At 42.0% G+C, this 70836-nt stretch overlaps 4 protein-coding genes across 7 annotated transcripts in view; 3 read left to right on the top strand and 1 right to left on the bottom strand.

The window, feature by feature from the left end:
• Window positions 1-1089, bottom strand: part of LOC117868304 (oligodendrocyte transcription factor 2-like) — a 1218-nt gene extending 129 nt beyond the window's left edge. The window contains exon 1 of the mRNA XM_034754155.1: window positions 1-1089. This exon is cut by the window's left edge and continues 129 nt beyond it. Within this exon, the coding sequence (XP_034610046.1) occupies window positions 294-968 (675 nt within the window). The 5' untranslated portion in view covers window positions 969-1089 and the 3' untranslated portion in view covers window positions 1-293.
• A 16924-nt stretch (window positions 1090-18013) lies between these two features.
• On the top strand, window positions 18014-25562 carry ZBTB8B (zinc finger and BTB domain containing 8B). Of its 2 annotated transcripts, XM_034754192.1 has the most exons (4): window positions 18014-18073; window positions 19580-20552; window positions 23004-23182; window positions 23595-25562. In XM_034754192.1, the coding sequence occupies exons 2-4, from the start codon at window positions 19604-19606 to the stop codon at window positions 23904-23906; spliced, it is 1440 nt and encodes a 479-aa protein (XP_034610083.1). In that variant the 5' UTR covers window positions 18014-18073; window positions 19580-19603; the 3' UTR covers window positions 23907-25562. The 2 variants fall into 2 exon arrangements, with proteins under 2 accessions (XP_034610083.1, XP_034610084.1); XM_034754193.1 differs by lacking the exon at window positions 18014-18073 and having other exon boundaries at window positions 19481-20552.
• Window positions 25563-33383: 7821 nt separating this feature from the next.
• Window positions 33384-59673, top strand: LOC117868270 (zinc finger and BTB domain-containing protein 8A-like). Of its 3 annotated transcripts, none has more exons than XM_034754092.1 (4): window positions 33411-33678; window positions 51210-52176; window positions 55199-55368; window positions 57458-59673. In XM_034754092.1, the coding sequence occupies exons 2-4, from the start codon at window positions 51240-51242 to the stop codon at window positions 57788-57790; spliced, it is 1440 nt and encodes a 479-aa protein (XP_034609983.1). In that variant the 5' UTR covers window positions 33411-33678; window positions 51210-51239; the 3' UTR covers window positions 57791-59673. The 3 variants fall into 3 exon arrangements, with proteins under 3 accessions (XP_034609985.1, XP_034609983.1, XP_034609984.1); XM_034754093.1 differs by lacking the exon at window positions 33411-33678 and adding an exon at window positions 50006-50173; XM_034754094.1 differs by lacking the exon at window positions 55199-55368 and having other exon boundaries at window positions 33384-33678; window positions 57458-57618.
• Window positions 33628-45245, top strand: LOC117868271 (zinc finger and BTB domain-containing protein 8A-like). The gene is made up of 5 exons (XM_034754095.1): window positions 33628-33678; window positions 34791-34837; window positions 37408-38380; window positions 42539-42699; window positions 44247-45245. Exons 3-5 carry the CDS (start codon window positions 37435-37437, stop codon window positions 44577-44579), a joined length of 1440 nt encoding a protein of 479 aa, XP_034609986.1. The 5' UTR covers window positions 33628-33678; window positions 34791-34837; window positions 37408-37434; the 3' UTR covers window positions 44580-45245.
• Window positions 59674-70836: the final 11163 nt, after the last annotated feature.

Here is a 70836-nt window from a genome sequence, read left to right on the forward strand (position 1 = left end):
CAACTCTTGTCTCGCCAGCCTTGGGGACTGTCCTAGGATTCCTGCTGCCTGCAGAGCAGGGGGAGGGAGACACCGGGATCAAACAACCGATGACAAACGGACATGGAGGTTTGGCTACAGAGCATGTCAGAGAGTCTTGTGGGGATAAGTGTCAGTTCCACGATCAGGAGGAGACTGGCGCGGTTTGGAAATGGAAGGACAGCGCTATGCCCCCCTCTCCTTGTCAGAGCAGTAGCAGTCCGGCACAGCTGTTTGCGTTGGGTCTCTTGTGTGGCCAGGGGAAGGCTCTGGCTTCACTTGCTGGCCCGGAGGCAGGACGGGGCGGCTGCCGTTCTTGGCAGCTCCTGGGGCCCGGCCTGGCATAAGGAGCAGAGGCAGGGCAAGCCGGAGTAGTGTCTGTAAAAGGGGCCCAGGGGCCCCGCTGCCGTGCGGTGAGTCTCTTGCGGAGCCGCTCGGAAGCCCAGGTACCCAGCCGCGGCCGCCACGGAGCAGGCGGAGGGCGAGGGGGGCAGGCTCTGCGCCCCGGCGGCGGGGGGCAGGGGGCGGCCCTGGGCAAGCGGGTGGCTGCGGGGCGCTGCGTGGAGCTCGCTCAGCAGCCGCCTCATCTCCTGCAGGGAGCCGCTCAGCGTGAGGATGTAGTTGCGGGCCAGCAGCAAGGTGGCGAGCTTGGAGAGCTTGCGCACCGCCGGCCCCTGCGCGTAGGGCATCACTTCCCGCAGGCCGTCCAGCGCCTGGTTCAGGTCGTGCATCCGCCGGCGCTCGCGGCTGTTCACCTTCAGCCGCTGCTCCTGCTGCGGGTCGTCCGACTGCCCCGTCCGGCTGCCCCGCAGCTTCCCCCCGGCCCCGGGCCCCGGCTGGGGAGCCGCCGGCTCGCGGCAGAAGGCTTCGAACAGGAGCTCGGGGCTGCCCGCTTCCTCCAGCTCCGGGGTCGAGGCTCTGCTGGAGGGGGAGGCCACATCGGAATCCATGGAGCAGCCAGAGGTGCCTGCCACCTGCTTCCCCCCCAGCAGCCCCACCGCCCGGCGCAACCACCGGGGGCCGAGTGCCCTGGGTCGGAGACAAACTTCCCTGCCTCCCCGTCCCCCTCGTGGGCTGGGCGAGTGTCGTGGGCTCCCTGCAGGGCCGGTGATTTATACACAGCCCCCGTCACAAAGGGAACAATGACGCCCAATCACCAAAGAGATTCGGCCCCTAAGGCGGCTACCGGGCCGCCACTTCCCCCCGTTACCACCCCCGCTGCTGACTCTCTCTGCAGCGGAGGGCTCTGATCCGCCCCGGAGCAGGCAGCGGGCAGAGCGCGACCAGCGGCAGCGAGGTCTCTGCCCATTGTCCTCCTCGTCCTCCAGCCGTGGGATTTGGCCCAGAGTCTCTGCACCAGGGCCTGGAAGGTCCAGAAAATGCTTTTGTCAAGTGAGCAGGGATAGTAGGGCAAGGGGCAGCCTGAGAGCTCACAAAGTGTCTGGGGAAGGCGTGGTGGGCATAGGACAAGGGTATCTTGGTCCTGAAACGTCAGGGAGGTAGGGCACTTTACCCCAGCTGGGGACCTGGCCCACTGTTTGCTGGGAAAGCATAGCCGGGCGTCTTCATTGTTTGCTCTGAACTGCACAGTTCTTCCCCCCAGAGAAGATAAGGGTGCTCCTGAAGAGGATGGCTGTGCAGAGTCAGGAAATCAGAGGCATCCTGCACTTGGGACTGTCACACGGCACCATGGTGTCCTCGTTGCCTGAGGCAATATCTTTTACTGGACCAACTTCTGTTGGTGAAAGCGACAAGTTTTCAAGCTACATAGAGCCAGAGAGCTCCTCTTCCGGTCTGGGAAAGATAATCAGTGTCACAACTAATTACAAGGTGGAACAGATTGTTAAGCATATGAAGTTAACACATGTTGCAAGAGACCATGCCAAATGAAATGGGCAGATAACAATCACTTAAGGACCTGTTCCACCTTGTGACACTCTGATTACCTTTCCCAGACCTAAAGACAAGCTCTGTGTAGCTCAAAAGTGTGTCTCTTTTACCAGCAAAAATTAGTCTGATAAACAATACTACCTCACCCACCTTGTCTCTCACATGTCCTAGGACCAACAGGGCAACAACAACACTGCCAAAACTGGTTTGTCATGTCTCACATTCATGCTGTCTACTCTCACTCCCCTTGGCTTGGGTTGTAGAATGCAGCAATAGCTGTCCGGCTGTTGAAATGTACAGGAATACATCACTGGGGTACACCCTATTTTCTTATTGAGCTTGCAGTGATGGGAAAGTAATTCACCCATAAATGGGTTTGTTGGAGTCCCTCCATGCAATACAGAAAAGGGACAGTAAAGATGGGCCTCAGTATCATCTGGGAAAGTAAGGGAATCTCGTAACCTTTATTGCTTTGGAAAGAATAAACCACCCACATGAAGTAGATGTGTGTTATAACAGGCACCTCTCCCCTCCCAATCCCCTTCTCATTATTATTTAAATTACAGTATCACCTAGAGACCCCACTGTGGTAGGCACTGTACGTACACAGAACGAGTCCCAAAATGCTTACAAGACAAAGTAGGATGGGAAATAGGCACAGAGGCTTACCCAAGCTCAGACAGCAGAACCAGGACTAGAACCCATGTTCCTTCCACTAGACCATTTGGCTGCCTTTCCTTTGCGGAAAGGTTCACTTTGTCAAGTTCAATAGGTTTTGAGTTTCGTGAAGAAAAAAAAAATCTTACAAACATTTTACAAGAGAAAACCTGTTTTTATCCTTAGGTCAACATTTGAGGTTGGAAAGCAATTGGGGACCTGTGTGAAACCGAGTTCAGTTCAGTTCTTAGTGAACAGGTGTCCACATCACAAAAATTACCACAGTATCTGTCACTAATTCATCTCTTAGTTGGCAGCCTCAGTAGAAAGTTCAAGGAACGAATGGCAATGGAGACTGAAGTCCCTTCTACCCCTTGGAGGGTCCTTCTAGGTTGCGGCCCGTTAGCAGGGCCGTGTGGGGAAGTTTGCACAGGGTTAACCTCTTCTGTGAATGAATAGAGGACTTCAGTCTACAGGGTTTTCAAAGCAGCACCTTCTACAATCAATTAATTCAGATGAATGAATGAATAATACATTTAGTTATAGCCACAAAAAGTGATGGCAAAAGCAACGGCAACTTTGTGCTCCATTGTTTATTTCCTCTCAAGGACCCACTGGATCAAATTCAATTACTTGACAAGTCAACAGCAAATCTTACTAGTTGCCATAACTTAAAGTGTTGCCTGGTCTCAGAAAATCAGTCTGGGCTCCTTTGGCTTCGAACATCATCATCAAGTGGAACCAACAATAATGATTCTGTAATAAGAATTCAGCTACCACTTTGGCTGATGTTGCAGGAAGGAGACCAGATTTCATCTTGTTCTTTGGCAGCAATGGTATACTGGCTCTGGAGTGCTGAAGACAATAAAATCTTCTTATTAGTACACTAAGCATATTGGGGTCATATTTAATATTAAGGATCTGTTTAAAAAAAGAGTTAATAAATGGTTCATAGAAGTTTTAATAAATCATTAATCCATTATTAGAGTTCAGAGTAGCAGCCGTGTTAGTCTGTATCCGCAAAAAGAACAGGAGTACTTGTGGCACCTTAGAGACTAACAAATTTATTAGAGCATAATCTTTTGTGGACTACAGCCCACTTCTTCGGATGCATATTAGAGTGTTCAACATATCAATACGTTACTAATAACCATGGTTTAAAACAATCTCTAATACCTTTATTGATGTGCTTATAACCATGTATAAAACATACCACTCATGTTTGCAATGTGCTTATAACACCTATTAATCATTTATTAACCCTTTGTAAACCATTTATAAATGGAATCATACTATAAAGTGTGACCCATATATGACGTGAATAACAGACAGGGAGCAGATCTGGCCAAGAACCAGGGGCTACTTTTACCCTTTTCTAAGCATCTCTGCACATTCAGGCTCTTACAACTCCTGTTTAGGAATCATTTGGAAGATTTCAGTTTATTGGAAGAGGACATATTACACAGAAAGTAAACTATCTAAACCTTGTCCATTAAAAAACAAAACAACACAGATTTAGGGGCCCACCTTGCATGAAGCTTTGACTAAGAAAGGTAGAAGCTTTTAATCCTATATCTCTCTATTTATATCAAGTCTTTCTCCTGAGTTCAGTCAGGACTAGTAAGGTCAGAGGATTGTCAATGATAAACCAGAGATTAGCTTGTTGCTGAGTCTCACTTTGAACACCCTGAGCTTAGATCCTTCCTAAACCTAAAACAAAATGGACCAAATTCATCCCCGATGTAATTCAATTCACTTCATTGGGTGACACCAAAGATAAAACAGGACCACAGATTTCAATTTTATTCTTGCAAAGTCTGTAAGGAAGAATTTTGCCAGCACAGATTTTCTGGGTGTCCCCTTTAAATACATGACCTACACAAATACACATCAAAGATCTTGACGCTTTTGGGCTGCTGACAAAAGACTTTATTGGCCCTCTTGGAAGCAGTCATTAATGTATAAAGAGAAATTTCATGGTTATTTAGAAGTTGAATTTCTCTCCTTCCAAAGGTTTTATTTCCCCCTTTCATTTTGATTTGTAATGACTAAACTTGGTTTACAGGTGGGGATTCTGAAAGCCCAGGGTGTATTTCACACAGCTGCTTTGTGGGCATGTGAAATATGGAGTGATATACAAGCCTAATTAAGGTATAAAAAACAAAACAAGATCAGAGAAGTAACAAAGAAATAAAGCAAAGATTCTGAAAGCTGGACATACCAAAAGGCTACACTGGTAATTCAAAATATATTTCAAATCCATTTCAGGTAAGGATCCCAAGAAAAGCAGATAGAACAGATCAAAATGAAAGGAGAGCTCATGAGTGCAGGGAACCAGCTGATGTGATATTGGGGTGTATATTAATTGGGTAGTATTCCTTTAATTAGTTTATGAGCCATCCATGGCCCATTAAATCCTTACTTTTCAGATGAGACTTCCAGCAACAGGGCCAATCACTGCTAAATGTGTTGGTAATTTTTGTGATGTGGCCACTTGTCCACTGGTAACTGGACTGAAGCCACCAACTCGTTTCATACAGGTTACTGGATAGCAATTCAATGATAAGTTGAAATCACTACTGACCCAGGCCATATGTGAACCAGTGACATAATGAATTCAAAACTCTATATACCATTTCTAAAACCCAGAGTTATTCAGTTCTTAGATACCTTTTAGACTTTTAATGCATAGCTTTGAGGACGCTTTCTGGTTACACTTCTTATAGAAAACCCACTTAGATATATCTATATTTATTAAGTGCTGTTTTTCAGTAAATATAAAACAATCAGGAATTATCATTGGTGCTATTTGTTACATTTTGAAAATAGATAATGAAAAAGAAGGAAATGTAGTCTGTCAAATATTTAAAGTGAAGCCTTTCTCCCCAGTTATATCTTTCATGGATTCATCCCACTGAGGAGACTTAGCTTCCATAGATGAAGAATATAAGTCAGTTCTGTGGTGCTGATATAAGGAGAAAGTCAGAATAGAGGGTCTGATTCTGCACTCCTTATTCATGTTGACTAGTCTCACATAAATAAGACCTACTTGCACAAGTAAGAACGATTCTGCATAATTAGAAGTTGCAGAATCAGGCCCATATGAGCAAAGTGTTTTGTTTCATGTGGCCTTTGACAAAAAGAGCTGAGTTATTGCTCCAGATTAAGCTCTCCAAACTGCCCTGGATACACGTCGCCAAACTCCTTCCTCATTCTTTCATGTGTGTTCTTGTGCTTGGAGTCGTCTTTCCTTTCAGCTCATTAACATCACTTGATTGCACTTGTCCTAGCAACCTGTGCACAATGAAATCAACACATCTGTGAGTTAAGGATCTTGGTTCTGACATCTGTCCTTTGTCATTGGTCATGCTATGCCCATCATCCTCTGCATATCAGTGACCTAAGGTCATCCCTGTACAAACATGGTGCGTTGGTGGTCAACCATACTTTTGTTAAACAATTAACTCTAGCAACTGTAGAGTGCACAAAGTTGTTCATAGACAGTCAGTGTATGCTGCTTTAAGCCTACGGCTCTGAGAGATCCTCCTGGTGTTGCAGAAATACTCAGACAAGAGATTCCAGGCCATATGAAATCCCAGCTCTGGAGAAGAGTGGAATGGAGTCACACAGGAGATAAAATATCCCCTCCAAAATACATTAAAACAATTCTGGAGACTTTGAACCAAGAAGAATGTCTAATTACATTATATTTTGTTGAAATATGTGGAGGTGGAGGTAGGAGAATAAACCTTGTCTAATTCTATAACATAGCTCCTCTGGTAGGATCTGAAGGGATTCTTGGCCTGTTCTCATTGTCCAATAGCAATATTAGGACCTTTTGGGAAGAACAGGGCATAAAGATGGGAAAATGGTGGGACTCCTCAGAGCTCCCATCTAAAGACCACTCCAAACCCCCTGCTTTCTAAAAGGCAGAAACTAACCTATTATATGATTTCAACCCACAAAGATCTCAGAATCTAATGAAACAAGAATGAGAGGACTCTGGATGTTGCAGTGTCAGGGACTATAAGGCAGAAACTAACCTATCATACGATTTCAACTTAGTCCTGCCTTGAGTGCATGGGACTGGACTAGAAGAACTCTCCAGGTCCCTTCCAGTCCTACAATTCTCTGATTCCTAACATACTAACAGCATGTACCTGTTGGCATTGCCTGAAGATGTACTCAACAGAGCTGGGGCTGGCGATACCCTCGAGGACTGTGGGTAGAAGAACATTGTTCTCTGCTAGAATTAAATTAGGTGAATTTACTCCAGACACAATCTGGAATTTCCCCTTGACTCCCTTTGAACAGAGAGGTAATGAATTGTAACATCCACTCAAGCCAGGTAGATGAACCCCTTTGATTGTACTCTCTGAAAGATCTCAGAATCTAACGAACCAAGACCGAGTGGACTGTGGATGTTGCAGTGTCAGGGACTAAAAGGCAGAAACTAACCTATTATATTATTTCAACCCTCATTATTTTACTCTTGCTGCCCTGCAGTGGATCCTTCCCCCTGGTATTGAGATGTAAATACAAAATTAACAATTACAATAAATGTCTGCCCCACATTCACCCTTGATCCAGCCACTGCAGCTTAGAGATGGCTGGTATAAATCTTCATCTATCCATAAAAAAGTGACAACAGATTGTTCTTCAGCCCTTATTACTACAGGAAGACTTGTATGGAAAGGTGGGTTTTTCATTGTGCTATGAAAGGAGTCAAGCAAGGGCTCATTCTGATCTCTTGTGGCAATGAATTCCACAGCTGAGGAAACCACTGCTCAAATTATTCTGTTCTCAGCTCCTGAAAGTGTCACTCTGGCTTCCAGAGAAACAGTGACAAAACATGAGGGAATGAGCATTGGGCCATTAGAGTTGCTTCCATTTTCTTTTTATAGAACAGTAACAATTTCCATGTTTTAGTTCATTTGAGCACGTTTAGTGTCTGTGAAAGGTGTGAGAGACTCCAGGAGACTTAATTTCTCTGTCCACAGAACTGGTGCAGCAGCAGTGCAATCTTCCTCATGTAGCCACATCAATATGCCTCAACTTTGACCTGCAGAGCTCAACTCTGGGGTCAGAATAAGATACTAGTTCAGTTTCCATCCCCATTCAGTTCTTGGCCACTCTGCTGAACCTAACAATAATGGTTACTGATAGCAATTTTGATGGTGTTTCTGTCATGTGGATATTCTTCCCCTAGGAACAGGACTCAGAATACCAACTAATTTTGGGTTGTTTTGGGATCCCTGTGGAGGGAAGAATGTTACTGAACATGTGCCAAAAGAATTGTGCTGTCCATGTTGCTGTCTTGGCATCTCTGCTCTTCTCCAGAAGATCCTCCTCAGAGACTATGCATTCTATAGCAGTGTGAAGGCACAACTCTTTCATTTCTACAAAACAAGCAAAATGAAATGCTTCAAAAAGAATCTCTTTTTTCACTAAATCCTGCCTGGGACCTAACCCAACCGGTTACGTGCTGGAGTAAGAACCGAAATTTCCAAGTAGTTCACAGACTGGGCTTCATATGTTGCCAAGGGAAGAGGTAAAACGTTGCATGGGTATTCTGAGTCAGGCTGCCAGTTAACAACCGAAGAAGAGGGCTGTGAAGCTGGAAAGCATGTCTCTTTCAACAACAGAAGTTAGTCCAATAAAAGACACTCCCTCACTCACCTGGCCTCTCTAGTTAACAACCTGACAACCATAGTGCCCTCCCGGTTTGGGGAAATGGAGCCAGATACTGTAGTGGCTCCCAGTTCATTGCGAATGAGGACTGAAGAGGGAAATTAACAAAAGGAAACACAAATGAGAAATTCCTTAAAACTAGCCCAACTGTGGATGAAGTAGTTAATGAGCTCTTATATGGCTGTATCAGGCTAACAAAGGCCTTGTATTCCCTGATGGCTGCTGCTGTAAACTGACTGGCTACTGTCAAAGCTGAATGGCTGAATGAAGACATACGACTCCCTGCTGCGTGTCCCCTTCTGGCATATACCCTTTCTTTTAAATCAAACACAACCAGGAGAACAGGGTAACTCTCGCAAAGAAAGTCAAGCAAGAGGCATCTAATGGCTGGAGAAGGGGCTGGTGTCACTTTTCCTGCCAACACAAGGAGGCTCTGAGGCAAGAAATAAATTAACAATTCTTTAACCAACTGGCCTACCACAATTATCTTTTGTTAGGGCAATTCCTACCTGTTTTGTGGGGAAAAGAACTCCCCATTTATTGTCAGACATCCTTATTACTGTTTTGCAATAAAATAGCCTTTCCATTTTAAGTGGCCTCATGGCTTGCCTATAAAATTAGCATTTCTGTGGGACTCAGTTTCTCACTTTGCAAACCTCTTCTTTCCTCTCCCTTGAAACACTTTCCTGCACTTTGCCAAGGGAGGATCAGATTCAGAGCTAGGGAAAAGTGAGCCTGTGATAAATGGATCTGATGAGGAAAGATATATTTTAACTGATTTTGGAGACACATTGACTTCTGATATCCATGAATGAGGCATCCTTAAAATGTCTGACATCATCTCATGATCATTCTGCCTAATGACTTTTAGTGTAGTCCTGAAGAGTAATTTTTTGCCTTTGGACTCCACCGTATTTAAAATGCATGTAATATGGTCAAAACCAAGAGAGGTCCCTATAAAGGATGTATCCCTTCACTACTCCATGCAAAAATTACTCAGTTTAGACACTGGCCCAGGCATGTATGACTGCCTCATTCTACATACTCATTCTTCATATTTTGCTTTATTTTGTTAATGTACAGGTTGATTCAGTTATTCAAGAAACTATTCTGTCCTCATACCATGGTGTCACTGTTGTAGCATGGCCAGAGAGGAGTGGAACTGAGCATTAGAAGATTCACAGAAAATGAAGGTGTGATTATAGCACTGGTACCATACCATACTAGCTAGCACAGGGAACCGTAGTAGCAAAGCTAACCCCCCCCCCCCCCCCAGAATTCAGTGCAGACTAGCAACCTGAGAACGTGCCCCGGAGGCCTGTATTGGGACAGCTGGCCTATGCTGAAGCCAGGGCCACCATGGCTGCACTACTATTGTTACCCACATTAGGTAGATTAAAGCTAGTGAGGGTATCCTAACTGTGCTACGATCACACCTCCATTTCCTATGTAGACATAACCTAAGTTCCAGGACAGAAAGATGCAGTTTGGGAGTGGCAGAGATCAGTAGTAGTAGCTCTCCCATAGTGTCCCTCGCTAGCTGAGCTACATTGATTTTAAAGAATTTGCTCACCCTGGGTATGATCCTGATCCCTTTCAAGTCAACAGAAAAAATCCTGTTGATTTTAATGGAGCAGGATCAAGTCCTTTGAGTCCCTAACTGAGTTTAGACCATTTTAAAAATGAAGGGAAGGGCACCAATGATGATTTGGCAAAAAGAAAACCTAGAAACTCCATCACTAAACTGTGCAGGTTCACTGCTGGGCAGATGAAACACTGCAGACAAAGTGGAATCCATCCTGGATAAGCAGGACTCCAGAAATGCAATTAAAAGACAGAAAATAATGGTGCTGCAACTGGTATCAAGCAGAGAATGTTCCTGCAGAGACAGCCCCAATTATTGACTGAAGCAGACCTGTAAATACTGAAGCTAATTTCTGGAGACAGGCAGTATGAATCTCCATATAATTAAGCTCTGACTCCCCAGAAATTGATCATGAATGGCATTTAATAAAGAGCTTGTTAGTGCATGAGTTAGGCAAAACTGGTTGTTAACAATGACTGATTCTGAGAATCAGAGACGTCTGCCCCTGCCTAACACAAAGCAGTGTTTAAAAAGAATAGAAAAGAGCACCTGTGGTGGAGTGCTGAAAATCTTGATGCTGGTTTTATGATTTTAAACTATTTTAAAAATATATACTGTAGAAAAGGGAAAGGAATAAAATAATGTCTGATGTATAGAAAATGCTTTTCAGCCTGAAGAATCCCAAAGCTTTTTAAAAATCAAATTACACAGGGATCACTTCACCCATCAATGAATGCAGTCACTTTTGGAGTGGAACTTTGCAGCTGTTTAACTGCGCAGAGCAACACTACCTGACAATTTAGGACAGCAAGTGAAGACCACTATCCAAATAATATTGTAGGGAGATTTAAGTAGGGAAATTGTACATTAGAGATCCAGGACAAGATCCTCAACTGATGTAACTTGTCACATCTCCACTGGCTTCAACCGAGTTATGTAAATTTACACCAACTGAGGATATGACCCCCAAACTTGCATTTGATGAGGACACTGTGTTTAACACCTCTTCTCTTGCAAAAATGCAATGGAATTTTAATAACAAATAGTAATTTTCATAACCACATGCAGTCAGGAACTCAGTTTTGCTTCTCATCTGAAATACGGCATTTCCAACAATGGAGTACCCACTAGCACCAGGCTCAAGGGTTCATTCCGTATTGATTCAGCGCTTGATCCTGCATTGCTCTCTTTGGAGTTTAGGGTGCACAAAGAATGTAGAACTGAACCCTAAGTACAAAGAGTGCCACTTACTGAATCACTAAATCTGTTTCTTGGAGCACCATGGTTGGGTTTTCCTTGTAAATCTCCCATCCAAATACTGACCAGCCCTAAACGTACTTTGCTTGTGAGATCTGACAAGATCAAAATAAAATGATACATACTTTCTTCAAAGCATATGCAAGTATCTTTCACCTTTGTTGCTAGCATGGATCTACAGTATATGTTGCTTGGGCTTGTAATTAGTAAAGTGTAAAAAGGTTTCCTACTGCATGAGTGAACCCATCTTTCATAAATCCAGGGGTGCTTTTGAAATGTTAAAATATATTGCAGTGATTGCACCACCACCAAGAGTGTTAATCTGATGGAAACTGTGTTCTCTAGGGGTACAATCAGTCAGTGAAAGTTTAATCTGATGGTGTAATGTTTGTAATGTGATAGCCTGGTGGAGAGACTTGGGGGGAGGAAGGGTAGAGTTTCTATGCCACTAGACACAAGTGAAATTATCTCCTGCCTGTTTGTACAAATATATGTATCCCTCTTCATAAACTCACTTATTATTTTTCTTCCTGACTCTCTTAGTAACTCTTACTGCAAAACCAAAATATACCAATTAATGTATTTTTAATAGAATGGAGTGTAAAGCGTGTAGAGCCTGTAGTTTCACTGAGGATTCCTAAAAACATAATAAATAACAAAAATATTTGAATCAAAGCTCCTTGATAGAATTAAAGCTTTTATATTGTAGTTTTAGAATATATGTTTATTTTATATTACAAAACACTACTAAATGTTTGGAAATTGGAGATGGTAATAGTTTTCAAAGCAGTTATATGTGGTCATACATTGTTGGGAATATTAAAATAAATTTAAGTCAATGATGAGTCATTAGCAGGTAGAGTTGAAAGGTTATAAAGAGGTCATAGAAGGTCACAGACTGATTCATTCTAATTGCAGTGTGGAGCATGTAGATTTTCACAGGAGAGAAAGTTTCAATGTTCTTTTCCATTATAGTTCTAAACCAAGCTAGTTAATGTACCACTCTGCCATGCTGGGAGAGGGTGACTGTTAATAACTAACACACAGAGCACCAGGAAGAATAATCATCTAGATTAGAGACAGGCAGAGCACATCAGCATTAGAATAGACACAGTGGATATTAGCAAGATAGTTAATATAGAAGAGGGAGGAGAGAATCCAAACATTTTGTATTAGACTTAGAACGATCCTGTAAGTAGGGAAGAATTTAAGTATGACGGAAGCTATTCCATATATAAACCAATTAACATTTGCCCTCAGATTGGTTTGTGAGTGCTCCAAAACCTTTTAGGACAACAATCTCCCATCCCATTATCAGATTTCCAGGATAATTATATGATTTTTCAGAGAAGAATTTTCCATCTGGAGTTCTCAAATAACTAGTCTATTTGTCCTGAATGAACACCCAGAAACAATGCCTCCTGGGTCAGAAGGAAGGCTGACTGGTTTGGGGGCAGTGAGTCTGCTTTTATGGAATGCAGACTACCAGCACAGTAACACTGAGGAGGCGCTCAGACTCTGAAAATCTGGTGTCTAACAACTTTAGAGACCATAATTCTAGTTGGCTGCACTTTGCAACAACGCGGCTGGCCAGAAGATCTGGTAGACTTCTTTTTGGACAATGGGTATTCTGTACCTCGCTTAGGGTGAAGGTTAATAGGGATCCAGCTTTGTTGTAATATTACAGACCTAAGATTTATGCTGTGTGGATTCAGTTGGCTCCACTGATCAATTATTTTGCCACCAATCTTATGAATTTTCATCTGGCCTTCATGAAGATATGGCACATTTTACACTTCCCGAGATAGGATCACAGAAGAGTAAAGCTTTCTCCTTTACAAACTCTATTTTCATCAAACTTTTTGTATTAAAATCCATTGTATTTCTAAATAAAGATTGTGTAATAACAGATTGGTGGTAAAGGAAACATTTGAAAAGTAGCCGAAGTAAATAATGGAAGGGTTAAGAATGCTGATGCCTCATTTGGAAAGATTTTTTTGCAGAGCAGCAAGGGCTGAAGTCGAGACAGCACACTTAGGCCTTTGTACATATAGACAGAAGATCAAAGGCCAACCATCTATATGAGTTATTGTGAATAGAAACCAGGACCTTCTATCTAGGTCCATATGCTGCACCCGTTACTGTGGTATTTAACCTTCTGCTTCCCAACAGACCTCTGTACAAAGTGAACTACAGCTTAGCTAGCAGAGAAAGCTGATAAACATTTGAATAAGAGTCTGATGCTATTTGGAGGCTTGGAGCCTGTTAATGATGCTCTTTAATTGGTAGGAGGTGCCACTGATTTCCCAGTCAGACTGTAATTAACTAAATAGGACAGATCCTCAGAACCAACCATTTGTAATGGTTGTTGCTAATAGGGCTGGGGCCTGTCATGCCATCTTTGCATCGACCTTATCTTCAGGTTGTTTGTCCAGTCCCAAGGAGGAATTTAGAGCAGCCTCAAGCCTACTAGCTGCACCAATTGCAAAGTGACCATTCCAGGGCACAGCAGGGCACTGGCCACACCTTAATTTTCCCCAGCCTCACCCCTTAGGCCAGGGTAAATCAGTTTAGCTGGTTTGATAGCTGCTTTGCACCCCCGGAACAGTGCAAAGCAGCACTGTGGGCCAGGATTTGGCCCTCTACTTATTATTTGTATAGCAAATTGTTGGTATTTTATAAATGAATAATAATAAAAACAATAATAACAATAATGTGTTCATTAAAACCTGAACAGAAAATCAGTGGCTCTTCTTACCAGTCAAAATTGTGTCCAGTTTAGTCGTTGGCGAGTTGAAGGATGGTTAAGTTGTAGGGCTTCAGGGATGGCACTGTCGGGGCTGAAGGTGTTGGGTAAGAGACATTTGGCTTTCCAGACAGAGAAGGAGGAAGCGCAGACGTGGATGCAACATTGCATTCTCTTTAGGCCATTCATGGAGTGGTTATGCAGCCTAGGAGGTGCCTGCTTGCTTTCTCAACTACAAGAGTGAATGCAGAATTTATAGGCAGCTAAAATGTGAACATTTTATAATTTTAAACAAATAAAAAGAAGACAAAAAAAGAGAGGGTCCCTGGAATCATTATGACCCCTACTCCTTCTTGAGATACTGAGTTAGGGTGGGCCAGAGTCCTTGTTTTCAAACTTCTGAAAGGTATATAGAGATATTTTTTCCCCACAGGACAAAATCTACAACCCAGGAAATGTAGGGACTGATCCTTCAGCTTACTCATGTAAATAGTCCCATTGGGACTACTCTAGTGAGTAAGGGTAGAGGATCAGTTCCTTAATTTTTAAAATAATTAGGGAACTCAGACAGAACTACTTTATACAAAGATAATATATCGAGTAAGTTACTGGGCCAGAAAAAGAAGAAGCAAAGAATACCATTTATTTTCAGAAGGGATATAAAACTTTATACTTCAATGCATAAGACGACCAATAATGGATAGTATTTAAGAAGAAACGTCTCTGGGTGGTTTATTCCATAAATGTCCACGATGGAGTTTTTGCACCCTCCTCTGAAGCATCTGGCCACTGTCAGAGACAGGATACTGAACTAGTTGGCCCACTAGTCTGATCTGGTATGATAATTCCTATATTCCTGTGATTTGGGAAGGGTAGTTCATGAGAGTCATATGTTTCAGGATCAAAGAGTGGATCATATGTATGAATCTATTCCTCTTTCACAAATAAATTAGTGCAAGTGAAGAAATACATAAAGTGATCTGAGGTTTTGACAAGTTTTTAGTTATGTGCATCATCCCACTGCATACAAGGGACAATGGCCATGACCTTCAAAGCACATATGCAGTATTGTTGTCGCTGTGTTGATCCCAGGATGTTAGAGACACAAGGTGGGTGAGGTAATATCTCTTATTGGACCAACTTCTGTTGGTGAGAGAGACAAGCTTTCAAGCTTGCACAGTGCTCTTCTTCAGGTCTTGGAAATATACTGAGTGACAGCTAAATACAAGATGAAACCGATTATTTAGCATGTGACAGCACATTTCCCAGACCTAAAGAAAAGCTGTGTGTAAGCTCAAAAGCTTGTCTCTCTCACCAACAGAAGTTGGTCCAATAAAATATATTACCACACCCATCTTGTCCCTTCAAAGCACATGTATGTCAAGGATGTGTAGATAACTGCTGAAATCCTGGTGATCTCAGACAATATGTGCACATCCTTGCCTCCCTGCACTGCCCTCTGAAAATGGCAGCTGAGCTAGGTCACTTGCTGTTCTGCTATTGGTTCCCTGCCTGCTGCTGCATGCTTCTGCTCTCTCCACTGGGATTTGGAGGCCGCGTAGGAGAATTTGAGCAACATTAACTTATGTGGCAAACAGTGATGTGATTTCTTACTCTTTGTCTGGGAAACATGCCATGTAAGAGCATCTGTACCCTGCTTCATTTTCCTTTTCCCTCCGGCTTAGCTCTGCTTCTCTTTCTTGCACAGTCCCAGAATGCTACAGATTTTCTTCATTTCTGAGTGACCAGAGTGTATTCCGTGAAGGGCATGCTGTTTAGGCATTGCTTATTAGTGAAGGGAGTTCACAATTCATCTTATAGCAAATTCATAAAGTCACGTATCTGCTTAGTGGAAATGAGGAGTGTACAAAACTCTTGGTTATTAATTGAAGGGTAGATGAAGATGCAGGGAGGTGGGAATAAAGTAAAATAGCAAAGGGATGGTGGGGGGGGAGAGAGAGAGAGAGCTGAGGGGCTGTGGAGAGGAAATGTGAGGGGGAAGTGTGAGAAATAAGGGACTGGGGCAGGAGCAGGAAATTAGAGTCTGGCAAGGAAGATGGGGAGTGGGAAGAGGAATTTGGCAAGGACTAATACTGTAGGAAGGTATAGATTTGATAGGGAGAAAGAATTAGTGGACTACAGAAAGAAGTAATATACTGAGGGAAGTATGAAAACTGATGGTGAGGAGAAAAGTGATTATATATGGGGGTAGGGTTGCCAGGTGTCTGGTTTTCGACAGACAATGGCTCCAGTTAGCACCACTGATCGGGCCGTTAAAAGTGGGACTAAGGCAGGCTCCTTTCCTGCTGTGGCTCCACGCAGCTCCTCAAAGTGGCCGGCAAGTCCCTGCAGTCCCTAGGCTCCACTGCCCGAGGCTCCAGCAGCGATTCAAAAGGACCCAGAGCTCTGGCCACTGTTGCAGTGGTGACTGCGGCGGCCGGGAACCCTGGGACCTTTTAAATTGCTGGTCCCGGGGCAGCTGCCCCTTTCGCCTGTCCCCGTCGGTGGCCCCGCCGGTAGGGTCCCTACCGGAAGGGATACCGACACGGGGGGTGGGGAGGCGGCAAAAGGGGCAGCGATGTTAAAGCGCTGCCACGGCTGGTACCGGCTTCTTGCCCGGTACACTGTACAGGCCTGTATCGGCCTACTTTCACCCCTGCCTCAACCCCTCGTTTCTGGCCCCACCCAGGAGCCTGCACCCCCAGCCGGAGCCCTCTCCCTCATCCAGACCCCTTGCCTCAGCCAGGGCCGGCTCCAGGCACCAGGCACCCAAGCACATGCTTGGGGCGGCACCTGGTAAGGGGCGGTGGGGGGAGCGCGGCATTCCGCGGGGGGGGCGCTCCGGTGGTGCGGCGCTGGGAGGGCGGGCTCCGGATGCGTGGGGCTCGGCGAGGGGGCGGCGTGGGAGCGGCGCTGGAGGGGGGTTCTGGCGGCGCTCGGCGGGGGACGGGGGCAGGCTCTGGCGGCACGGCGCTCAGCGGGGGGGCAGCGTGGGGCTGGGGGGGTGGGGGGGGCAGCGCTTTTTTTTGCTGCTTGGGGCAGCAAAAAAGCTAGAGCCGGCCCTGGCCTCAGCCCAGTGAAAGTGAGTGAGGGCAGGAGGGGGATGGAGTGAGTGGGGGCGCGGCCTCAGCGAAGGGGCGGGGCAAGGGTGTTCAGTTTTGTGCGATTAGAAAGGTGGCTGGCAACCCTCTATGGGGTTGGTTGTCTGTGTAGGAGACAACTGAAATGTGGTGGTCGGGACTCTAAACTCCCCATCTCCCATGTAGCCGACTAGTCCTTTCATTTTCTTAAAAAGCAACAGAGGGTCCTGTGGCACCTTTAAGACTAAGACAGAAGTATTGGCGCATAAGCTTTCGTGGGTGAATACCCACTTCGTCAGACGCAAGGCATCAGGCTTGCGTCTGACGAAGTGGGCATTCACCCACAAAAGCTTACGTTCCAATACTTCTGTTAAAGGTGCCACAGGACCCTCTGTTGCTTTTTACGGATTCAGACTAACACGGCTCCCCCTCTGATACTTTTCATTTGCTTGCCGCTGAAATGTAGCCAGGTTTGGTGCCTAGCTGCTTTTGGGACGCCCAGTCTGTGCGCAGCCTATGAAAGGCGGGAGGCGCTTTAGCTCCCTGGGGAAGGGATGAAAGGCGAGGTGCAGATAGGGTGACCAGATGTCCCGATTTTATAGGGACAGTCCCGATTTTGGGATCTTTTTCTTATATAGGTTCCTATTACCCCCCACCCCGTCCTGATTTTTCACATTTGCTGTCTGGTCACCCTAGGTGCACATGGCAGGAGAGGTAACTAGCACCGCAGGGAGGCCGAGGCCACTCGAAGGCCCTGCCCAAACGGTACCGATCTCAGCCATCCCGCCTCCCCCCAGCCAGCGCTGGGAGCCCAGGTGGGCTGAGCCCCCAGCACCGCCCGCCCACTGCTCTGCCCCAGCCCAGGAGCAGGCACCCTCGCGGTGCATGCTGGGACGTGTAGTCCCTTTCCCGGGCTCCTGCCCCGAGAAAGAGAATCACAGCAGGGAACTCCAACCCTGGAGGCGGCCGAGGCGAAGGGCGCATGCTCCGTGGGGCGCGGGCGGGTGGCCGGGAAGGGCGCACCCTACCTTGCTGGGCAGGAGGCACCGCCTCTCGGCCTATCCTGTGCTCGGGAGGTGCGGCGAGAAGGAGGGCCCGGCCCGGCGCGTGCGTCAGGTTCGGTAGCGCTGCGCCAGGGGCCGGGTAAAGGTGAGGGGGAGAATGGAGGTGCCGCCGCCTTTTCATTCAGGAGCGGACGGGAGCGGGGGGGGGTCGGCGCGGGGCGAAGCCTCTGCCGCGCCCGGGTTCGGGGTGTGGCTGGCGGCTGGGGCGGCTGAGCGGCATCTCCCCCCTCCCCCAGCCCCCCGCCAGCTGCCCTCTGCACAGAGCTGGGGGAGGGGCAGCCCAGGGGCCCTAGCCCCACTGGGGGAGGGGCGGCAGGGCTCAGTGCGGGGGGGTCCCGCGCTCGGGGGCGGAGGGTATCCTGTGCGGGAGGCGACGGACCCTGCGAAGGCTGAGGGACTCCCCCACCCCTCTGGGGGGCTGCAGGGACTCGGCCCTGCTCAGATGCCCGATGCGGGTTTGCTGCGCTGGGGTGGGCAGGGCTGGCGCCTCTCCAGCCGACTTGGCATTTCCCATGTCCACCAAGGGAGAGACTTCGGCTCCAAAGAACATAGGACATACGGTGCCCATAGCCTGATGGCCGCGGGAGTCAAATGAGGCGGGTTCCTAGCTCTGCCACAGACTTTCTGTGGGATGCTTCAGCTTCGTTCTTCAATTCCCCTACCTGTAAAATGGGGATAGTGCGTCCAGTCCCACAGGAGCGTTGTGAGACTTCCTGCTTGTAAAGTTCTCTGACATTCTCAAGTGGAAAGCCTTAAATAAGTAAAATGTGTTGTTGTTTTTTAAGCCTTTCCCGTTTTCATTAGCTTTTCCGCCGGTGGTCCTCCTAAGCAACCAATCTATGCCAGTTTCGCTCTTGACTGCAAATATCAGAAAAACAATAGTGTCTGATTTCTTTTTTTATATAAAGAACAAGGGATTAATGGTGGTGGTGCATGTAATCTCATCCAACGAGACAACTAGTATATAAGTAAAAAGGTGAACTTTGATAACTGTATCTTCAAAACCTTTTCTCAGGGCAGGTTGTAATTTTACCCTGGAATCAGTTTTAGTGGAAGTGTTATTAAAAGCAGATACCATCTCAGACTATCTGAAGTTTAGAATTGTTCTCACTCTTTGGAGCACTGTACACAATCACGGCATCTTTGCCATGTGTCTTTGATAGGTTGGCTGAGTTGGGATATAGGATACTAAATTTGTCAAGCTAGTATGTTGTCCACTAAGAAACGACAGAGGCTACTCTATTTAGATTGCAAGCTCTTTAGGGCAAGGACCATCCTTTTGTTCTGTGTTTGCACAGTGCCTAGTACAATGGGTTTCTGGTCCATGAGTAGGGCTCCTTGGTGCTGCGGTAATGCTAATAATAATTGGACGTGGACTGTTTTAGTTGGAATGTTACAGTGACTTCAGGTTGTAATTCTCCCTCCCTCCCCCCCCCCCCCCCAAATCTGAATATGACTATAGGCCAGGTTGTTGCAGGGGGGGGGGGGTGTTTGTTTTTGGAAGGAGGGAAAACAGTGATAGGTTTTGATTTCTTCTCCCTTTGTGGAATCATTTCTGCTCTAATGTTCTCTCTTTGTTTCTTCTTGTCAGTGATCAGCAGCAGCAATAGGAGAAATGGAGATGCAGTCATATTACACGAAACTCTTGGGAGAGCTCAATGAGCAAAGAAAGAGGGATTTTTTTTGTGACTGCAGTATTATTGTGGAAGGCAGGATCTTCAAAGCTCACAAGAACATTCTCTTTGCCAATAGTGGCTACTTCAGAGCCTTATTAATTCATTACATTCAAGACAGTGGGCGACACAGCACTGCTTCTTTGGACATTGTTACTTCAGAGGCCTTCTCCGTCATCCTAGATTTCCTTTATTCAGGGAAGCTGGATCTTTGTGGAGAAAATGTTATTGAAGTCATGTCCGCAGCTAGCTACTTGCAGATGACTGATGTGGTCAATTTTTGCAAAACATACATCAGGTCATCGCTAGATATTTGCAGAAAAATAGAGAGAGAAGCTGCCTTCTATCAGGCTGATAGTGGAAGCTCTAGTTCTGTCAGAGAGGGCACTTCTTATGGTACAAAGAGCCAGTGCTCTGCCTCCGTCTCTTCTCTGCAAGAAAAGGAAAGGATTTCTGATTGTCAGAGAGATCCTCCCTGTGGTGAATGTAGCAGCTGCCACCCAATGGAACTTGTGGTGAGAGACCCTGTAAGCAGTGATTCTCCAGATGACATTAATTCTTCTCTGCCCAAAGGGGTAGTAGAACCAAAAGTAGAATTTGACTCTGATGAAGTGGAAGTAGAAGTGGGTGAACGACTACAGCAGTATCCAACTCCGTTATCTCTTGAGCAGATGGAAGAGGGGCTGCACAGTGGCCAGGCAATGGACCTAGCCTGCAATAACTATCATATGAAACAGTTCCTGGAGGCCCTGCTACGCAGCAGTGCGGCTCAAAGAAAAGATGATGTGGTTCATCATTTTGTTCGGGGCTTTGAGGGTAGGCCAGAAGATGCAGGGGTGGCCATGAGTTCCATGATGGACATTCACAGCGACTGGTATGGTGAGGATACAGGTGAGATGAGAATTCCTGAGGCTGTAGAGAATGTCTGTATAACAGAGGAGGAAGCTGCTTATTTGTATAACTTTCTATGTTAATTGAACAGTTTATTCTCATTCTTGTTCAGTATACTTCACAGGAAAATATTGCTGAATTTTATGCAACAGCAAAATAAACTATTGTTCTGGACTTCAAAAGAAAGCTGCACTCATTTTGCTCAGTGCAGCATTTGGAAGGTAAGTATTTCTGATCTAAAAACTTGTATTTGAAATAGGTATTTTGGAGTCTAATGTTGGTGACCACCAGTTTACTAAATGGTAACATAATTTGGGACAACACTGGAATGAAGGATGAATGTAAGAAAAACTTTGCCTCTTATAACTGTTAGTATTATGAAGAAGAGTTGTTAAGGATTCAGAAAGACAAACTGATAACCCCATGTTGGTTATGCTATAAACTCTGAGAGGCGGAATATTAACTACACTGCATATTTTCCCTCTAGAGGCAGACTTCCTTCTCCATTGCTGATCATCAGGGCTGCTGCTTTCACTAGCCCAAATGCATGCTGGGATTTCTCAGCACCAGTAGGAAGGCTATGTGGCAGCACCTTCAGGGACCTGAAGGAGAAAAAGCTCATGTAAATATACACATTTCCTAAAATGGCCGTTAACGATTTTGGGTCTTCATCTGCTTGTAATAAAGTTGGAAGACTATTTTTTTTCCCCGAACACTGTCTCTGTTTACCTTTCCAAAACTGTCATTGATGGTGGGCTCTACTCCTTGCCTGAAGAGCACCTCAGTTCTCATAGCCATTCATAATTTGCCAAGTTAAAAAAAAATGATGCAGGCAATAGGAGTTATTCACAAAAATAGCGTATGCTGTAGAAAGTAAAGCTATGTTTATGCCATCACTAGCTCAAGCACACAAGTGTGTTCTTAAAGCCACTTAGAGTTCAGCAGGTCTGTAAGGAACTCTCACTGTGTAGTGAATCAATGTTCATCTGATAAAATCATTAACTATTAGTCAGTTAGCAAAACTGAAATAATATTTAATGGCAGTATTCTGTTACAATAACATCTACTGCTTCCAAAATGCTGTAGCGTAGCAGACATCTAATGGGATAACGTTCTGTTCCATTGATGTTTTTTCAAATAAAACTCTTCAAATTGTTAATCTAGAATTAAAAGTGAAAATACACCTAAAACCTGATTAAAAAATCATCAATAATTAACAGAATTTGCTAGAAACTTTTAACACTAGAAATATGTATTTTAAACATGCATTCAGGGTTCTGTGTCTCCCTTGAAAAAGCTGAATACATCACAAGAACCTAAACCAGCATAAAGAATAGTTTTCTGTCCTACTTTAGGTGCTAGTGACGTCAATTCTTGTAAGAGAAACAGAACCCTGAACTCCGGTCCTGATAGCTAAAGTTATGGAATGAGTCTCAGATATCTTGTTCTTGGAAGTGTGTGTGTGTATATATGTACATGTCTATACATGAATTATTAGGGTCATTACTGATTTTGAGATTTATTGAAAAATATTTTAGTTAATCTTTGAGGCTCCAATACATTCAAGGATTATGTGTATGCATAACTTTAATCATGCATTTCAGTAGGGCACCTTAACGTTAAGGATGTGTTTAAAGTGCTTTCCTGAATCAGCGTATAAAGCTACACACACTTTTTAGTCTCTTAACATCACCACCCAATCCTAGTCATGTTACAAAGGATATCTCTTGTCTATCATGTATTGGCTACCATGAAGAAGCTCAGTAATGCCCATTTTTAAATAAAAATGTAATCTTCAAATACAACTTTCAATTTTTGCATCTTTTCACATGAATTTATCAATGTTTAATTGTATGTGTATATTCTGAATCTAGGCATATTTTACTGGAAAAAAATAAAACACAAACAGCAAATATATTAGAGATGAAAGATTCCTGTTAGTCCCAGTAGAAAGCCTACTAAGACTTGAATGGGGACCGAGGCATAAATTACCTCTAGGGACGGTTCCTCTATGTCTAAATTGAGGCCCATTATTATAGCATATTGGAAAACTTGCACTGCTACTGCCTGTGCACTTTTCTATGGCTGAATTAAAGACTTTAGTTTCCAGTGCTGTTAATATGACACCTTTTTCAAAAATAAACTTGAAGATAACAAGAAAATTTCAATGGCTCGTATATTGAGCATAGTCTAGCAAATACATCACACCAGAAATCAGTGTTGCCAATTTATTAAATGTATTTTAAAACTGCCTGATTTTCAAGGGTGCTAAGCACCTGCAGCTCCATAAGCTTTTAAAAAAGAGACCATAAAATTAAAATCCAAGCGAGCCAAATACAAAGAGGAAAAATTATGTAAGTATTCTGGCCCTAGCTTGCAGGCAAGGATTGTAACGAGCAACCTAGCTAACTTTGTTGAATTGTCTAAAATATATTGTTTTCTTTTTAAAAGGTGATGTGTTAGTTGTGCCAATCAAGCTCCACAAATGCCCGTTCTGTCCCTACACGGCTAAGCAGAAGGGAATACTAAAACGGCACATTCGCTCTCATACAGGGGAGAGACCCTACCCTTGTGAGACATGTGGCAAACGCTTCACCCGGCAGGAGCACCTTCGGAGTCATGCTCTGAGTGTAAGTTTGATAAAAGCAGATATCTGTCAGAAGCAGACTTAAAAATAAATAGTAAACTCCTGTATTCAGTGTTTCTCAGTCATTATGCTGATCTGTGTAAATAATGTATATGTATCACATTTTGATATAAGGCTGTTCTAAAGTACAGTAGAGGATAGAATGATTCTGCTCCCAATATGTAAGGTTAACTGGGCAATGGTTAAGACTAAGAAATTGACATTTAATGTAATACAACTGTTTTAGTCCAAAACCTTTGTTCTTAGAAAGGTGATGTGATCATTTGCCCTGCAAGTTTGGTAAATGCTGTTGTGTGTTTCATCTTGGAATATATGGAAGCAGCATCCCCCAAAAGGAATAAAACAGCAAGATAGGCTAGCCAGTTTACAATGATGTTCTATTTCTCATTGATCAGGTGCACCGATCAAACAAGCCAATTATCTGCAAGGGTTGCAGAAGAACGTTCACAAGTAGCCTATCGCAGGGATTACGGCGCTTTGGCTTGTGTGACAGCTGCACTTGTGTAACGACTACGCATGAGGATTCAATGCCCATTAACCTCAGTCTGATGGAACCTTCATCAGAAGGTCAAGAAAAGGGTGATACAGACAATGATTGGCCTATATATGTCGAATCTGGTGAGGAAAATGATCCAGCTGATGATGATGATGCTGATGATAAGCAGGAGATCCATAGAAGCTTATCAGACCGAGAGGCACTTATGTAGTAACAAAAGGAGGGTTGGCGGATTTAAAGTGTCTCCCCTGTGATTGGTCATTCTGCAGCAGAAAACTGCATATTTAACCAGTTTTGTGGAACTGTGTGTTTTTTATTACTAAATTCCAGTTTTGATAGAACAGGTGGGAAGAACTGGATTTTGGAATTTTGAAATATTTTTTAACTTTTCAGTGCTGTGCACTAGAATTCTGAGGGAATTTTCTATCCTGGGAGAGCAGAGGCTGTCTCCTTGCAATCACGTGTTGTGCTTCTGTACCCTGGCTATGAGGGAAGGATACCGCTCTTTGCAGGTGAAGGATCATCATGATCATTTGATACTGAGTTTCCTCTCACAATGCTGCCATGGTCCCTCAATCCTGGTCTCAAGGGGCCAACCATCATCTTTCTAGGAAGAGATGTGGAGAAAATAAATGTAGTTTTCATCCTTAACCTTGGACTTCTCTAAACTGTTTTGCAATCTTGTCCCTCTTATGCTAGGAAAGTCCTATCTGAAACTGTAAATTCTAACTGTTTGTTTAATCTTAAAACTTTAGAATAGGATTTGACCTGGAAACCACGGTAAATTACCAGGATAACAAATATGCTACAGAGGGAAGCATATTCAGTAGAGAATCTTCACACATGTTTGTTCATATATGTACTTAGAGAGCAAGCTTCTATTTTTGGGCAGTTTTCACTGCATTTCCATCCCTGGAGAACAAGAGAGCTTGGGCTGTGATTCTTCTGGTCCATCTTTGATGCCCATTAGACAGTAGTCCAGGCCTGAGAACTGCACAGAATATTTATTCTATGATCTAGTAAAATAGTGTCCAAAGTGCACTGGTTACTGAAGCAAGACTAAGTGTACTGCCCACCTCTTTTCAACCATTTAAAGTAGAAGTTATAACCTAGCAATCTAGAAAAGTGGTTTCTTTAGTAGATTAAATAGTCAGATTTACCGCTGATCTAGCTGAAGTACAAATTCCAAAAAAAAAATCTGGACTACATATATAACACCATCCCTGCAAACTGTTTTTGAAGAAGCCAGGTGAGACCCCCTTGTAAAATTAGAGACTCCCTGTATGCAAACTTCCCCTTTCCTAATGAGATTTTTCTTCTTATATAATCAAAAATAGTCTTTGATGATTCCTATAATGGTTTGTACCCTTTCATTGTCTTATGAATTCATCCAGGTACTGTCTCTTGTTAAAATTCCAACTTGGACTCTGCGTTTTCCTTGTTGGACAGATACAAGTTGGCTTTTGAAGGAGGTGAGATTACTTTATTTAATTTACCTGTCCAGTACCAAATTGCGGTAGACTATGAAATTAGCTGGGAAACTGTAAAGAGCTCTTGGGTAAGCTACTGCTAAACTTAAGGCTAAAGAAGTTACAATATTGAAGGATTCTGTGCAGTGAAGGTGTATACTGTATGGAGATAGTACGTTCTAACTTGTTCGTAAATGTTTAATGAAAAGCATTGCATTTGGGCCTCCCTTTCTGGATCAAGTGCTAGAACAGAAGATCGCAGACAGACATCATTGACACAGGAAGATCATCTCAGTTAAAAAGACAGTTTTCCTTTCTTATGTTTTAAAGAAGACTTTACATTGAGCAAACATAAAATGGAACATTTTTATATAAAAAGCAGATGATTTAACCAGTCATTTTCTGTATACCTCGTGCTATTATTTCACATATTGGATAAGAACATTCTGCCCCACGGTTCAGCTTCTTTATTTGCTTCATCCTGTAGCAAGGCAATAATCCTGGTGTGATATCACAATCTACTTGTACAGAAGTGATTCTGATATCACAAATGCGGCAGCATGACTTCATTGCAAGATCAAAGAGGATGAATAAAAATGAAACAAGCCTCTGTTTATCTTGAATTACTAGCAAAGTAGCAAAAAAAAAAAAAAAATCAAAGGTAAATAGAGTTGTTTGAAATGTCTCCCCAAAACTCAAAGTCTTACTTTGAGCGCTCTCTTTCTGGAAGATATTTCATTTCTTGCTGGGTTTATTTTCTGTAACTTAAATTGAGGGGAGCAACGTACCGTTAAAAATAAGCTATTTATATTTGTTTTCTAGTTTGTTACAAAACCTCTCCAATCGTCCTTTTTTCCTATTGTTTATACATTGGAGTTGGTGTCTGAACAATTATATCCTAGTTTCATCAGCATAGCAAATTAATATTCGGGCCAGATTTTCCAAAGAACTAAGCGACTACCGGCAGCTCCTATTAGGCACCTGAATGAGTGTCTGGTTCTACAAAAGAGCCCTGGCCACTTCATTTAGGAGCCTAAATGGGAACTGAGCTCTCCTGAACATCCAACTTCAATTTTGGGCGCTAAACTTTTGAAAATCTGGCCTACAGGGTGGGCTTCTAGATCACATAAGCACTTTTGAAAATCCTATCTATAATCCCATGGGGGGTGGTCTTTTTGATTACTTCTGTTTCTGCCCAGCCAACCCAAGTTCACGATGGTATTCTCTGATATCTGCTTATCAAACGAGCAAAGGACTTTGTGTAAGAACATTTGAAAAGGAGTCCTCATAGTTTTGACAACTGAGGACTGAGTTGCATAATGAAGGTGGGGTAGGAATGTAAATAGTCATCCTAACTTTTCATTAGCATGACATCCTGATCTCTATGGTCATTCTGGCAGAGAGGTGCCGCTTCAGTGTAAATATTAGAGGCCACTAGACTTGGAATATTCATTGGATATGGTGCTGGATAGTGTGTTACAATGCATCTTTCTGGTGACTTAGCTTATCAGAGAAACACTGTAGAACTATGTTGAGGCATGTACTAGTGAACTCTGAAATTGTGAAGACCTTCAGAAGAGGAAAATCAGTGCTCTCGTGAAGGCATGTATGCAGTGGATTTAAGAGCTGTGGGAAATACTGCAGTGACCTTCAGCTGTTTGAATTCAGCCTGCTTCATTTGGTTTTAGAAATTTTTGTTGTGTGTCTTGTGCATAGAGAGTGAAATTGTGTTAAGTTTTGTGTAATGTTGGGGCAATGGGTGGGGTGGGAGAGAGATTCCAATCACGTTGCAGTTTGAAAGTGACCAGCAAAATTGCAATTTCTGTTGATCTGTCATAGCGTGCCACTTTGTTTCTCAGTGGGTCCTTAATTCAGCCTCTGTGTTTAGTAGAAAAGGTTATGCTTTATTCAGTTTCTTGTGACAGATGTTTATGTAGATCTATGTTTGCTGTGCTTCCCACCCAATTCCATTATGTTTCCTTGAAATCTTCCATGTAAAGCCAGCCTTTACAAGCTTTGAGAAAGTGACACTTCTGTTCTAAAGAATATTCATATGGTGCTGAATGAAGAATCAAAGAAAATGTTCTTAATAGGCTTGTTTCTGATGTGTTCTTTTCTTTCAAAGTTTTTAAAAGGCCACGAAACTACATATCTTAAATTCTTAGCTCTACATAATTTACGTTATTTAGGAGTATACTTAATTTATTTGCACATAATTGCACTGTTTTTCACTAAAGAAATACATGCTGCAATGATATTAATGGTGCATTGAACTTGTAAATATTAATCTTCCAAATCTGAGTCATTTCATTTGTCTGAAATTTGAACGGTAACTTTATAGCTGGAGTCCTTTTAAATTTAGTCTGCCTAATTAACAGACACACTTATGAGCTGAGCCTTATTTGAACAGCTGATTTAACTACATCAGTGGATACCTGGAGGAGTCTGGAACCTATTGGCCTTGTGTAGAAAGTAAACTTAGTTGAGAGGGGTATGCTTTATAAAACATAGACCAGTTGACTAAATCGAGGAAACTCCAAGTTAAGGCTCACACTCAATTTTTAATTCCCAGACATTCAATCCATCCACTGCTGGCAATGGGCATTATGCAAGCAAAAATCAGATTCACAGCAAGGAAAGATTAAAAGGATGCTATCAACTTTAAAAGCTAGTCAATTTTTTTTTAAAGGGTTTTCAGGTACTACTGATTCTTCCTAATATTTTTTATGGTTTTACAATCATAGTTTCATTTTTAATTTTTATTTTTTTTAAAGAACTTTTTCTTTCCCCTGTTGCTGTGGGGGGATCCTGCACAACTCTCTGGGGAAACAGTGAAACTGACTGTGTTGTCAAATGCACATAATAAACTGCAAAAAACAGATACATAATTTCCCTCCTAATCTCTTTCTGTGATAGTAACCTCTTGGATGATGCCTGTAACAATAATAGGTTTTTAAAAATCCAGATTAAGTATGATTGATTTAAAAAAAAATGTCTTTACCTATGTTGCTTTGTAACCCCTTAGATTAAGTGAAAATTTAAGAAACCCAGTTTACTTTTTAAATGTCTCCCAGTTTAGACAGAAAACTTTTGTTTATTCAGGGGTCTTAGAGTTGCAATGTTTGGGTTTCAAACAGTGCATGGGAATTATTAAGAACATAAGAATGGCCATACTGGGTCAGACTGAAGTTCCATCTAGCCCAATATCCTGTCTTCCAACAATGGCCAGTGCCAGGGGCTTCAGAGAGAGTGAACAGAACAGGTGGTCATTGTGTGATACATCCCCTATTGTCCACTCCCAGCTTCTGACAGAGGCTAGTGACACTCAGAGCATGGCATTGCATCCCTGCCCATCATGGCTGATAGTCATTGATGGACCAATTCTCCAGGAACTTATCTAGTTCTCTTTTGAACCCAGTTATACTTTTGGCCTTCACAACATCCCCTGGCAATGAAGTTGACTATGCGTTGTGTAAAGAAGTTATGTTCTTTTGTTTGTTTTAAACCTGCTACCTACTAATTTCGTTGGATGACCCCTAGTTCTTGTGAAGGAGTAAATAACATTTCCTTATTCATTTTCTCCACACCAGTCAAGGTTTTATAAAGCTCTATCATATCCCCTCTTAGTGTTCTTTTCCAAGTTAAAATGTCCCAGTTTTTTTAATCTCTCCTCATACAGAAGCTGTTTCATACCCCTAATAATTTTTGTTGCCCTTCTCTGTACCTTTTCCACTTCCTTTATCTATCTATCTCTATATTTTTTTTTTTTTTTTGAGATGGGGAGACCAGATTCGCATGCAGTATTCAAGATGTGGGTGTACTATGGATTTATATAGAGGCATTATGGTATTTTCTGTCTTCTTATCTATCCCTTTCCTCATGGTTCCTAACATTCTGTTATTTTTGACTGTTGCTGCACAGAGTGGATGTTTTCAGGGAACTATCCACGATGACACCAAGATTTTTATTGAGTGATAACAGCTAATTTAGACCCCTCATTTTATATGTATAGTTGGGATTATGTTTTCCAATGTGCATTACTTTGCATTTATCAACATTGAATTTCATCTGACATTTTGTTGTCCCGTCACTCAGTTTTGTGAGATTCCTTTGTAATTCTTTGCAGTCTGCTTTAGACTTAACTGTTGTGAGTAATTTTGTATTGTCTGCAAATTTTACCACCTCACTGTTTACCCCTTTTTCCAGATCATTTATGAATATGTTGAATAGCACTGGTCCCGGCACAGACCCATGGGACACCACTATTTACCTCTCTCTATTCTGAAAACTGGCCATTTATTCCTACTTTCCTGTCTTTTAACAAGTTACTGATCGATGAGAGAGTCTTCCCTCTTATCCCAGGACTCCTTACTTTGCTTAAGAACCTTTGGTGAGGGACCTTGTCAAAGGCTTTCTGAAAATCTAAGTACACTGTATCCACCGGTTCACCCTTGTCCATGTTTGTTGACCCCGCTCAGAGAATTCTAATAGATTGGTGAGACATGATTTCCCTCTACAAAACCATGTTGACTCTTCCCTCAACAAATGTTGTTCATCTGTGTCTGATAATTCTGTTATTTACTATAGTTTCAACCTATTTGCCTGGTACTGAAGTTAGGCTTACCAGCCTGTAATTGCCAGGATAGCCAGTGGAGCGCTTTTTTTTTTTTTTTTTTTAAATTGGTGTCACATTAGCTATCCTCCAATCATCTGGTACAGAAGCTGATTTAAATGATAGGTTACATACTACAGCTAGTAGTTCTGTAATTTCATATTTGAGTTCCTTCAGAACTCTTGAGTGAATACCATCTGGTCCTGGTGACTTATTACTGTTTAATTTATAAATTTGTTCCAAAACCTCTTCAAATGACACCTCAATCTGGGACAGTTCCTCAAATTTGTCAGCTAAAAAGAATGGCTGAGGTGTGGGAAACTCCCTCACATCCTCTGCAGCGAAAACTGAGGCAAAGAATTCATTTAGTTTCTCCACAATGGCCTTATCTTCCTTGAGTGCTCCTTTAGCAGTTCAGTCGTCCATGAACATTGTTCAAATGTTTAAAACTAACTTTTATCATTGGAATTATTAATGTGAGGAAACATTTGTTGGTCAGACTGTAAAAGTTTCTTTGCAAACTAAAATTTGGAGCAAAATTTAAATCGGGTGTCCCTCTTCACTTTGATGTACGTTATAAACTTAAATGTATGTTGTGTTTTTTTTATCTTAAAGCCTTACTAGAAAGTGTAAAGTATTAACATAATATGCCATAATCAGTTCACTGAGTCAATTTTTGTCTGTTTCAGTCAGTTTTTGGACTGTTGCAGACGCTAAATAGGTGGAGGTGGTGTTTAAAATCATGTAATGGAGCCTAAGATTTCACTTGTTCTTAAATGAATATAGGTAAGTAGAGAAATATAGTTCCAATCCTGCCAATGGCTCCATGCAGGCATACAAGTCTACCTAAATGGATCTTGTTATAGGATCAGGGTCATAGTTACTGTGTTCTCTGCTGCCAAGGTCAATTCGAACACTCTTTAAAACACAGTTTCTTGACAATGACTATAATACTTTTTTGCTTCTTACTAAATTTTTGTTTGAAGATGGTGTATGCACAGGAACAGATTAAAAACAACAAATGCATTACGTAACCACTTACACATTCATCCCAAAATACCTAGAGGCAGTATTCCACATTTTAAACTAAGGATCTGCAAAACATGATGCAGAATTTTTTTGACTTACAAGAGAACCATCAAAGTACATGAAACCATACTTTTATCACGCTTGTAACTTAACTGGCTAAGGCTCAGATCCTGTAAAGACTGACGCACACATTTAACTTTATGCACATGTGTGGCCCTATTGACTATGAGACTAGTAACATGCATAAAGCTAAGCATGCATCTTAAGGATTAGGGTCCAAATCACTTTGAAAAGTTCTCCAAGCTCTTAATGGTAAGACTGAGTATGCATTGAACTTTTAGCTATTCAGTACCCCTGAAAACAGAAGTTATCATGTGAACACTAAAACTTAATTTGAGTGTAATTGACTATGCTCTAATAAATTTGTTAGTCTCTAAGGTGCCACAAGTACTCCTGTTCTTCTTTTTGCGGATACAGACTAACACGGCTGTTACTCTGAAAGACTGTGTCACTGATATTCAAATCAATTTTCTTGTTTGAGCACAAATAGCTAATGGGGTGAGGGGAAACCAAAAACCACAAAAAACCCTAAAACACACTACATATTGTTCACATGCAAACTTTAGAAAGTTTGCCTTACAATAGCTAAGATGTTTTTAAACTTTTATTACTGGGTAAGGTGGATAATATGACATCTAGTGGATCAACATATTTAGAATACCAGAGCTTTTGGGGCTCAGAAGGTCCTATCAGCAGGTATTAAACCAATGTTCACTAGAATGTTCACTAAATCAAGAAATAATTAATCCATCAGCTTTTGAGCCAGCACCTGACATTGGAACTTTTTTGGCCTGAAAGCTTCTAACTCAAGTGCCAATCCTGTAAATTCCTCTGGGTGAACTTGAGAGCCTCGGTGGGTCAAAATACTCAGGCAGAGGTCGGTCCATTGGATCCTGTACTGTAAATTACTTTTTGACCTAGTAAAGGGTGTTTTTTACCTTTTCCACTTTCTAAGACCAATACAGCTGCAAACATTTTCTGCAGGTTACTGGGTAATGCATTGTCTTGAAATTGATCAACTGGTTTAACCAGAAGTAAACCTTACTATAGTATTAATTGCTATAAAGAAAACATTCTTTGTTTATATTCTAACTCTGCTTTGTGCCTGAAATTTTTTGGTGTTATCCACTTTCTCTAAGTCTGATTCTTGGTATATTTTTCACTGTTTAAATTCTATTTTCTGTTGAATTAACTGTTAAATTAAGAATACAGGAGAAATTTGACTCATTTTAAAAAGTGCCCCAATATTTCTGTTTCACCATGTAATAGCAAATAAGGTGCAAAATTAAAAAACAAAACAAAAAAACACTAAGGCAACCTTTTATCTTGGAAGTGGGAGAACTGACATCTTATCTCCTGGTTCCATAAGCACTGAGGGCCAATAGTTCTATGTGGGACACTAGTCTCACTGTGTCGATCTAAAGCTAGGGTCTTTTCAGTGTCTGACTAAAGATACCAGCACAATATCTAGAAAATTCAGTGTGCAATAGATAAAGCAATGCTAAACAGGCAGAACTTTGGAGATTTATAACGGGACATGTCCCAAGAGTTGCTAATAGGAAAGTGGCTGACATTTTGTCATTGGTTGCCAGGTTTCCAAGTGTATCTGACTGAGACTTGTGTGTGTGTCAAGGTGGATGAGTAAAAACTAAATGAAACCAAAGTTAAGAATTTATGTAGACCCCTACCACCACAGCAGCAGTTTACCCTTGTTAAGGGATGGGGAACAAATCTTTAAGTGCTTTTTGTAACTTTTTTTCTACAGTGGTGCATTACTGAATGTCTTTATTGTATGTTAAATTGTATATGTACTATATATGTTTATATTGTTGTATGTAGTCCAGTTCTTTTATAGCTAAAGAACAAAACAAAAAACAAATAAATATTATGCTAACAATGAGAACATAGTATGATTTTGTTCCTCTTCCTATAGATACGTTAGATGTATGATTTAAGTAGATGGCTTGCTGGTGGCCCTGTGGGATTTTCTGAATCAGTGCTGTAATTTGTCAGTGCTTTTCTTGTGGGGTATAAAGTTTCAGTGGGAATTATAATGGAAGACCTAGAAATGTTTATAGTTTCACTATCCATATAATTATTTGCAATTCCCATTTCAAGGAAAGTGAAATGATGATAATCTGTATCCCAAACATTCTAATAAATAGTTTAAAAGAAAATTAAGTGACAAGTTGACTTATATCCTCCTCAAACTCCATAATCTATAGTGCTGAGAGAGCTACCCAGTCTCTGCAACTGCGAACAAGAGATGTCATTTCATTTTGAAAGTGGAAGGGACTCTCCCTGTTCACATCAAGCAAAGGAGTCTTCCGCTGGCGTCCTAAACCAAACAGCCCACTCACCTATGTCATTGTGTGCCATGATGGGCACTAGTCTAGACATTCTTACCCTCTGCCGGGGGAAGGCTTACAGAAATGGGCATGGAGGGGCGGAGGGTGTAAAATGGCCTTTAGGCATCACGTTCCCTCCTGGGGAGCATGTGGGACGGCGGGTGCGAGACGAGGAAAATGCAGCCCACGTTGCAAGGCGAGCTCGAGCAGCGGAAGCTGCTGCGTTGTGCCTGCAATCGGTGCGTTGCCCCTTTAATTGTGTCCCCAGCCCTCGGGCGTCTCTGTCCAACGCCCACGTCAGCAAATACCTTTTGTTTCTCTCACGTTCGGGCTTCCAGCGGTAAGAGCGGCGGGACCCGCAAATTGCATTCAAGCGGCAAAGAGCCCCAGCCCGGGGGGTTGGGGATCCCGCACCCACCTCCCGCTCTCCCCGGCTCAGCCGCCGCAGCCCGCGGAACCCAGCCGGTAAGTGGCGGCTCCGCAGCCGGGCGGACTGGGCGCTGGGCGCTGAACGGGCTCCCGCCCGGACAGCGGCTGGCTCTGCGGACCCGAAGCGGGCGGCCGGGCGCTCCCAGCCCCGGGCGCTGTCCGGAGCCGAGCTTCAGCCCCGAGCGAGCCGCGCTCGCAGGGGGACCCGAGCGGGCGCCATTTGTAGCCCGGGCGCTGCTGGAAAGGGCCGGGACTAGCAACAAAGGGCTGGTGGGGAGCAGGAGCGCGGCGGCGGCGAAGGGGGAAGGAGACACTGCACCCAGTTGTCAAAGGGGAGGGTTGTGTTTCGTGCAGATACACCGGTCCCGGGCGGAGCCGCACATGGGAGGCTGCGGACAGCGGCGCCGGAGCTGCGGGGATGGGGGCAGCCCCGTGCCAAGCCGCCTGGCGCGGTGGCCCGATCCCGGGCACTGATGCTCTGTCCGCTAAGCCAGGCGGGCGGCAGCGCCGATCGGGGACCGCTGGCTCCGAAGTCCGAAGGTACCGGCCTTGCTCGGCGGGCGAGTCTAGCCCCGTCGGGCGTCCCTAGTCCTACCCCAGTTCCCGATGGCTGAGCAACCGGTTCAGCCTGGGCGTGGGGGTGAGTGACAGCGCCCGTCCCCAAGGCCGTGGTGCGGGAGCCGGGGCTGGTAGCTCGGGTGTCCACTGGGAGTTTGGGCTGCTGCCGCCTTGTGCCGCGCTGGTCCCCTCGGCCAGGAGGAGGCGGAGAGAGGGACTGGCCGGCCCCGCTGCGGAGAGAACTGCGCGTTCGAGCGCCCCTGGTCCCTCGCTCAGCGTGTCCATCGCATCCTTCTCTCAACCCGCTTCCCTGTGACGGGGGAGAGACAGAAATCCCCCCCGTCCACACCTCCGCGGGGTCTCACACCGGCTCAGGGAGCTGGAAGAGAGCATCTCGACTCTATTCAATTTGATAGCGCCACATCCCTTCAGTATCTGCTTACTGATGAGTATTTATTCGACTGTACTTGTATATCATGAAGATTGCTAGCAAGCGACTTGAGTCTGCTCAGAAATGTATTCTTTGCTCATATGTAAATGTAATACCTCTAGCTTCTCGCTAATAAATTCATTGTTCATTTCTTACACAGAAAGGCAAGAAGGCTGAATGGGATTTTTAAAAAGTCAGTAATAACAGGTATGTGTTTCAGACTTTGAAAGGTGCTTTCCAGACACAATAAAGTATGCCATCTAGTCTCTTCTGATTTGAAATTCGTTTTTAAGGAGTCTGATACAAATATTACTGACATCTGGACAAATCCAAGGTTTTAGTTCAAGCAGTAGCCTAAGGATAAAGAGGTTATAGCATCATCAGTGCAGTCTTATATCCACTTCAGGACAAAGACCTCATCATTTTGTTGCCAAACATTTCTGTTTCCAGCCACCAGTGAACGTCACCACATATGTTTAGCAAAAGCTAGCATTATGTTTCTCCATTTTCACATAAGGAATCCATGTTGCACCTGCCATGCATTGATATTCATTCTGTTGTAATAGTAGTTCATCTTCCTGTTGTGTGGGGCTGGGTAGGGGGTTGCTTATTTTCCTTTTGTGACATGATTAAAAATCATTGTCACTTTAGGTTCTTAAGTCTTCCAGATATTCTTGTTGGTTTTCTTTTTGGTCTGGGTTCACTTCTATATAATAGTAAGAATAAAATATTTTTCTTGATTTAATATGACTGTTCAAAAATAAAATTATTTGAAACTTTAACCATGAATATCTGCTTTTTATGTCTCTTTAGGTTTAAAATAGAAATGCTGATATGGAGAGTGTTCTTCACCTAGCTTCCATTTAACACAGTTACATGGAAGTAAAAAAAATCTATACTTTCTCTTTTGCATGCCTCATTGAGAGAAGAGTACAGTAGTCAGGAGAATACTTGTAAGTGCTGAAAAAGAACCATTCACATCACCAGCATCCCATATAATATATAGATCTATATAGTCTAGTCACTTACTATATGACCATCCCAGTTCTCTGCACTGCCGTGCTGGAGATGCAGATTCATCTTTTCTGGTCTAGACTCTAATTCTCTGGATTAGTAGAGAATGGCACTGTGGAAAGAAAAAGGACCATTTAGACTCTGTCAGAAATGTGGAGAGCAGTGGGGGGAGAGGGGAAGGAAAGGAGATGAAGATTCTTGCAGCTTACCATATAGTGCATGTACACTAAAACAGTAATCTGACATACTGATTTAATTTCCTGCTCATTGATGTCTTCTGAACATGCATTGTAAGATTTAAAATACATTTCTGAACTGTGAAGATCATGTTCATAGTGTGTCTTGTATCACTTAGTTTTGATGATAGTTTGGGATGACTGTCATTAATACACTGCTGTTGAATTTCACTCTATTTTTAAGAGCAATAAACTCTAGATTTTTTTCAAACACTACTTCATAAAACTTCCAGTCATTTAATTTTTATTCCCAATATGCTGCGGAACCTACAAATATATATAGTACCCCCAAACTGTATTATTCCATCATAGGGTCTCCTGGCTTTTATATTTTTAAGGGATAATTTCACATCTGTTCACTAAAAATATTGGTGTGGGGCAATCAGAGTAATCCAGTAGTTGACCATTCAATATATGTGTTGGATTTACATCACCTATATCTTGCTTTATGGACTGGTAGGACTGCAGAATTTGCCAGCTCCTGGTGAGAGAGCACCTTTCATTGTTCTGCAGTGATCTTCGCGTAACTAAGGAGCAATGTTGAAAGATACTAAAGCCAGTCCTATATCCAGCCCTTTTTGCCAAAGAAGGTAGCTCTGACATGAGCTCTTGAGGGAATGGGTAGTGGAGAGAAAATTCTGGTGGTAAGGACATAGTACACTGCTGCTTATATTTTCTTTCAATAGAAATTGATATTAGATTACCAAAAATGGGATTGTGCTTTTAAAATATTCTATTTCAAAATAATGGTGTTAATTTCAGTGGCTAAATGCTGACAGTTTTATGTTCCAGCATCACCCACTCTTTATAAAAGACTGTTCACTTTGGACACTTCTAAAAAATATTACTCAACTAGATTTTTTTTGTCACTTCTTAGGCAACAAAGTTGAGAAATTACTATTTGTGTATTAAAAATTACATGTATGTAGCACCATTCATCCCACAGGAATCTATAAGACCTTTCCAAATTATATATTCAGGAATAACTTAACCTACTGGTAAGTGTTACACAGCAGCTTTTAACAATACACATCAATAATGCATGACAATTTAGAATAGGAATTGAGCAATAAAATTATCCACTGAAAATGGAGGGTGACTTTAGGAAGGCAGAATGTAAATATCCCAGTGGGAATTTGGCATGACTTTACAGGTAAGGACCACTTAACTCCTACACAAAATGGAATATTAGTGATCACAAGTGGTCAAGTTCTTCTCTGAAAGGCAACACCTTCCACAGAGAGTCCCATAGCATCAAGCTAGTGCATTGTTTCATTATTGGTTTTGAAAAAAGATTACCACTTACTGAAATTACAACATCACTTGTGGTAGTACCTGGATTTTCCCCAGTTTCTTAACCAAGTACTGACAAAACCCAACCCTGCTTAGTTTGTGAAATCTGCCAAGATCCCATCGTGAGGTGGAATGACTACTGGAATACCCACAGAGGTAAAATCTTTGCTCCGCCAATCAGATTACTTCTTTCAGATTGCACATTTTATAAATATAATTTTCAATTTTTTTTAGAGTAGTTCTTGTTTGCCCTTCTCTGGAATGGATATTTCTTCTCATCAATCTCGCCTCCTACAGCAACTGAATGAGCAGCGCAGGCAAGACTTATTCTGTGACTGCAGTATCCTGGTTGAGGGGAAGGTCTTCAAAGCACATCGAAATGTGCTGTTTGCCAGTAGTGGTTATTTTAAAATGCTCCTTTCTCAGAGCTCAAAAGACATGAGTCAGCCAACCACTGCTACCTTTCACATGTTCTCCCCGGATACTTTTATGGTCATTCTGGACTTTGTGTATTCAGGCAAGTTATCTCTTACTGGTCAAAATGTGATTGAGGTCATGTCAGCTGCCAGCTACTTGCAGATGACAGATATCATTAGTGTTTGTAAGACTTTCATTAAATCTTCACTGGACATCAGTGAGAAGGAGAAGGATCGCTACTTCAGTCTTTCAGAAAAAGATCTGAACAGTAATGGAACTGAGAGTCCATGCTTATATAGCACAGAATGGAGAGTAGAAAGCAGTCCTCCGCATTCTCAAATGGACTCTGATGTAGGGGTATCTATGGTGGGTGGAAATTCCTGGAGTAATTACACCTACTACTCAGCTTCACAAAGGAACACCCAACAGTCTCACTTGACCAAACAGACTCAAAGACGACATTCCTTTAAAAAACGTATCAGGCATCTTGGATTGCCACAGTCCACTGACGTCCCCCATTGTAAATCAAGGAAACTTGGAGATAGAGCTTCAGAACCTACTAGCCACATTTCTCAATCTGAAGAGCAAACTCAGCTTGATACAGAAGTTGACTTTGCCCATGCTGGATGTCAACATGGTCTGAGATCAGAGGGGTTGCCAAGGAGCTTGCTAGAGACCCAGCAGGAGCATGAATCATCTAGATCAGCCAACAAGTCTAAATCATCAAAAGCAGATGAGCTATATGCAAATATGCCCACAATTTTAGGTGTTATGGGGAGTTGGATTGAAGGTAAGAGTGAACTAAACATTTATTCCTTCACTACTAGAGGTTCTTAAATGTTTTTTTCTGCTGAATTTTTGGCCCAGAAATGGATTGAACATTTAACTCAATAAAAATGATCAGCTCTAGAAACTGAAAAATTAGTTACAGTAATGCACTACAGTGAAATCTGGAATCACCTTTTTAACTAATGCCCGATAGTATTCCATGGTTATATTTTTAGATTGCAAATCATTTAGACATTCCCATATTGATAAGTCATTGTAATGACTTTGAATTCCTGATAAATGAGGCTCCAGTAAAATAATTAAAGTTACATTTTATATTGTTGCTATGAACAGATTTTTATTTATTTGTCCATATTAATTTATAAACTCTGTCAGGCTCATTTTAAAAATTGCTATGAATCGTCATGTGATAATTCTTACAGTAGCAGCAGCCAGTCAGTTTCATCCTGAATTTCTCATTCTAGGAAGACATTATTTACTTTGTTTCTTGGATTCCCTTTTAAGGAAGTGCTGTTGCCTCACTGAAAACTTTAAAAATAAGTTCCCTATAGAAAGGATTATTCTAATAACAATGTCCTGCATTTGTTACTTCTAAGGACAGATGAGACAGACCTTTACCAATGCTGAATGCCATGATTGGTTAGCAGTGCTAACAGGTGCTGGCACTAGGGTGCTGCACCCCCATTGCTTGAAGTGGTTTCAGACATATATAGGGTTTACAATTTTGTTCAATGGCTTTCAGCATATCTATTACTAAAATTGTTCCAATGCCACTGAGTGCTAATACCAACTTTTACAGGAAGAGTTGTAAAATGATGGACTACTACATTGAACAGCCTCTAACAGAAAGATGATCCTAGCAGAAGACCAAACATCTAGTTGATAACAATGAGTGAAAGAGTGCATTGTGTTAAATGTAGCTGATATGTGTCTTTGCTAGATTAGAATGTAAACTGGCCACTAATTAGTTTAAAGAGAGTCTTCAAACTTGTAGGTTCTCTCAGGTATGCTGTAAAGATAGGTGAAAAAATACATAGCACTCCTTCAGGAAAGAATATTTCATGTTGTTGATCTTAATTCCTTAACAGGATTCTGCAAATGTATAGTTGCCATGGGCAAAATGCACATTTCAATTGTTATCAATGCATGTACAAATATGTTATTATATGATCCTTACAAGCAGAAAAACAACTGTACCAGATAGTGCAAAAAACTGTTTTGATTCTTTACTGTTTAGAGTTATAGGCTCTTTTTGATTTCTTAATTAGACAAGATTTCCTTCTAATTGTTTGAATTTAAGGGGAAATTAATAATTGTTTTCAACAAATCATCCAGTTTTAGCAATTAAGGATGGACTGATCCTCCAATCTACATTGTCATATCTCAATGGATGACTGGTGCACTTCACTGACCTTGGGTTCAATAATAAAAACAAATTTAATCAATTTTTAAAAATTATAAAGTACACTATATATTTTAAAAAAATCTCACATAACTTTCCCTTTGGGGAGAGAAAGGGAGAATGAAAGAACCATACATGATAGATGCTAGTCACATCACTTAATGAGCTACCAGAAAGCACATACACCACAGTGATGTGTGGGATATAAAAGCCTGTGTAGGTTGGAGCTACTACTTTAAAGGCATAAAGTTCTGTTCTACAACTAACTGAGCACGTAATTACAGGAAAGGCAGTCTTAATGAGGAGATCAAGCTACTGTACCTTCGCTTAGAGTTTGTAATACCATATCTAACTTCCAGGTGCTAAAACTTGTCAAGTCCTAGGTTTTTATAGCTTTTGCTGCTTTCAAAAAGGGAATATCATGGAGTTGCAATAACCTATGCCCTACTTATAAACTGTTCATTTGTCAGCTAATTAATACATTTGAAAAGATTATACATAATGATGTCTTGATGACTCCTTGCAAAGGTCATTCCTTTGTCTTTATATATTTTCAGGATTTTTTCCTATTATGTAGCATGAATTTTCCTTTGATAAGAAATTAACGGGGTGGACACACAACTCCAGGTAGACCTTCTGTATACATCCAAAATTAAAAAAACAATATATTTAATAAGATCTTGGTGTCTTCTTTGGCACTTCATTCCCCTGTGTATGTGACCTCTTTTGCTAGGCACTGCCTCTTAGAAATTCACCAAACCCTTTGCAATGAGAAAGGGTTCAGTCATACTTTTCTGTTGCACATCTGCATCAGGCTGTCTTATGACTGATATATTCTAAATCCGAAGTTCTCAAACTGGGGGGGTGCACCCCCTGGGGGGGACACGGAATGTATTCTGGAGGGGCATAAGAAGCCGCTCTGCCTTCAGAGCTGGGTGGCTGGAGAGCAGCAGCTGCTGGTGGGGCACCCAGCTCCGAAAGCAACACTGCCGCCAGCAGCAGCGCAGAAGTAAGGGTGGCAAGCTGCTGGCCAGGTTCTCAGTTCTGAAGGCAGTGCCACTGTCAGCAGCAGCAGAGAAATAAGGGTGTCAATGTCATGCCACCCTTCCTCAATAACGTCATCTTCTGCTGTAATGCAATCTGTATGGTGTACTGAACTTTCACAGTAGACAGAGCTCCAGAGAGAATGGCACTAGCAAACTGTCTGATTTGATGGGCAATCTCAGGAAAGTGGTACAAAACTAAAACTAACTTGGCTGCAGAATAAAATGGGTTTATGTGTTTTTGTAATGCAAAGTTAGCAGCCATTTCACTGTTGCTCATGAAAAAACTAAAAGGGAAATATGTGTGTTATTAAATATGCCTGGCAATGCTGTAGTTTGAATTAATCTCCTGGTAAGCAGAGAACAAGCTGTATAGAACTTCTCAAATAGGATAGGAATTGACCCGTTCCTTCTCTGTCTCACCTGCTAGCAGGAAGGTAAGTACATTTTTCAAAGTTTTCCATGAACAGTCCACAGTTCATTTAAAAAAATCTCCCTTCTGTGGTCTGGTTTATTAATATACGAGTTGAACTCCAATATTTGCACTGGAAAGCCTTTCGGATCCACATCTCAGCTTCTGACTTCTACAACCCTCGCACTGAGGTCTGTGAGTAGTTATTCCATTTTAACCAGGTTCTTGACAGTCTTTCTGCCAGAGTCTGTGAAAAGTTCTTTCAGTCTTTCTTGGCTGCTGGGATGCACAATATTTCTAAGCAGTCCTTGCCCCACTCAAGCTCCCTCCCCAGTCCCTTGGCAGTGACGGCTTAATAGCCATTCTTCTTCCAGTCTGCCAGTGAAGAAACTCCCTGATCCACCATCCAGATCTCTTTCAGACTCTTCTGCCAAAAGGCCTTGCTGTCCTCCTAGTCACATGTCTCTATACTATCAAAGGGACTGAAGCCCTGCAACAAATGTGCTGGTGCAAGCTAGCCCTTAACGGCCCACCATGATGCCACACTTGGCTACAGAAGGTTGCCATGAGGTAGGTCTTGAGGTGAATTAAGGGATGGATGGCAGCAGGGAAGTCCTATACTGAGGATTGAGGGATAGAGTTTCATAATTAAAGTATTTCAGATAAGACAAAAACTGTCATTATCTTACTGGATTTCTTTTTCTATCACTTACAATCACCAAGACTTTTCTGTGTAAACAGAAGCTATTTTTTATCTATTTTATTCTGTTTGCTTGATTCATTTACTGTTGTCACTATCTAGTGTTCATGATATGACAGTTGCTTCTAGAATCTATAGTAAGAAAATCCAATGTCAGAAACCTTGGATTGTGTCAACACTACTGTACACAATACAACAGGAGAGTAAGGCTGTTTAGAAAAAAGACTTTTTGTGTACAAATATGCTGGTAAAACATGGTGGGAAAATATCCCAGATTGGTACATGACCAGTTAATGAGGGTTTTGATATAACATATTATCTAAAGGTATGCAAGTAAGGCTGCGATTCTTTCATGCTGTGCGTAGTCATGTTAGAAATTCAGTGTTGAGTGGAAATATCTGCAATTATTTCAGTTTTAAAAAAAGTTGTTAGATCTTCTTCTGCTGTTCATAATCAAAATATCATTTATACATCAGAAAATCTGATAAATTTGGTAAGTCTGATACACTTCATTTGGGTTTGGAACGTTAGTCATTGCTTTTTTCCCCACTACTAAAAAGAGCATGAAACTTTTAGAAATTAACAGGACTATTTTGTAACAGATGATGTGAGGTTCAAGTGCCCATTTTGTACCCATATGGTGAAGCGGAAAGCAGACCTAAAGCGTCACCTTCGTTGTCATACAGGGGAGCGACCCTATCCATGTGAGGCATGTGGTAAAAGATTCACAAGGCTAGAGCATCTGCGTAGCCATTTTCGAACAGTATGTATATTTTTTAACATATAACAGATTTTTTTAAAATGTGTGTAGCATAAACCTGCCAGTCACTTCTGTAAATAATCAATAGGGTGAACTTTAGACTATTTGCTTCTGAACATTTCTAAATAAACCATTTTGTTGTGATTATTGCTTGGATTTGAAGAACAACTCTGATTATTAAGATGAGCATGGTACTTGTGTCTTCAGGATACAAAGGTCAATTATTGTACATTATTCAAACACTGAAAAAGAATATATTGAATAACTAATGCTCAAATTAAATGTTTTCCTGTTCCAGTCTGGTATTTTAAAAGGTTTCCCAATGTTTATCTTTTCTCCCTCTTGCAAAATGTTATGTCCCTGAAATGACCCAGTTTGTGGGTAAACTCCTTTTAAGCTTTTCTGGATCATTCTGACAAAACACCTCAGTCCTGACCTGTGGAAATCCTGTTATTACAGTTCTCTGTCTCTTCTGAAGAAAGACTGCTAATTGTTCACAACTGTGAAGTTGTTTGTGAAGTGGACATTTAATTTTTTTATAGGGATTATGATGAGACTACCAACCGAAACAAGATTTGATTCCTAGTTTTCATAGGGAAAAAAAAGCACGGAATGTTGTTGACCAGCTCCCATCTCTTTCCAGTAATTTTTGCATTGTCTCCCACCCGAATCACATGGTTCTAGTAACCGCCTTTCATCTCTACACTAGTTCACATCTATCTCATTTTGATAGTGACCAAGAGACATAACATTCCAAAGCTGTTTGGTGATCTATGATGAAATGAAGTGATTGTCTCAGTACTGTTCACAAAAATCAACACCACCATTTGTACTAATTGATAATCTTGCTGGAAGTCCCAGCATAGAGACTGTGGACTGAATAGGTATGGAAACTGAGTTACTTTTTCAGTCTCAGAGATAGTCTCTACTGGCCAGACTCAAGACCTTTTATTACTGGATTGTCTAACCTTACAGAAGAGTTAGATGACATAGCAACAGAAATTCCTATCTGCCTGACCCCACTTCTACACCACAGCTTCTGTTGTTACTAAAACTGGTGTAACTCACCAGTGGTGAAGTAGAGTAGAGTAGAGCCCTGCATGGATACAAATTATTTGTATCCAAGTAGGGCTCTAATTATGAGTCCTAATTTACCTAGTGTAGACCAAGCTATTGGCAAGATGAGTAGTACTGGGAAATTTGTGCCATTTCTGTTTTTGGATTTATAGAGGACTTAATCAATAGTGCTGACAATCTAGCATTTTTTCAGAAGCTCTACATCCTATTAGAACTTTCAGCAGATATCTCTCTTAACTTAGATGTGGATAGAGTACTGATTATACTGTGCAATTGATATTCTTCTCAAAAATTCTTCCCTGAATATGTAACAGATTTATTAAAGTACATGCTGTAGTTTCAGTCTCTCCTTATGAAAGGAAACTGGTCCTATTACATCACAGAATTGTTAAATTTAAGGGATAGAATCTGAAAAATAACTTGTATTTTTATGCTGCTGTTGGATAATATTTTTTATAAATTTAAATTTTCAGATTCATCAGGCTTGTAAGCCAATCTGCAGAAAGTGTAAGCGCCACGTGACTGACATGACAGGGCAAGTGGTGCAAGAAGGAACAAGGCGCTACAGACTGTGTAATGAATGTCTGGTTGAAGCTGGTATAGAAAGCATTCCTATTGACTTGGAGGCTGAACAATCACTTGGGTTTTCACCAGAAGAAGAGGACAAGGATTCTAGGTGGCACTTTGGTGAAGAACACAGAACTAAAGAAGTTGTGGAGGATGACTCTGCTGGCTTAGTCATCCAGGAAGTTGATGATAGTGAAGATGAGGCTGAGAAAAAGGAAGTAAAGCCAAATATTAGTTAGTTGTTAATTAATTGAGAACTAGTAAATCTCACCATTACATTAACTTCTTGTGTCTTGCCCATATCCCCAGACTCTGGTTAACAAGCAAAGTTCTGTCATTATGACTGTGATACGGTCTTATTTGCATGCTTTGTATTCATCAAGACACCAAGATCTGTGACATTGGAAAGAATCCCAAGACAGAATGATGAACAATTCACCTTTGAACGACTAGAGGGATGAATAACTTTTTTATTAAAATATTCCTTAAAGACTTTTAAATGAAGGAAAAAACATTACATTCTCACCAATACTTGCTCTCTCTTTAAGAAACATTACACCATTTTAAAAAGCAATCATTTTTGCACAAGTTCTAAGTTACTCTTGTTCATAGGATGCATTTTTCATCCAGCAAAATAGAATGAGAATTAAAATATTCTGCCACCGTGAAGCAGAAAGGGTATTGTGTCACTCAAAGTGCTCTGTAGCCAAGGGCTCCATTAAACTTTTCTTATGTTTTGTTTTTGAAAGAATCTCAGTATAAGTATATGGTACATTTATTTTCTTATTTTGAAAAAATCTGTTACAACTCATTCATCAAATTTATCTTTCAAATAAATGAATGTACGTTAGTCTTCCTTATTACAGCAATTTGTGTTTGTATATTAGCAGCAGAACTTTTCTTTAGCAAATATCACATAACATTTAAAGAAAAAATATACTGTATTTGAGTTCTTGGATTTTCAAGACAAATATATTTTACATAAGGCAGAGCTCTTTTAACTTTTTCTGGTGTTAATTCTACTTTTATGATACCTAAATGAAACCAAGAAAGACATTGTAAAATGTATGCTAATAATTTTTATATTAGCAGCTAACTGAAGAGAAGGAGATTTTAATCTCCTTTTTCTAGAGCCAGTTTACAAGATAAGACTATCTGTCTGGCCTCTGAGCTCCTCCTCCTCATGTTGTTGCAAGTAGTTTCACCCCCAGCAGAGCTCTTCCTACCAATCAATCCTCTCTGGCTCCCAACTCTAGGAGAAACTTTCTTAGCCTGAAACACTAACTCAAAAACTGAGAAATATGAGACATAGCACTAAATAAAACAACTATACAAACTAATACCTATGTGGTCTCCTTTGCACAAAATGTATGTACAAAGTAAGAACAAAAATCTCCCTGTCTGCAAGATGTCCAACAGTCCAGAATGTGGGCTATTCCTAGCAGTATCCCAGGTGAAACCCTTGGCAGGTTTACTGAAATAGGAGATCTAGGATAGTTGTCTTAATCTACAATCCCGGGGACTCTGCATTCAAAAGGTACAGAGCTAACATCTATTCTGTAATGTTGAGTTAAAGTGTGGATTGATCACCAGGGTCCTGTCTGACATTAGTGCCAGGGAAAAAGTAGTCATGCTTTAAGGAGACTGGAACCTTACACCCAGAGAGCAAAAGTATTCCCATAAATCTTCCTGAATATTCCAATCAGGCACACAAGCACTAGTTCCTCATCCCCACAACCCTCACTGTCTGGGCACAATTATGTAATTGGATTTTCAGAACAGTTAGACACAATGTGACTCTTGAAATTCTAACCAAAACAACATGTAGATACCTATGTGCTTATCTACTGGTTTAGATGCACCCTCTTCGGTTCCTGATAAGTGATGAGCACCCAACGGCATTGATGTTGATGTGAATTCTGGGTGCTCAGCATCTTTCCAGATCTGGGCCCAACTACTAAGGCTTGGAAAATTCAGCTGTTAATTTTCAACCTAGATTAAACCTAATATAGAAAAATATTGAGTGTACAAACAATTGTTTTCAGAGGGAAGTATACAGACAAAATTAAACTGTAGAAAAATGAACTCACATGCTACAAAAATCTGAGGAAACAAATAAAATGGTTAAAAATTTTGAATGGATAGGAATGAAAGATTCTAAAGTATTACATTATGTTTAACATGTTGAGTAACCTTTAACTCTATCACAAGGTGCCCCAGTTTTTGTGGAAAGAGAGAGCTTATTCTTCCTGTTCTATGACATTACTTAGTTTCTGCTCTATTTTCAAAAGAACAATGGTTCTTTTGTTGCAAGTACAGTTGAGACTTATGGTCCAAGGCCCCAATCCTGCAAACTGCTCTAGGCCTGCACAAAGCCCTGCAAAAATCAGGAGGCTCCTGATGGGTGCAAGGGGTCTACATGCACAGCACAACTTGGAGGATACAGGCGCAACTGTAGAGAACAATGAAATAAAGCAAATGTTAGGAAGAAAATTTGTATGCCTGCTCACTAATATTTTAAAAATTAGCAATCAAATGAGGACATATCTTATTCAAAAATATTGTTTTCCTTAAAGGGAGATTATTTGGTTTGACAGTCTCAAAATGTAACCTACCCTAACAATCAACTTTTAAGAAATTTTCTTCCTGATCTTGAAAAGTCTATCAGCCCTTCAAAACAAAGATTACAATACTGTTAAATCCTAACTTCTATACTAGAAAACCCACCAGCAAGAAATCAAGGGTGTGGGATTTTTGTGATTGCAGGCATAAGCTGTGCTATCTCCTGCCTCTTCTGCTCTATCAGTAAGATATTCAAATTTGCTAATATCTTCTGATTCCAGGTTTCTTGTACCTATCCTGTCTGCTCGCAGAAATGAAACAGGCATGAAGACTGGGATGATGCCAGAAACATACCCATGTCATGTACTAACTAAAACTAAGCTGGTAAATTTAATACTTGCACGTATGTATATCCCTTTTAATATCAAAGTGCTTTTAAAAGGTGGATATTATGAGCATTGATTGTTCCAATTTATACTTGATACTTTTCAACTTAAAGTATACATTGGAATAGTCAATGCTCATAATAAAGTATAAATATTTAAATTTAAATGGTTAGGTAACATCTTTAATAGACCACTACCCATTATTTTTTAGGCTTTATATTGTTTCTATTTATTGTAAAGTTATAAAACAAGCTTTCCTTTCAATTTTGATCTTTTTTATTTGGAAAAAACAATTTAACCTTATTGGTAAAGGACTTGAAAGCTAGTAAGTTTTAAATTAATTACCTTGTTTATTAAGCAATAATTGATGATACTGTCAGCACTCTTAATAGAGATCTAGGAATACTCTTAACTGTTGCAGGTTTTGGTTTTTATTGGCCTTGTAATGGTTTAAAAACAATCTAACAATGAAGTAATGACTTATGTTTTTTCTTTCTGATATCAGAATTAATTACATATTCTCTAGCTAGCCTTACTATCCACATTTAGGATTAAAATACTTGACCATATGGGTGTAATCTTGGCCACATTGAAATCAATGGATTTTTGCCATTGATTTTAACACAGCAGGATTTCAGCCAATATCTTTAAGTAAAAATAAATATACAAAAATCTTTAATTTAAAAAGCAACAATTGCCAAAGATTTGTCTTTAGTCACACACTAAGGTACTGTATTTTCTAATAGCAATAAAAACATTATTTTTGAGTAACATCTTTTGTCATTTAAAGAAATGAATATGTTACTTTTTGCAAGAAATAAAGAGGGAAATTGTGACCCTATTGAAGTCAATGGAAATTTTGCCTTGACTGAAATGGTACTGGGAATTCCCCCTTGGACTTTATTTTTTCACTTGCATGTTCTATGTTAAACAATGCGATAACTACACATATCCAATAAATCTCCTGCTATAATACAAATGGGTCTTCTCATTCACATAGAGGGGGAGGGATAGCTCAGTGGTTTGAGCATTGCCCTGCTAAACCCAGGGTTGTGAGCTCAATCCTTGAGGGGCCATTTGGGGATTTAGTTGGGGATTGATCCTGCTTTGAGCAGGGGTTTGGACTAGATGATCTCCTGAGGTCCCTTCCAACCTTAATAATCTATGATTCTACATGTAGGGTAACACTCTTGTAATTTTATCCAAAGTAAAATGATGGGATATTATCTTCCAGAACATTGATTATGTCCTCTATTGCCATTGCTTCACAGGAATGTCTGACTACTAGGACAACCATAGGCCTTGGTTCTGCAAAAACTTATGCATATGCTTAACTTCAAGACCTGCTGAAGTCATATTAAGCATGTGTTCAAGTCTTTGTAGAATCAGGCCTTTAGTTAGAAAATAAAAATACTTATTAATTTTGCAATAATTTATTCATAAGATTATTGCCTAATAAAATAGATACACTGTTAATCTATGTTGCATTTAAGAATGCATAAAGTTGTAAGTAATACAAAATTAAACATCAAAGGAGAAAATATTATAATCTATTACATATCAGTCACATACCTATGCCATTGCCATCTGTGAAACAAAAGTTATTAGATAAAACATTTCCCCCATGTAGTTTCCACTCATTATTATATGATAGATGCCATTCTTTTGTAGACCTTCATTTAACCATGCCCCATACTAATACTTCATTTGTATTATAAAAAAAATTATGATGTTACTCTACAAAATCAGGAAACTGAAGTTGTGGAGAACAGTAGTTCTGTTAAAGCTTCCAATACTACTGTTTTCTTGGGTCTATCTTTTTTTTTTTTTTTTTTTTTTTTGGCACTTGCAGATGATTTTTGACCTTACAGGGCAGATCCATATTCTGCAGTCTTCATTCGGTAAAACCCCCCATTTGAATAAATGTGAGTTGTTTTGACTAAGGATTGTAGGATTTGACCATATGTTGTTAGTCAGTAATTCAGTTTGAAGCAGTGCAAAAAACACAAAGAGAAATTTGTGAAGACGATACTAACTTGGTGTTAATTTACTTTACCACAAAGAAAGAATTATTTCTCCTTTTGTCACCAGCTGCCTTTCATTTTCACATACATACAGGGGGACTCACAAAGCAGTACCCCTAAGGGTTGAGTCAGCAACTGCAAGTTGTGTTTTTTTAAACAGATACAGAGAGAATGAGGAGTCTGGTGGCACCTTAAAGACTAACAGATTTATTTGGGCATAAGCTTTCGTGAGTAAAAACCTCACTTCTTCGGATGCATAGAGTGAAAGTTACAGATGCAGGCATTATATACTGACACATGCCTGCATCTGTAACTTTCACTCTATGCATCCGAAGAAGTGAGGTTTTTACTCACGAAAGCTTATGCCCAAATAAATCTGTTAGTCTTTAAGGTGCCACCAGACTCCTCATTCTCTCTGTATCTGTTTAAAAAAACACAACTTGCAGTTGCTGACTCAACCCTTAGGGGTACTGCTTTGTGAGTCCCCCTGTATGTATGTGAAAATGAAAGGCAGCTGGTGACAAAAGGAGAAATAATTCTTTCTTTGTGGTAAAGTAAATTAACACCAAGTTAGTATCGTCTTCACAAATTTCTCTTTGTGTTTTTTGCACTGCTTCAAACTGAATTACTGACTAACAACATATGGTCAAATCCTACAATCCTTAGTCAAAACAACTCACATTTATNCCCACGTCAGCAAATACCTTTTGTTTCTCTCACGTTCGGGCTTCCAGGGTTTGGGGCGGCGGGACCCGCAAATTGCATTCAGGCGACCAAGAGCCCCAGCCCGGGGGTTTGGGGATCCCGCACCCGCCTCCCGCTCTCCCCGGCTCAGCCGCCGCAGCCCGCGGAACCCAGCCGGTAAGTGGCGGCTCCGCAGCACGCCGGCAGGCCGGACTGGGCGCTGGGATTTGGGGGGCTGAAGCGGCCCCAGGGCGAGCCGAATGCAAGGGGCGGCGAGCGGCTCCCGCTGGCTCTCGGACCCGAAGGGGGCCGGGGCCCTTGTGTGGACGCTCCCGGGCCCGGGCGCCCTCCGGGGCCGAGCTTTAGCCCCGAGCCAGCCGCGTTTGCAGAGAGACCCAAGCGGGCGCCATTTGCAGCCCCAGGCGCGGCTGCGAGGGGCCGGGGGGGGCAACAAAGGGCTGGTGGGAAGCGGGAGCGTGGCGGCGGGCGCGGGGCGAGAGGCGGCGGACGGGGAGAAGGGGTCACACGCCGGCGGCTGGGACGCCATCTGGGCAGGGGCGGCGCGGGCAACGCCGGCCGGCCGGGCGGGCGGGCTCATGGGGGGCCCCGCGGGAGCCGCACAAAGGGAGAGGCGTGAGCCTGCGGAGAGCTACCCCGGAGCGAGCGGGTGCGGGAGCTCCAGCCGCCCGGGCAGCCCGCAGGCTCCTGCCGGGCTGGGGCCCCACGGCGCGGGGGGGGCTGCAGGCTCCTGCCGGGCACTGGCGCCGCAGCCACTAGGGCCCCGGCACCGCCCGCCCGCCGCGGCCGAGGCGACTGCGGGCTCTAGTCGCTAGGCGCTGCTGCCCCTGCTCGCTGGGCGGGCGCGCCTCGCGCCGTCGGGCGTCCCTGACTCCCGATGGGTGAAGGACCAATGCGGACGGGCCGCGCGGGTGAGTGACAGCGCCCTCCGCCAATGTCCTGGGGCCGGCGGCTTCTCGCGGCCGCTCCGGTCCCCTCCGTCCAGAGGCGGTGAGCGCAGCGGTGTCGGTTGCGCGCCTCTCCTCGCTGGGCTGAGGTGGGCTGTTCCCTGGGGCCAAGAACGAAAGGTCTCGGGGCATCATCCTGTCTCCTTCGCTTTCAAACACACCCACAAAAACCCGCTGCTTTTAGAATTGGGTTCAGCAACTCCGGTTTACACGTAGCCTGTCAAGAGTGTCCTTCTTCTTTATTGTAGAGCAACGCTTCCTGTTCCCCTGTGTTTGGAATGGAGATTTCTTCCCATCAATTCCATCTCCTGCAGCAACTGAATGAGCAGCGCAAGCAAGACTTATTCTGTGACTGCTGTATTCTGGTTGAGGGGAAGGTTTTCAAAGCGCACCGAAATGTGCTGTTTGCCAGTAGTGGTTATTTCAAAATGCTCCTTTCCCAGAGCTCAAAGGAGACCTGTCAGCCAACCACAGCTACCTTCCAGGCCTTTTCTCCTGACACGTTCACCGTTATTCTGGATTTTGTGTATTCTGGCAAACTCTCTCTCACTGGCCAGAATGTCATTGAGGTCATGTCCGCGGCTAGTTATCTTCAGATGACTGATGTTATTAGTGTTTGTAAGACCTTCATTAAGTCATCACTGGACATCAGTGAGAAGGAGAAGGATAGATATTTCAGCCTGTCAGACAAAGATGTAAATTCCAATGGTGTGGAACGCTCATGCGTGTATGGTGCTGATTGGAGAACAGAGAACAGTCCCCCTCATTCTCACTTAAATCCTGATCAAGGGACTTGTGTGATGAGTGGCAATGCTTGGAGCAATTTCAGCTACTATCCAACTTCTCAGAGAAATGCGCAGCAGCTGGCCAAACATGACCAAAGGCAGGATTCCATTAAAAAAACTAGACACTTAGGATTGCAACAATCCTCAGATATTCCCCATTATAAATCAAGCAAGCTTGAAGACCGATCCTCAGACCCCACTAGCCACATTTCTCAATCTGAGGAGGAAGTCCAAATTGACACAGAAATTGACTCTGCCCATGCTGGGTACCAATATGGTCAGGGGTCTGATGTGATGCCAAGGAGCTTGGGTGTGTCACAGCAAGAGCATGAATCACCCCATTCTTCTAGCAAGTCAAAGTCCTCAAAAGCAGATGAGCAATATGGCAACATGCCCTCAATTTTAGGTGTAATGGGGAGCTGGGCTGAAGGTAAGAGTTGGTCATTTGTACCTCTCTCCTCAGTTTCTTTCAAAAATGTTGTTGAATCTTTACTGTATGAAAGTTACAATGGAAAATTTATATAACAATCTATTATATCACCAGCTCCATCAATGGGGAAATATGTATGATTGCACCCAAAAGGCAGGGGGGAGGGAATACATTCAGCTGCATTGCCTAGAAATGCAAGATTGGAAAGTAATATTCCCTCTGTGGTACAACTCTGTTATGGCTATGTACAGTATCTTTCTACTTTCAGTCACTAACTTTTGAATTGGTTTCTCAAGCTTTGGAAGGATTCCAAAATGGGGTGAGTTTCACAGAATCAGAGCTCTCACTTCTTTTCCTTTCCCACTATAATTCTGTTGCATTAACCCATGTGCCCTTAGGTAGACACAGAAACAAAAGTCATGCATCAAAGGTATGCAGCAAACTATTAGGGACCTTGGGATAGGTTCTCAGCTAGGGTAAATCTGTAGCGCCATTGACTTTCATATTCCCTTTATTTTTGCTAATCTTTTTTGAGATATGGTGACCAGAACTGAACACAATATTTCCCAGTGAGGGTGTACCACCTGACAGTATGATCTTTTTACATTAGTTTTCAATCCATTCCTTTTACATTCTAATACTTGTTGCTTTAATATTGACTTCTGTTCAGTATGCAGCATTGCTGAGCAGTCCACAATGATACCCAGGTCTCTCTTTCCTGAGGTTTTACAGTTAATGTAGAGCACTGTAAGGTGTATACATAGTTCCAACTCCTGAACTATGAGCTGTTTGTGAAAGCGCACTCTCAGTAGTTGATTTTAGCCAAAGTTCTCTTTTTAGTGGAGAGAATATCACAGAGACTACTAGTTCGAGCTGGAACCAAAGTGGGTGTTTTTTTTTCCCCTAAGAAAGGTATGTAGGATCAAAGTCTTAAGTTCTTATAGAAGTATTAAAATTTTGGCAGAGAGTGGCAGCTAAATCAGGCCAGCCTTTTCAGGTCTCAAACTTTCTGTGATTATTTTATTAATTTTTTAAAATTTAATTCTGTTGATTAAAACTTCTCCTGCGTCCATGTTCCCAAAATATCTTTTGAAATTATACTCTAATAATTGGACTCTCTTGTGAGGTTTTTGCTTTGTCACCTCTTCCTTTGGTCACAATTAGTAATGCGCAATAATTATAATGTTCTGCCAACTATTGGGCAGTACAGGTAAAGTCTTCCAGATAATATATATCTTTACAAAATTCAAGTTTTAAGTAGCAGACAACCAAACACTAGAGATCAGATATATGATCACTTAAGATTTACCAACCAAAGATTCATGTGGAAGTGAAGGGCATCAGAATGCAGTTTATTTTATCCTGCTTCACATTCTGGGAAGGCACTGGCTGCTTTGTTCCTAAGATTCATGTAACAGAGCAGAAGTAGGTGTTGGGATTCCTTCTGAGACCTCTTCCACTTGACTTATCCAGAAAAACTCATCCAATTCTAGAAGAAAACTTCATCCAGTTTTCCGGGATCCAAAAACTCAGTTTGACTCTAGCTGGTCACTCAAGTTACTTTATTAGGATGTAACAGCTCTATGCCCACACTAGCCAGGCCCAGATGCAGGGGTTTTAGGTACAGGATTATACCGCGATTCTACGTCATATCACACAGTACACAGTTTCCTAGCTATTAACATTTATGCTTCTTGAATCTAATTGGTTTACACAGTGTACAGATCGAGTAAGGACCAATCATACTGCAGATTGTGTAAAGACCAATCACTTATGTCCTCACCTGATTTACATTTCAAGCTTATCAGTTCAGCATGTTCCCACTTATCGCAACTAACCAAAAACACCATCTCCAGCACATAGCTTGTCACACCCTTGTTTACAGTTTAACCTTGCACTCAAATCAAGCTATATGCAAGTTTACTCATGCCCAGCAAGATCTATGCCAATAGTAGGGAATCTTGTTCCTCAAAACTATTTTACTGTTAATTGCACATCACCAGTCAAGGAACACTCCCCCTGCCCCATCATGCTTTTTTTTTTTTTTTTAATAGCCTGTGAAGGAAGAGAGGAAGGTCATGGTGATGACAACATTTATAATGTGGTGGAAGGGCATAGCAATAGGAGAAAAGATACCTGTGTTCTATTTCCAGATGTCCTGCTGACCTGCTGTATGATCTTGGGCAAAACATTTAGGTCCCAATCCTGTAAATACTGAAGTCAATAGGACTATCCACATGCTTACAGTTAAGTCAGTGTAAAAAAAAAAAAATCTTTTTAAAGGATTGCGGCCTAAAGCGGTTTATCTGTAATGGGGGATAATAATGTTTATTTACTGGTGAAAACCATTATGAAAGTGCTATGTAGTTTGCCATTGTTAATCTCCCCCGCCCCCAATTTTTAGGTTAACTCCCTGACATTTCTTGTTAGTTACTGCTTTGGCATTTCAACTTATTTTATTTTTGAGGCATGAAACAACTTTGTATATTTACGCCTCAATTCTTCTGCCTTGATCTGCTGGCAGTGGAGCTGTACAGTATAACTAGTAGAAACGCTAATCTTTCAGACATTAACGTTACAAAGGTAGTAATTTTGAATGGCTGAAATAGCTATCTTATCAAACTATTGTTACTATAATCAAAGTGTTTGTCCAGGCTGGCTTATAAACACTAACCCTTCAAAATAAACTACAGTGACTCCCTAGTTTCATCCTGCAAGTTAGGTCAATATCCTTTATTTTTATTCTTATCCATTTTAGTACAGCCAATTGTCAAGTCCTTTTCTTTTATTCCACTGCTATATATTTAACATGAAAAAACGATGACATCCTGTGGAACTGAAGGGTTGACTTTGAAAGATTTGTGATGTTAATTCACTCTTTCAGAATGAAAACAACATGCAGTTCTACCGATTTTCATAGTCAACATAATTTATAAATTAGAAAAAGTATCTTTTAGAATTTGTCACATTATTGGACCTGTTATGACTTTTTCAGATATTTAATAGGATTGTTTTGTAACAGATGATCTGCCCAGGATGAGATTCAAGTGCCCATTCTGCACTCATGTGGTGAAGCGAAAAGCAGACCTAAAGCGCCACCTTCGTTGCCATACAGGAGAACGACCTTATCCATGTGAGGCATGTGGAAAAAGATTTAGCAGGCTAGACCACCTAAGTAGCCATTTTCGAACAGTATGTATTTTAGACACAGACTGCATGGTTTCATTTAATGTGTGTACAAGTGTATGTCTTGGAGTATAATGTAGTCATGGCTGCATATTATTTTTAAGTTACTCAATCTGCTTGGCATGATTATGCCAGTTTTCTTAAAGCAAGGTTAATATAAAACGGCACTCTAGTGGTTTAAAAACATGTCGACTTGAAATTTAATCCTCTTGAAAAGGGATGAATTTCATCCTTGTTTAGAGGACCTGCAAAAGGGCTATGTACAATTCACGACCTCAGAATAGTCATAGGCCTTGTGTGAGCCCTTTGGAGGTGGGTGAATGTTGCTCAAAAGGAGTTGAAAGTAGTTTTTGGCACTACTCTTGCCCCATCAATTTCTTTGTCTTAATCACTTCTCCCTCTTCCCTGTTGCTCTGTGAAAGACTCATATAAATGAGGAAACAAACTGAATAACCAATTTGACTATACATAAAGTAAAGAAAAATTCTGTATTTTCAGTTTAAGTATTAGTACCATAGTAGGTAGTCTTGCACACAAATGTAGCTCTTTTAAATTTTGGTTTTGTTCCTTTAATACCTATTTAATTGTTTTTTAAAAATAAGTTCAGGAATAAAGTAAAACTGGTGGTACTGGGGAGATAAGCTGTAATATTTGAAAAGGGATGTATGTCAACAGAGAAGTAGAAGAAGGATCTGGCAGGGTGGATGGAGGACCTAGAGCAACTGCAGCTGCGCCACTGGCTGAGAGGAGGAGCTGCATGTGGTAACAGGTGGGAAAAGTAGGAGTGAAGACACACGGTGAGGGGAATAGCTTAAAAGTTATCCCAGAAGAGCAAGCTCTTTAGAGAGGGATATACCATGGTGTGAAAGCACTATAATCCTTTTGATATTTTAAGCTATTCTGCGCTATCATTTTAATCGTTTCATAATGAAAATTAAAATCATGTACTTGTTTCCTTTTCACAATTGTCCTGTAGGCCTTTACCATAGATTAAAAAGCCTTACTACAGTATATGGTGTACATTTTAATGTACATACATCAAACAGTTTATTTAAGACTGAAATAGTTGTGTATTAGACTTTTTTTAATATGGTTATCCATGCTTATATGCATATACGTACAGTGAGTATTAGCACATCACAAAGGTGGCACTGAGGACTAGACAGTGACCTTCTTTTTACTCCTTTCCCCGCCCTCCCCCTCCCAAAAAAGACTACCACTCAAACCAGAGGATTTCATTAACTGTCCACTTACCTCAATTCAGGCCCAAAGCTAACTGTTTTCCACACGCATTTGCTATCTTCTCATTTATATTGTCAAAAAGTTGTATCAGAAAAATAATAATTAAACTTGCTATTTACATTTAAGGAATTAATCCTACATCCATCTTAATGAATGAATAATTACTTTGTGTCACATATTAGGTTCATGTTTTTGGACCCTGAGAGGTTGAAAATTGTGTGTCAGTAATATGTGTGTCAGTAAAATTGTGTGTCTGTAGGCCAATTACAGAAAGATGAAATTAGGTGATCTGTGACCGAAAACTCTGGTATACGTACAAGCCTGTATGCTCTCCCTCTTATTTTTATTTGGTAAATTTTGTATTTGAAATAACAAATTGTTGAATGAGCACAGTTCTGTCATACTACTTCATTAACAAATCATAATTTTTTGTTGCAGATTTTTTTTTTTTTTAAATCCCAGTTATGAAATAATGAAGCCAGAACTCAGTTCTCTGGGGTAGTTAGAATTTTGCTATGCTGCCTGGATTTTTAACATTAAAAGTTTAATTTCCCAACCAGGCCTGTCCTTGAGGACAGAATTATAAACTTTAAACTGAGACAGAACTTTTCAAAAAAGACAAGTGCTCTGTACTGTTGAGATCATAACATAGGGTTTTCAGCTCCCTTGTGAAATCTTTTGGGCTGCGCAGTAGGTTTGTTTAAATCAGCCTAAATTAATTTTTCTTTATAAACCTGTGAAGCACGAAGTTGTCAAATGAGATCTGACTGCCTCTTCACAAAACAAAAAATGGTTTGGCTATCCTACTCTTTTGGAGGAAAATATCAGCTTTTATCCATTTCAATTTTCACAGATTCATCAGGCCTGTAAGCCAATCTGCAGAAAGTGTAAGCGCCACGTGACTGAGCTAACAGGGCAAGTGGTCCAAGAGGGGACAAGACGTTACAGACTCTGTAATGAGTGTCTGGCTGAAGCTGGCATAGACAGCATCCGCATTGACTTGGAGGCTGAACCACCGCTTGAATTTCCACAAGAAGGGGATAAAGATTCCAGGTGGCACTACAATGAAGACAACAGATCTGATGTGGAGATTGTGGAGGATGGGTCTACTGACTTGGTCATCCAACAGGTTGATGATAGTGAAGATGAAGCAGAAGAACAGGAAGTCAAGCCAAATATTAGGTAGCTGTGAGTGAACTGAGAATTAGTAAATCTCCCCTCTTACATTGACTTACAGTGTCTTGACCATTAGCCCCCAACCAGCCTGTTGTTAATATACAAAGATCTACTATATTGGCTTCTTATGAACTTGTCTAAACTTGCATGCATTTATGGACATGCCATTGAGTCCATTTTGAATTTTGTTACTCAAAGTATCAATATTTTGCTTCATTAGAAAGAATCCATCCTGAGATGGAATAATGGATGAACAATGAGACTGAACTACTACGATAACTTTATAGCAGACAGTGGTTCCCTTCTCAAACCTTTTTCCATTGTGTGTGTGGGGGTAAAAACACTTTAAAATTTCACATTTCACTGTAAATTACCCTATTTTAAAACTTTTATAGGTGGCGGGGGGGTGGGGGAGAGTGGAGTTTATATCCAGTATCACCTGGTGACAGCTAAATATAAAAGGTAGCCCAGTATAGAACATAAACAAAATCTTCTTTAAAATCCAGAAATGAGGGTGCCCGTCCATGGAATTTAATAATTTCTTGATATCAAGTTTAGAGAAGCCAGAAAAAGTTTTCAGAAATATTGTATATAAAATGTTTTAGATGTGATAGCACATATCTGGAAAAGCACTTTTTTGTAAAACTTCTTCTAAGAAAAAAAAAAAAACAGCAGCAGACCATTCATTCAGGAAAATTTTCCCAGAAAATAAACAAATGGATATAACTTCTAGTCAATGCATCACAGATCAAGTGATGTCTGAGAGAAATCAATCATTGATACCGCTAAATGTCTTATTCACTCTGAAAATCGGGAATACTCATTCTTCCCATCAAAATCCACTCAGTCTTTTGTTAATTACCGAAGGAAAGCAATTTTTTTAAATAATGAATTTTTGTACTTCTCAAAAGTGCCAAACTGACATGACTGAGAATTGTATGTAGTGTAGTTGTAGCTGTGTCAGTCCCAGGATATGTGAGAGACAAGGTGGGTGAAGTAATATCTTTTATTGGACCAACTTATGTTGGTGAGAGAGACAATCTTTCAAGCCACATAGAGCTCTGACCTGAAGAAGAGCCCTGTGTTGTTCAAAAACTTGTCGCTCTCACCAACAGAAATTTGTCCAATAAAAAGATATTACATCACTCACCATGACTCAGATTTGTTAATTAGAACAGGTACAGCACAATCAATGACAGTTCAGGCTTCCCAAAACTACTGTAAAGGAAACACCTTCAGGGGGTGAAAAGGGTTGTTTTAGCCTTCATGCTAGTTCCTTCCTTGTCCACACATTACATTATCAACAATGGTGTCCCCGCTAACTAACCTGTACACCTGGTAATTAGAAACTGAACTAATACCAACTAATTTTAATCTAAGTCACTGAATATTTTGGTCCATAGTGGTCTGTACTCAATTTGAACTGGTGAGTTTAAGGTAAAAGGGTCCCCACATACTTACTGTTCCCAAAGTCATTGTCACCAGGAGAACCTTGTAATCTTCTTTTTCTAAGCTATCTCAGTGAACAGTATACACTGAAAACCATATATACAATTGGTTACTTTGTCTACAATTAGAATACAAGAGGTCATTAGTGCCAACCAGAGAATGCTGCTGAGACAAAATAAGCCACTTTTACTCTCTGATAAAGTGAGTTAACCAGCACTGCAAACATGAAACAAACACATGCATGCTACTAGTGTGCTTTTCTACAATCTCCTCTTGGACAGAAATAATTTGGAGTTGGATAATTTAAAGATAATTGGACATAATTATTAAAAGCTTCATCCTGCCCTCATGGAAATTACTGGTGTTATCCTTTATTTCAATGGATGCAGGATTATGCCTTAAATTTCTGTTTTCCATAAATCTGCCTGGTCTGAATTTTTCTCTGATAGTGCAAAGAGATAAAACCTGCAATTTACTATGTCAATAAGCATGCTTGCCTGACATCTGGATTAACTACAGCAACATTACAAAAGTGTACGATTGTAACCTCTCTACCCATTTATATCTTTAAAAAGCACTACTTGAAATCCACTTATGTAAAGATGCATAATCTTAATTTAATATCTGCATTACCTGAGAGAGCAGCATTTTCTTTTTGGGATGTTGATGGCTAGCAGGAATGTTAAATGAAAACCTGGGCAATGCCTTGTTGGAGATCATAGTCTGGGTCCTAAGTTTCTACACTGGCAGAAGCTGAGAGCAGTCCAGAAGTAGCATGCTCATCTTCTAGAGAGAGGAATACCCTCTTTTACCTTTGTCTGCCTCAAAAACAGTGTTAACTGTCTGCAGAGAAAGTCTTGTCCATTCTTTTTCATATGGCAGAATGGGATGACCAGAGGTGGGCTCTGATAAAACAGGGAAGTGAAAGGAGATTGCTTAGGGGCTCCAATAGCAGATTTTAATTATTCCAGATTTCCCCCTGCTATCACCTGTCAAATTTTATGTTCCTTTTCACGCAGAAATTTGCACAATGGGTTTGCTCTGAAACTGCACAGAAAACTCAAAGTTTTTCACCTTGACAAAACTCCTGTAGTGGCTGGCAGAGGCAAGAAATCCAAGCAGAGTTCTTCCATTTCTGCCAGAACTCATAATACACTACAATTAAAACTTCGTAAAACATTCTATGACCAACCTGAACTAACTTTCAGACCTAACAAAGGAATGTGTATAGAGAGACTGAATAGCTTCAGAGAGCAGTTCATTTAGTAATTTGCTAACAGAAACCTGATTTACAGGTAAGAGGGAAAATGCCTATTCAATCAGTAGTCAGCCACAATAAATTCCAGGTAGTAATAAATTCCACTGTGCCAGACTATTGAGCGATCACAGCAGGTGAGGGGGAAGAGGGCTTTAGGATCACGCATATAATCTGGGCTACATCTGCTGAGGATAACTACATCTAGTGTGTAGCCTATTGCAATGGTTTTCAAACTGCAGGTCGCAACCCAGTACGGGGTCGCAGTGGCTCTATTCAGCACCGCCGACCTGGCCGTTAAAAGTCCCTACCTGTTTTGATGCTGCGCCCCGGAAGCAGCCAGGAGCAGGTCTAGCTTATAGGCAGGGGGGCCACGTGGCTCTGCCCTGAGCACCGGCCTGGCCAATGGGAGCTGGGGGGGAGGGGTGGTGCCTGCAGGCGAGAGTCAGGAGGAGCCGCTTGCGTGCCTCTGCCTAGGAGCCTGACCTGCTGCTGGCCGCTTCTGAGGCGCAGTGCAGTCCGCAGTACCATGATAGGCAGGAAGCCTGCCTTAGCGCCGTCGCTGACCAGGAGCCACCTGAGGTAACCACATGCCCCAATCCCCGCCCTGAGCCACCCCACCCCAGAGCCCTGACCCCATCCCGCACCCCTGCCCCAACCCTGAGCCCCTCATCCCCAGCTCTGTTGGGTCATGGGCATCAACAATTTTCTTCAACTGGGTCACCAGAAAAAAGTTTGAAAGCCACTAGTCTATGGGGTATGTGGGGTTTTTCTTTTTAGAGCATAGAAATGCTGGTCGGAGTCAGGATATTTGATTAGGAGGAGATTTATCTATCTCCAAGAGTGGTCAATAGCAGATGCTTCAGAAGAAGGTACAAAACCCCTGTAATGGACAGTTATGGAACAACCTGCTCTCACATGAGGGAAATTTCTTCCCAAGACTAGGCAGTTAGTGGCTGGCTATGTCCTGACGCACAATGGTTTCTACAGTTTTATACATTTATCCTAGCTAATGTAACCAGATGGTTTTTATTAGTCATGTTTAATTCATTTTGAAAATTTTATTAAGCTATGAGACTATCTTGAGGCAGTGATTTCAACAGGTAAACATGTTTTGTATTTTAAAGTATCAGTTTTATACTTGCCTTTTTAATTTGATTTATTGTTCATATTTTTGTACTGCAAAACAGGGTATACAGAAGTGCCTGACATTCTTTCATTCATCATTTTACATACTTTATCATGTTCCCTCTGTTCCTTTTCTAAATGTAAATGGTCCTAATTTTTTTAAACATCTCCTCTCATGAAAACCTTTTGCTTCTAATCACTTTCTTTGCATGTTAAGTAGGAACGTCATACAACTCTTCTCCAGAAGCCCCCTCTCTTTATGTCCAGGGGAAAAAAAAAACCATAGCCCTGGGCTGAGGGAATTTTAATGGAAATGGGGCGAATATCCTGCTGGCTTCATAGGACCGTACAATACAAAAAGTAAGCTGTCTGGCAAAAAAAAAAAAAAAAAAAAAAAATTGATTGTAATACTCTCTTCTTGGTACTCTGCCAGACCACAGAAAAGTCAGCTGACTTCCTGCACCTCTAAACACCTTGAGAAGGCTGCTCATAATTGTTGAATTAGCTTCCTTTCCTGTCAAGGACATGACTGGGACGTGGGTGGTCGTGCCTAATGGTCAGAGCTGTGGGGGTAGCCAGGCCTATAGGTTAGAATGGAGCCAAGTTGGAGTCAAGATTCAGGGCCACGGGACATGTAGGGGGAAAGGGGCAAGGGCAGAGCCAATGGGTGAGCCGGAGACTTGGTCAGGAAGCGGACCCAGACTTGTCAAGGATGGAAAAGAGCAGGCACAGGAAACAGGACCAAGCGCAGCTGCAGTTAGGGAATGCGCTGAGCAGTCAGCAGGCTCTGGCTGTTGCTGGGTTAAATAGTAATTAGCTCTTCCCCTCCATCAATTAGGTAGCCTGTTAGGATCGGCTGTGTGGTGGTAGGAGCCAGTTTCAGCAGGGACAGTCTCCCTGACAGTACTTCCCCCCCCTCCCCCCAAGGTGCCTTCCAACGGTCTTTCTGGCTACTCGCCTTTCACCGGGAGTATGAGTTCCGGAGCATGGACATTCCCTTCTGGTTCCTAAGATTGTTCCTTCTGGCCATAATCTTCCCACTCCACCAGGTAGTAAAGTCAACCTCAGATTCGCTTAGAATCCAGGATTTTTCAGACTTTGTATTCAGCCTGACCCTGAACCTCCATGGGAGAGGGTAGTGGAGTGGAGCAGCCAGGGAAAAGATTTTCTGTGTAAGGTTTCAGGGGGTCATGTGAAAAACTGGGTGGACTTTCAGAGATTTGGGCAGCTGGCTTCGGCATGCTACCGAGTTGATTTGTTCAGCAATCTTGAATAGACCCACGTATTGACAGTCTAATTTGGCATATGGGCAGGAGGATTTGAGATTTTAGCGGACAGATTTGATTTCCCCACAGTAAGTGTTGGTGCAACTTGGTGGCTTTGGTTAGCATGACTTTTATATGTTTCCTTGGCAGCTTCCAGATGTTTTGTAAGTTCCTGGAGAACTTGGTGAAAGTGGATAATGAGATCTGTTGCAGTGGGAACTTGAGTCTGCAGGGGTGACTAGATTGAAATGAAGGTGAAAACTAATGGGTATAAAATTGACTGTGTTTGATGGAGGTACAGATGGAGTTACAGCGAATTTGGCATATGGCAGGAAAGTGACCCAGTCTTCTTGGCAGTCGTTAAGGAAGCATCAACAGTATTGCTTGAGGATTTGATTTACCTGCTCCATCTGCCTGTTGGTCTGCAGGTGGTAGGCTGAGTAGATGAAGAGTTCAATTCCAGGAGTTTAGAGTTTGCACTAGAACCAGCAAGTAAATTGTGGACCCTGATCAGACACTATTCTAGTTGGCAATCTGTGGAGATGAAAAACATGGTTTAGGAAAAGGGAGGCTGTTTCCTCAGTGGTGGAGAGAGTGAAAAGGAAGTGTGCCATCTTAGTGAAAAGATAAACTACAACCAGGATGACTGTGTAACCTTGGGAGCGAGGTTGTTCTACAATGAAGTTCAACAAGACCACACACCAGGGCTGAGGTGGGGTGGGCAGAAGCAAGAGTAGAACAAGCAGTTTAGCACTTGGGCACTTGCTCGGAAAGCACATGTTGAAGGAGCTGGCTCTCCCCCCAACAGCACGACTCACCCCGGCCATCAGAAACTTCATACCACCAAGTTTGGAGACTTAGGGAAGCCAAAATGGTCAGCCACTGGTATATCCTGGCAAATTCTCAATACTTCAAGTCTGGGTTGACCTGGAATGTAAAAACACTTCGTATGATACAGTAGACCATCGTGCAAGTGGAAATCTTAGTTGAGCAGGGTGTCAGAGGTATCAAGCCTCTGACAGATTTTGGCCACTTGCTGGTCTTTTGGGAGTAGTGTCTGAATAAGGGTCAGCAAATCCTAGGCTGTGGTTCCATAAAATTAGCTGATCGTTGCACAGTGGCTCAGGAAGCAGTGTTCAGTTCGGCATATTCGTCCTTGCGGGAAAGGGCATCTGCTTTCCCATTTTGTGACCCAGGGTGGTAGGTAATGAGGAAATCAAATCTGGTTAAGAAAAGTGGCCAACGGATCTGCCATTGATTAAGATTATGGGCCATTCAAAGAACTTAGAGTAAGGACCTGGACTGGGTACCAACCCTGCTCCAAAAGATATCTCCATTCTTCGAATGCGGTTTTGATTGTGAGCAGCAAATTGTTCCAGATACCATAGTTTTCTCAGCAGTGGTTAGTTTACAGGAATGATATACACAAGGATGGAGTCGGTTATGTGGGCCTGCATTTTGCAGAAGTACAGCCCTGATTACAAAGTTTGAGGTATCTGCTTCCACAGTAAAAGGTTTGGCAGAGTCTGAACACACAAGAACAGGAGCTGAAGTGAAACCTTTATTTAGCTGATTGAAGGCTGATCATCTCTCTGCCAACCAGACAAAACAAAACCGTTTTTGGAGGAGTGCAGTTACCATTGACGCTAGCGGGAGAAGCCTTTCATGAAGTGCCAACAAAAATTGGCAAATCCAAGAAATTGCTAAACTTCCTTGACATCCTTTTGAGGCATTCCACATAGTGATGGCAGACACTTTCCATGGGTCCATTGTTAGGCCCCCTGGAGAAATTATGTAACTGAGGAACTTGTTAGTGTCCTTGTCAAATTCACATTTCTTCAGTTTGGCATAGAAGTCATTCTGGTGAAGTCTGACAAGGACAAGGCAAATGTGTTGCTCATGTAGCTTCTGGTTTTTGGAGAAGAGAACAAAAAAAAAAAAAATCGAACCAGCACGCCCCAGAAAATTTTGTTCACAAAATGCTGAAATGTAGCAAGTGTGTTACACAGCCCAAATGGCATATCTAAGTTCTCAAAATGTCCATATTAAGTGTGGAATGCTGTCTTCCATCTAGCATTGGCCACCAAGCGCCAGAATTCCACAGCAAACCTGGTGGCTGGCCTATTGACTTGGCGTAGGTTCTGAAGCACGCTTTCGGAAAAGCAGGGACAATACAGGTCATCAAAAACAATCACCAGGGCTTGGATAAATTCCTCAAGTTGCTTCAGCAAGGTTCTGGAAGTCTCCAGAGGGGGAGGATGCCCAAGCCAGGGCCTCCCTGATTAACAGGGTGATAAGCCCCACTCGTACCTGGTCAGTGGGAAATGACAGGGGTCATAGCATTGAATCAGGAGCCAGCATTGACTCAGGAAGCTTCAAAAATTAATGCGGTCACCAGCGGAAATCTTTGGTTCACAAGGCACCTGGGCCCCAGGTAGCAAGATCTGTGCCTGCATGGCCATGATCTTAGTCTACAACCTCTGCAAGGTGTCCATTACCTCTGTCAGGAAGAGGGAGGCCCTAATGGAGTTCAACCAAGCTGAGCCCAGTCTTTGGTCTCTCTCTTTTGGGCTTCTCAAACTCTCTCAAGGACACAGCTGGGACATGGGTGGTCAGGCCTAATAGAGCCATGGGGGAAGCTAGTCTGGAGTTTAGAGCAAAGCTGAGCTGGAGTCAAGAATTGGGGCCATGGGACATGTGGGTGCAGAGTTTAAAGCAGAGGGTCAGAACCAGGGATCAGATGCCAGAGCCAATGGGTGAGCTGGAGACTTGGTCAGGAAGCGAAGCCAGAGGTCAGAACCACAGGTGTCAAGGATGAAGAAGGGTAGGGGCTGAACTGGGCACAAGAGCAGGTGAGGCAGGAGCAGGTACAGGAAGCACTGCAGGCAGGGAATGCATTGAGCAGCCAGTGAGCCTGGCTGTCACTGAGTTAAACAATAGGTAAGTCTGCCCCTCCATCAGTCAAGAAGTTCTATCAATCAGGCAGCACCTGTCAGGATCAGCTGTGTCTAGTATGTAACTAGGAGACTGCCAGGACTGCAGCTGGCTCCCTACTACTAACTCCTACACCCACTCCAATTGGGTTTCTGTCCTCTTCACTCAAACTGCTTTCACCAAAGTCTCCATTGACTTTATCCTGAGCAATTCTCCAGGACGCTATTTCATCTTGTTTCAACTTGATCTTTTCAGCTCCCTTTTGATACTGTTAATCGCTTCCTTCTCATGGACATTCTATCCTCCACTGGTTTTCATAATACCATCCTCCCCTGGTTTTCTTCCTACTTTTTGACCAATCCTTCAGTATCTGTTTCAGCAGATCCTCTTCCTTCCCCCTACTGCCCTCTATGGAGGACCCCCATGGCTTTGTCCTGAGCTCCCTCTTCTTTTTCACCTACACCTTGTCATTGGGAGACCTCATCTATTCTTCTGTATGTGGATTACTCTGTTCTAGTGTGGAGAAATAAACTCTTCTTCCTCTGTTCAATCTCTCATCACCCACTGGCATTTCATTGTAGGTGGCCTGCACTCCTTTCAAACTTCATTGCCAAAACTGAATTCTAAACCTTTTCTCCACCCCCCACTCCATTCCTGAGCAATACCTCAATTCTTCCTGTCACCTAATCTGCAATCTCCAGGTCACCTTTGATTTTTTTCAACGTCTTTCTCCCTGCACATACAGTCCATAGCCAAGTATGTCACTAAAATTCTGTCTTTCCTATCTCAGCAGCCAAATCACTTGTCCATGCCCTAGAATTTGAAGAAAAGATTGGGGAACATGAACACCAACCACAGGAGGAACTAGAGACAGTGAGCCTCCCTCTGACTTCTTAAAAGTGTATCCTACTTAAAGAGTGAGACGTATAGAAATCAATGCAATGAATGGTGATTTAGTAGGTTAATGGACATTTTCCACATAATTCTCAGTGGAAAAAATTGTAAGTAAGACCAATGGTAAGACTACAAACCTACTGTTTTCTCACACATCCCATTGTCCTCTATATAGCCTATCACTTTTTATAAAGGCTAGACACACACCATGTTTCAGGGCATGCCCCAATTGCTAAATGATTAGTTAGGAAGAAGCTTCAGCTTTGAGCATTTTATTTCATAATTGTTCACTACAGGGTTTCTTGCTCCATCCTCTGAAGCATTTGGTGATGCTGCTCACTTTGAGTGACTAGACGGTGTGACAAAGCTCTGTCCTTGTCTCCATAGGTCCTGCGTTTTCCTGATGGATTTCGCTAGCCTGAGAGGCTCACTGTGACCCTCCCCTTAACCCTTCTCTCTCTAGAGACAAGGGTCACAGTCTACTGAGCCATTTTCATCATAAGCCAGCAAGGGAGGTGAGAAGCTATCCTCCCTTGCAGAGTCTCTGTCTCCCAGTCTGGTGATTAATGAGGGGGGCAAACAGGGGGGAGCCTGGGCCCATCCTCAACTCCAGGCTCCAGCCCAGGTACCCTAATAGTATCAGCTATGGTAGCTGACCTTTTAGGAACAGGACACATACAATTCCCTGGGCTATTTCCCCACAGAGAGAGAGAGAGAGAGAGAGAGAGGTGGGGGTGGGGAGGGTGTGTGTGTACACGTACACACACAGCTCAGTCTCTCCAACAGCACAACCTCCTCCCACAGCTCCTGGCATGCACGCGCACCTGACTAACTGGGAGGCTTTTAACTGAGTTTCAGCTAGCCCCTGATTGGCTTCAGGTGTCCCAATCAATCTAGCATCCTCCCTGCCTTCTGGAAAGCTCTTAATTGGCCCCAGGTGTCTTAATTGACCTGGAGCAGCTGCCATTTACTTATCCTGGTACCAGGAATTTGTTTAACCTGGGGCTAATATATCCGTCTCCCACTACTTTTCTATAGTCATCTGGCCTTGCCCCGTCACAACGGATTATCTATTGGTGAGAGTCAGTATGCTAATTCCTATTTTCCTCTGTCTCCCTATTTCTCCACATCTCTCTCTCCTTTCTTGGCATGATCACAACCACGGTCACAGAGGAGTACTAATTTGGAGCATCTTGCAGTATGCACTGAGCAGGATCATGCTATTTGTACAGTAGCTATGGGTCACAAGCAGGCTGGATGTTAAATCTATAACAGTCTCAACATCTGAAGATCTAGTGTGAAGATCTCAGCGTCATTGTTTCCAGGACACCACTTACAAAATATGTTAGAAAGCAAATGCAGAATAGAGCCTTCATAATAATTTTTTTCACCTAGCCTCAGAAGAGATGTTTGTTCTTGATTTTTCTTATCAACAAGAAACTGTCATCATTCTAAGTAATGAACATACTTTGACTTACACAACCTTTCAACAGAATGTTTCAGGAATTATGATGTAACTAACATCCTTCGATTCCAATCAGATTAATAGTTCCACAAAGGGTAACTTACTTAAATTGACTTTTAAAGAGGAGTTGCAAAAAAAACCAAACCCTGACACTAACTGAATATAGTGATATGCTGAATTCCTTACATACTAAGGATAAGAGGAATGTTCAGCAAAGTTATTTTGAATGCATCAGCTGCCCAGAAGCTGCATATTATTATTCCTTCTTTTCTACAATGAGCTGAGGGGTGAAAACATTATCTATTATACCTGCTATACAAGCTCACTGAAAGAGAGGCCTTTTCCGGACTAGGAGAAAAAGGTGCTTTTTCAATCAAGTTAGCTCAGTCAAGCTATCTTAACTCTATTGCAAACCCCACTTAACACTGTTTTCCCTTTGCACTGAGCCGTTAGCCAAAATTCAGGGACTTGCAGAGTTGTTTTAGGATCAGAAATTGGTGATACGAGTCAGATACAAGCCTTTATGTACTTTTTTTTGCAAAATAATATTACACTATGTCTTGTTTCCCTGAACACACTAACAAACCACAGCAGGCGGTTTCTTTTCTCAGAAATCCCCAAGTCTGCTATTCCAGTGAGTACTGTCCCCAAGAAACCATGTCCCTCTGCTTCCATTCAGGGTCATACTTGCAACTCCTTGTCCGTTCTGGCTTTTTGTCTCCAACACACACACTACCTGCAGCTGATATCCTCACGTAGATCATGCATTTGCAACCAGGGTTAGCACTCTATACAAATTAGCCCCAAATCCTGTAGCTATTCTTACGACATAAAGGGGCTTGATTGTCCCATCCTCCTTTTGAGCTTGAAATGCTTGGCACACCCATTAGCTTCAGGGAGGTCTGAGATGGTCTATGGACCCAAGACTCCTCCATGGGTAGCCATTAACACCTTTCAGCATAATATGAATATAGGTTTTAATATTTAGGCTCTATCTTGACCTGCAAAAAATCATTATAAAGGTGTCAGACTGTAGGTTGGTATTAAGTGGGGTTTTCAATTGATTTAAACTCGCTCAATTAAGCTAACTTAATTCCGGGGGGGGGTGTACCTTTTTCTCCTAATCCAGACAAGGCCACAAATAAGCATCAGAGAAGTTAAGTGATGGACTGTGGGGTTTATTTAATATGTGTAATGAGTTTGATGACTAAATTGGGGTACAACAAAATAAGGTAACTAAAACCATTTGGCTTCAGTGGACTACTGGGGTCAGACAACAGTAACACATTGCATGATTTTGTTCTACATACAGGAGGAGGCAGATGTGTGATTTGACCATTTTAAAAAGAAATGTAAATTATACATCGAGTGCCCAAACAGTTTATTTTGTGTGTCTTTCATTGTTTATAAACAAATGATCTAAAAGACAGTTGTCAGTACAGTACTTAAATACTTTTCAAAACAAACTATCACAGATTATAGGGATTCCAGCTGAGATGAAGCATTAAAAAGGAAATCAGGTGTCAATTTCTTAATGTATATAGAATACCTCAGGAATGATCAAGGAAGATGGGCAGAGAACTACTGGAACACTACAAAAGAAGGGCCACATGATCTGAGAACCCATTTGCTAAACCAAAATTATGGACAGAATGAAAATGACCTTTTTATAATTCTAGCAAGAAGTATATAGCTGTGAACCTGAAACTTCCAAATCTCATCTACTCAATTGTGTTTCAATTCACTCTCTTCCCTCCTCCTGTGTTTCCATTAAGACTTTTTCGGTCATTATTTTATACAGTGCACGCATGTCGATTGTCCATACTTATGCCAGAACTAATTGTTATGCTAATAAGTAGAGGCTTTTATACCATATTATGTGTCTAAGAACTGTTTCCAGTATTTTTTTTTTAAGAAAAGAAATACCCCAAATCAAACGAGCACTATCTTTTACTATGCAAATAGTGACACATGAAATACAAAGGAAGAAGGCTTATTCTTACATCACTGTTTTTGTGGTTTTTTTTTTAATGGGGGACAAGATGGGTCAGCAAAAAGAAGAACAGGAGTACTTGTGGCACCTTAGAGACTAACAAATTTATTAGAGCATAAGCTTTCGTGGACTACAGCCCACTTCTTCGGATGCGGGAGCCCTTTCTGAGCCACGAAGAACGCTGTAAGGGAGTGGGAGGACAAAGACACAAACCGTATAACGTCCGTCTTGATTTATTTTGTTGCACTAAAAATGCAAATACTGAAAGGGGGTTGACAGCAGCCTTCCGCCACGATCTTGTTAGCTGATGGATAGGGGACACCCCACACCCATGGCTTGACTTGACAATTAAGCTACATGCTTTTGGGAGGAAGAGGGAGAAGCGACCTCCTACTTCCGCTTTAGTTCTGCTACTGGTTTCACGTGCCCCTCGTTGAATGTAAGGCTTCCTCCTTTACAAAAATGAGAACTAGAGAAACCTGTATCCGACCCGTACACTCTCCCAACCCAAGAAACCCCTGGATATTTGAAATGTTCACACTGTTAAACCATGACCGTGCTCAGTTTATTGCGGGGAAACAGTGAACTAGGCTTCTTGGGGGGATTGCGGGTGCGGGGAGCGGGAAACAGCGCCAGGCAAGGTGAGCTCCACCTGAGACCACAGAGGAAGTTG

The sequence above is a fragment of the Trachemys scripta genome, chromosome 20, assembly GCF_013100865.1.
Source record: "Trachemys scripta elegans isolate TJP31775 chromosome 20, CAS_Tse_1.0, whole genome shotgun sequence".
NCBI lineage: Eukaryota > Metazoa > Chordata > Testudines > Emydidae > Trachemys > Trachemys scripta.

Bases quoted from the DNA above. Each gene is read 5' to 3' on its own strand.
- ZBTB8B (XM_034754192.1), top strand. From the start codon at position 19,604: ATGGAGATGCAGTCATATTACACGAAACTCTTGGGAGAGCTCAATGAG. The intron at 20,553-23,003 runs GTGAGATGAGAA...TCTTTTTAAAAG, and splicing joins CTGGTATGGTGAGGATACAG to GTGATGTGTTAGTTGTGCCA. The intron at 23,183-23,594 runs GTAAGTTTGATA...CTCATTGATCAG, and splicing joins TTCGGAGTCATGCTCTGAGT to GTGCACCGATCAAACAAGCC.
- LOC117868270 (XM_034754092.1), top strand. From the start codon at position 51,240: ATGGAGATTTCTTCCCATCAATTCCATCTCCTGCAGCAACTGAATGAG. The intron at 52,177-55,198 runs GTAAGAGTTGGT...GTTTTGTAACAG, and splicing joins AATGGGGAGCTGGGCTGAAG to ATGATCTGCCCAGGATGAGA. The intron at 55,369-57,457 runs GTATGTATTTTA...CAATTTTCACAG, and splicing joins TAAGTAGCCATTTTCGAACA to ATTCATCAGGCCTGTAAGCC.
- LOC117868271 (XM_034754095.1), top strand. From the start codon at position 37,435: ATGGATATTTCTTCTCATCAATCTCGCCTCCTACAGCAACTGAATGAG. The intron at 38,381-42,538 runs GTAAGAGTGAAC...ATTTTGTAACAG, and splicing joins TATGGGGAGTTGGATTGAAG to ATGATGTGAGGTTCAAGTGC. The intron at 42,700-44,246 runs GTATGTATATTT...TTAAATTTTCAG, and splicing joins TGCGTAGCCATTTTCGAACA to ATTCATCAGGCTTGTAAGCC.